We start from the raw sequence: 72,089 nt of genomic DNA, 5'->3' as shown, positions 1-72,089 counted from the left end.
TACATTGAATAAATGCTGTAATAAATTTGGTATGAAAATAGGCAGAAACATTGACAACGTCAACTGCATCCTGAATGGAGAACCTATAGAACAAGTGAAAGCCTATTTAGGCAATTTTAGGGAAGATGGCAAATTAAATATGAAAATAGACAACAGAATAATCAAAGCCAGTACTGTAGGAATCAAATTTATAAGAGAAAAATTATGGAAAACACTAAACTAGCGGAATAACCAGACAGAGTTCTAAGCAATACACGTATGATCTGGGAGTTTTGTTAGAAATAAACCAGTTAATCGAAGACTAGAAATCACATATATTGAATCTGACAAAAATTATGGGAGTAAACCCATGGCATTGATTACCCAATCGTATTAAAATTCATATACAGGTACGCAGCCGATTTTCTTGCAACCTTGATTCGAGAACCTTGTGGATTAGCCGTTTTGACTGACTAACGGGGGTCAAGTAATAATTCAACAGTATACCTCTGACCCATGAAATGAAGCCCTCGCATTTCTCTAAATCACCATGGACGGCCTAGAAACTTAATTCTTAAGTGTAACTTAAGTGGTTAAATTATACATTAGTATAAATTATACAATGCAAGTGGATATGGATTTGTTCTTATGCTTCACATCGTCACCACTGTGAATTGGCCTTTGTTTAGAAGCCCTAGCTAGGTTTAAATATAAGCAAAATCATTTTTGCTTACATTTCAGTGTGATGTTTCTTTTATTTTTTTTTTCCTGCTAAGAATCACTCATAATCAAGAGATCACTATCAAGTTTAAATGTAAATAATTAAGCGAGTGTACTCACGCACAACGCTGTCCATGACAGCCCACTTAACTAGTGGGGTAGTCGCGAGAATTTAAGTGAGCTTTCGTAATTTTGTTTGGACCACCCTTTGCCGAAAATCAGTGATGTCCGTTGTTAGCATTGCGGAATGTATGAACAGATCTTTGGTCTTCCCAGAGGGAAACAAGATTTAGGCGGAGTGATGCAGTTGTTAAGAAATGCTTTACAAGCTTGAGTTGCAACATCTAACAATATCGGTGTTCAGACAAATGACAGATTCATTTGGATGAAAATTGTCAATAGGAAGTTAGCCACAACGTAATTTTCATGTAGTCATGTCATAGGTGTAAATTACTATTCATTACTGTAACTAAATAATGACGATTTTGTTTTAAGAATAAAATATGAAAGAATATACTCACCTGTTCCTGAAACGCTTGCTATGAAAAGAAAAAAATCTAAATTCTTTGAGGACCATCAGCTAATATATTATTCCCCAATAATAAAATGCAAGCGATTTCTTTACTTAGAATTATTTAAGCATTTATTTAAAATGGATAAGCGCCATTGATTACTTAATGTTGTTCATAAATATCTCTCCGGATCCTGATTACAAAATATGATTTTTCTTTTATAGCTTACGCATCCCGATTTCAAACAAACAGAAGATTGAGAATTCTATTATCGACACCAGGGATGTTTTGGTGTATGCTGTTCCAAGGAATCCTGCAAAACTTGACGATCCACCCAGTGGGCAGTCTCGTCTGAGAATGGTGTTCGCTGTTTCCGGTCAACACCTTCAACTCCATAAGCATCACACTGTATACATGTATCGATTAATACTTTAACTGCATTAGTATCACAGCTTGTTAATATCCTGTTTTAAAATTTTACATCGTTCTCGGGTAAGACTAATCTACTGTAGTTAATGAAGACTATCGTTTTATAATGCAAGCTTTTTTCCCCTTCTGCAAAACAGGAAGACAAGTTCGTTAACATGCACATTAGAACTTTTGCAAAAGTTAACGTGGCTCGCTTTGTGTTCACTATGAATACTTGCCAGTTAAAATATTGGTAAATATTTGAAGTACTTTTAAAATGAATGCATTTGATGAATACTAATATGTTACAAATAGAACAGTACGAGGAGATACTAAATAATTTGTGACTTTGTGCAACGCATGGTGAATTTTTTAGCGTTAGCATGTAATACAGATGTAATTAGATAAACTAACCGGCTAAGGCCGCTACGCAGAACATCCTTTCAGCATCATGGGCACGCACAACAGCCAATCTTTCGCTGAATTTTAAGTGAGCGACCTCTTATAATTTACCAAAAGACCTTGTAAATTATCAAGGGGCACAGGTTGGTCTTTCTCTATCTCCTTATGCATTACCCATTTATTACACGTGGATTTCATCTTTGTTGCTATATATAATGTTAATACATGTTCCTACAACAAAGTTCAAGTGGACTTTCTACGGTAGTCGACACTTTGGCCGTTATGAAATATACGTGAGGACGCTTACGTGCTTCCACTTCGGCGTCTTGTTTCTTTTCCCCACTGTCATCGGATGTTAACCAATTTCGAATCCTACTTGACTTTCGTTCTCCGCACAGCCATCCGGACATGGTTTAGCATTTTTTCAACAGTTTGAATACGTGTGGTTCAAATATTATCGATGTTAAATAGGTGCCATCTTTCATAATTTCAGCGTTAATTCATTTAACATAATATAGATGTACTTGCCAGCGAATGAGAAATCTTGAAGTACCATCAATTTTATTTCAGAACTAATGAGAAAACATTAAGTAAAATTTAGATAAAAGCGGAATTGAGTAATTTTGGTTTTCGTTATTGTGATATGTCAGAATCAGCCTTTTAACAACTCAAAATTAAAATCAGTATTAAAGGGAAACATTTTTTTTTTCTATATTAAAGAACAAGTCAACTTTTGAAGTAATTTAATTGCACTGTCTTCGCATTTTGAAGAATTTTACTTTATATTGTGTGTTTGGTGGGGAATATGTTATCGTAACCAAATATCCAGGAATATCATCCGGAATACTGAAAGTTTGCTGATTAATTTTCATTGTAAACAGCTTTATGTGACACTTCCCTCTTTGCGGAAGATAAGGGATAATGACAACCTGCCTGTTCATTTATGAAACATAAAGGGCATGAGTGGCGCCACTGAACTGTAATTCAACGCCACTGATTGAATTACTTCGCTTAGAACCCCTATATTAGACAAAATGCAGATTTTAAAATATTAGTATTGTTATTCTCATATGCCCACGTGTCCCGAGGGCACAGAAATCTGACATGCGTCAGTTTACAGGCCGAAGTTAACCCAGTGAGAACGGCCAGTCCTCAGTAGAGTGAAAGCAGCATCGAACGATTGAACCCTTCCAACTACTAACTGCACTCAGACTTGCTTAACTTTTTGTGTGAGCCATTAGTAGCAGAGACTCTGCCAATCGACCAACCTTTGCTGACAAAATATTAGTATACGTTTGTATACCAATAATTTTTCAAATTTTAAAGATTATTCAAAATCTTTAATTCAAATACTTGGGAATTATAATCTCGCAATACAATACTGATTCACAATTGGAAGCAAGAGTACAAATTTACAATAGAATGAATGGCATAATTAAAAGAAATTTTGGAAAACGAATGACTAAAGAAACTTAATTAAGATTACATAATATCAACTGTAAACCATCTCTCAAATTTGTAAGTGAAACCTGGATTCTAAAACAAAAAAAAACAAAGACTAGAAGCAGCATAGATGAAGTTTCTAAGACCTCTCCTGGTACTCACTAGGTTAGATAAAAAGAAAAACATCGAAATAAGAGAACGACTAGATACAAAAAACATCATAGAAGAAGATCAGCAAAATTGGCTACACCACATAGAAAGGATGAATAACAATAGATTCCCAAACTAGCATATAAATACAAACCTACACGAAGAAGAGACAGTGGACGCCCAAGATTAAGGTGGAAAGATCAACTTCATCTGCAGAGCAGGAACAGGACATAAAAAGCCTGTACTTGAATTGCTCAGACGACGACGACGTTTGTATAATGTTAGAGAGGGATTTGTTTCCTTTTCCTTGAGTCACTCTTCTCCTTCTTCCCTAGTTTCTAAAGTAGGTCTTCTACCAGAGAAGACAAGACGGAATGATACATCTTGCAACCAGATTACTGTAATTTCTCTCGCCATTCAGAATGAACGTTTGGATTTAAAAAATCATTGCATTTCTAATGCCCTGCTAAAATCTTGATTACTTACATACCTTATAAATATGTTTAAGTAAGGATGAAATCCCATTTTATACTTGTATTCATCTTCTCTGTGGAAGAGAATGCGAAGTGAAGAGAGTCTTTTTTTACATTAGTTTTTTTTTAATGCCTATCCTAGAAAATCGCTTCTACTCTAACACGTGTCTTCCTTAATCGTCCTCTTCCGTGTAGTTTTCCACATATATTACTTGGCAACAACTAAAACCATACACCAAGCTGTAGTAATTTATATCTTAACAGTAAGTGTCTGGTTTCTACAGACATCTCTCCCTCTCCATCCTGTCATCAGCAGCGATTACTTAAACAGATGACGTCGTACCACGTACTTCTCACATTTCACTCCGTTACTTAATCGCTCTATTTTTGTTACCAGCTGGCAAAGTGACAATTCAAAGTCAACCACAATGGCATCTATTCATATCTTCGAGGAAGCGTTTCTGAACGCGCCTTTTCACTTTTGGATGCTTTTGCATTTGATAATCAGAATAAATATTTCAGTAGAGTATTCGGTAAGTAAAATGACAAACTAGAAAGATTCCTAATAACTTCTCAAATCATACCAAGAGTTTAGAGAATGCAATTTCAACGCAACTGAGTTGTATGCCATCTAAATATCCAGATCTCGATTTTTGAGGAAATAAAGAACTATATGTTCAATCACTGCTCTTCGGAGCTTATTATATTTGAAACCCCCAACGAAAGGTGTTTAAACTACAGTATATTGATCTTAGTACCATGGCATAGCTGAAGGCTGTATAACCGGGAACTCCAAACGCCATTAAAAAAAATTATTCGCAGTTATCAAACTTTTTGATAGAGTATATTCAGCTTGGTATTTCTTTAGAAGTACCGGGCTTCGGTGAACAAAACATGTTACTGGTAGATAACTGAAATATCCGCATAGCTCATAGTTTAAGTCCTTAATGTCACTTGCTTAAAGATATGTCAGCAATTTTAGTCGTTTTTAACTTTGAGTAAAAATAGAACTCCAAGTGTTATGGGGGTGATTTTATAAATTCTTGTTGTACAGAATATTTGATCTGCCTTAATGTTTTATGATATTTCTTCTCTCTACGTTTCTTCTCATGGCTTGTTGCTAAATGAATTATTTGCTTTAACGGTAGCTTAAAATTTATTTGTAGTTCCATCTTCCACTTGACTGCTAGATCTTCGCCATATCTAGCATTCATGAGAAGGTAAAACATTCACGTATAAGGAAGTATCCTCTTACTGCTGCTTTGTCTACATTTTTAAAGATTCTTCCAAAAAAAATTGCTATTCATTTTTATCATATATTTTGAGATAAACGATTTTAGAAGGAAATCGTATTCCTCATCTACAAATAGAAAACGTTATTAGTGCCAACTACATCATTTATAATATTCGATTTAAAGATTAGAAACTCGTAATTATAATAAAATTTATATAAATATGTCCAAGTCATAGGAATAACATTTATTTATTTATTTATTTATTTAATTTTTTTAAGATTTTTTAAAAAAATAAGCAAGAATGTGTGTTATGATGCCACATCATTGACGCAACAACAGAAAAAATTTAGGTGATATTTATAAGTTCATACGACCATGTTAAAAGTAATGGTTTCATTCATTTAAATTCTGCACTTCCTCTCACCAAACACAACCTTCGTCATCTTGCCAACATTGTCGTATTATTTATACTCCAAAAGGGAAAGTACCATAACGGCTCATCCTAGCCATAAAATTCCAACACCCAGCATAGGAAATGCACAACTTGCAAAACATTTTTCTTATGTTTCAAACATTTTGTCAAATAAACGAGTTCTTTCATCAACGAAAATTTACAGAACACCGTATAATTAGCACAGTCTTGCTAAACGTTACTTTATTATATGAATCTGGCGTCGTGATCGTGAAATTGCTTATTAACCACACATTAGTTTTTCAAGATGGGATGGGAGGGAATCTCATGAATTCCGCAAGCTTATGTTCTAGCGAAAGATTAACATTTAACGATCTGATGTCCACTTGAGAGGGAGAAATAAAGTAGGTAAGAATGAAACAGTCTTCTCTTCAGTAAATTTTTATTAAACAGAATGTGACTTGAAGATTCTCGCGCCAATTATTATTAATCAGATTTCAGAATTTCAAGTAATATTGTAAATCCTTAGATTTGCGATATTTACAATAATTAGCCAAGTTAGCCGGTCTTGGGTGCGGTCAGTAGGGTTTTTTCCGCCAGTTTATCTGGCGTTTTTCATCCCGCAAACAGGCAAACCGGCCCCATGAACATACGCCTCTACAGTCAAAAATATACCCCCCCCCCCCACAGCGGCAGACCGGTTGGGAGTAGTACTAACAAGAAGTCGCATCTAAGTAACACGCGGACCCTGCATAGGAAGCGGGAATAACGCGTAGAAGAAGAAGATTGTAAATCCTTAGATATTGATAGTACCACTTATCAATAAGTGACACTTTTCCAAAAAGAGGAATTGTAATTTACAAAAGTAACTTAAACTTTAATTTAAACCCCTCTTTTTTTTTTTTTTTTTTTTTTTTTTTTTTAGGAATCTTCAATTCTTAAACATTTTAAGCGTCGAGTTGGAAATTTATTTTTAGATAAATCCATTCTGTAGACGCAGCAATTTGCTTCAATGAAATAGTGATATATTTAAAATTTGTAAAATTTTAATTTGTGTTCAAGATGTTTATTTAATATTTTAATTTGCTAATAGTTAAAACTTTTCAGTTTAGTATTATTGGAGCTTCTATATACCAATACATTGTATGACCAAACAAAGATGTCTTTAACCAATGACAACACTTTCATACTAATGTCATATGCTAAGGAATTCTCGTACCACATTCATATTAGGAGCATCTGACTACCTGTCTATGCTACATGTACTCCTACATCCTCATTTCTCTTCATTAGGTTTTTAAAACATTTCTCATTTATAACGTTTATTAAATGTAAGTCATAATGAAATCCAAGTACCACAATTGAGTTTTTTTCGCCCTTGATGATCAAGTGCGAAGCAAGCTATGGACATTCAACCCATATTAATATTTAGATCTTTCGCGTTAAATTATTATTTGAATGTGTTAGTCTATAGCAAGCTTAACACCTCTTATAACTGAAATATAAAACATATTTTCCGTCTGCTTTTCTGGAGCAAGCCAGAGTCTCTGCCACGAATAAAATTATTGGAGTGAGGTTCGCTGGTTCAAATATGCTTCAAGTCAAAAACATTTGAGGTTTCCGATTATTCGAACACTTTCAATGGGAAAGACCAGAGTTCGAATCCCGGTCTTCAGAGGTAAGGGACACTCCTTTAACGGCTTTACAACCGGAAGTGAATTAGCCAGTCTAATACGCTTGTGGCTCTGACACATGCCATTAACGAATAACGAATCCATTCCATACATTCTCGTATTAAGTTTACCATGGAGATTGAAAAATACAAGTTATCCTTTTTAGACATCCTCCTGATCCGCTCACCTTCAGGTATTCTGACAACAACAGTTTACAGAAAACCTACTTTTACTGGACGTTACATTCTCAAACAATCTGCCCATCATCCTTATCAAAAAAAACAGGAATCATAAAATGTTTGATTCGACGAGCTGGAATTAATTGCTCAACTCTTCATGAATTACAGAAAGAACTTTCAACTATCAAATACCACATGAAATTAAATGGCTTCTACGAAAAGAGTACACAACATCTGTTCGCTTTCTACAATCCAATCCAGAACAACAAAGAATCAATACGTACAGTTCCAATTCCATATATTTCCGGGATTTCAGAATCAATTTCTAGAATTCTGAAGAAAAATGATTTAATGGCCACTTATATCACTATTAACAAAATACCTACCTATTTCCCCTCTTCGAAAGATAAACGCTCAAGTTCCTTGTAATTGCAATCTGTCGTACTTTGGACAAACCGGACGCTGTATAGAAAAAATAATTCAAGAACATCAGTAATACATTCTTCACAACCAATCTGAAATGTGGATTGGCGTAGAACGGGATAGAGACAAGCCATAACATTCTTTGATCCAAGACTCTCCTTCTACACAGATGTCGCTATAAATTCGAACGCCCATTCTAAGAGAGTGCTGAGGCCTTACCTCATCGCCCTAACTTGAATCGAAATGACTGTATATTCTTGTCAAAAATATGGGAAAGTTTAATCCGGATAACACACTAAAAAAAAAAAAAAAATTAATTGACGAATTTAAAAAAAAAAATCGTCAATGAAATTTACCTCTCTTTAATGCTTAGCAATGTAACATCACGCGGCTCGTTCTACTTTTGAATGATCAGGTGTTTGTGTTCCACCTCGTAAAAACTGTTTCTATCCAGCCACTAATAGTTTGAGACTGAAATATTTAGCAAACATTAAAATATTCTTGTATTAACGTGTTTATAATTCTTAAATACTGTAGTTCGCTACATTTCTTTACGTCGTAAAGAAATTAATCATCAGTATTGTAGTTTTGTGCACAAAATCTCTACATTTGTGTTATTATGCTTAGTTTTTACACATTTGTATCGTCATTGATATAATACAACTAATTTACTTTTAGGCCAAGTACTTTAGTCCCTTATGAGAGGATCATTGTCTATAGACGGAAAATAAATCTTTCCCAACAATTCAGGTAAGTAATTTTTCATTCTTGTTGGAATGTTAAAAGCAGTGACCAAGCTAAAACATACCGTGTGATATTTTATGTTGTATTGCAAAAATACGGAATTGATTAGCCCTATTCTTGACTAAATTTGAGTTAACAAAGTTTATTTAAATATACATATGTCATATTGTTTCAGCGGAGTTGTGTATTTCACGATTATTTCTGTGAAGGTGGTATTATCTTGTCAGGGTTGATCCCATTTCCATTGTTTTATTTTTAGTGTACTATTTTATATTTTCCTTTAGTCATGTAATACAGGTTTACAGCTTTTCGTTGGTGATAAGTTTCTCATTATAATGCTGCAAGTGGGAGGGAATACATTGAACGTGTGTCGATTGTTTATTTTACTGAGGTGCAAATTTCCCTAACGATTTTTGTTTCAAAGCGAAAAAAAAGTTCGCCAATCTCTTAAGTATAGAATTTATTTACTTCACTTTCGATAAATACAGAGCTCAAAACATTTCAGATAATTCTAATTCAATTTCAGAACATTTCTTGTTCTAATTTGGAAAGGTGACTGGTGAATTAAAATACTTTTCACTCTCTTCCTGTATTTACCCGCAGAAAATAGTTGTCCAATTTCCAAAGGAAATGCATTCCATGAAGTCCGTTAAGCACATTTTAGCCAGGCAAGAGAGAAGTAGCTAACCACTTATCCCTGCGTCTAGTAGTTGGTTCTCAGTTTTCCATTGCGTGTTAGGCACTATGGCCTGTCGCTGCTGAGTAATAACTTGGCATCTTTCAACTCTGATCTTTATCTCAGTTGAAGCAGCTCTGATAATATTTGTGTACTAGACTGGATTCGAACTCTTTCCAACCAAAAGGAATGGTCGAAACCGAGTGAGCCATGCTGACTTTTGAAAGTTTAAAGTTTTGCGTGTACTCGCTGTAGATCGGTGTTTTTGTGCTTTAATAATTTACTAGGGGGGCTACTCCCCTCTGGCGCCTACGGCGCCCAATCCCCCCCCCCCGAAGTTCCGGAATGGTAGGCCGGTTTTCCTTGAATTCTGATGACTCGAAGTTGGAAGACTCGACACTCAGGGTAGCCCCCTGAGTTTCAAAACGTGACGTAAAAAGGCTTATCATTTTATATATATATAGGGTAGATATATTTCACCTAGCAGTCTGTCGTAAGTCATTTGAAATATAAAAATCCATTTAGTTTTAAATAGTTAGTCAAATTGACAAAGGTGCATTTTAATGACAAATAATGTTCGAAGTAAAAAAAAAAAAAAAAAGTAGATCGCTGCGGACTGTCTCACGTCAAATATCTCTGCGTATTTGTGCCTCGTAGCTCTAAGGACGATGAACTTTGTTGGAAAGACTTGGTTTCGAACCCAGTCTGGAATAGAATTAACGTTCAAGGACTTTTCGATTACGATGTAGCCTCGTACAAAGGTGACAGCGTTTTTCTGCAGAATTTATTTATCTTTTTTTTTTTGCATACCTCAAAATTTGGCAAATCTCTCAGAAGACCACTCGCAGTAACAGATATTATACTGGTCTCCACCTTTGCCGTTTCTCATAATTCCAAACAAAGTAAAACTTATCGTGTGGCATTTACTCCAGATTATTAGTACCTTTGCGCTTAACATTTATTTAACAGCACCGATCTCCAGCGATTTTTCACTGATATATAACGTTAAAAACATAGACAGTTACGTTTGTATTAATATTTGCTTAATCAAATTATTACACTGCGAATTGTGTACTGGAAATTACAGAACTAAATCATTTATGCATTAGGTCAACTGCCTACGGGGCGTTACCGGTTACTTTGACTGCACTTCGGTGTTGGGATGCTATTTCCAGCCTTTGGTCGTTTTCAGTGCATATTTTTTTTTTGTTTTTGTTGTATTCAGAATAAAAGCTTTGTTAATACCGCCCACTAGGAACCATTTTTTCTCCTTGCGACAGATCATAGCACAAACTCCCAATTATAAATGTAGATAGAAAAATCAGACACGAACACTAAATAATGAAACTGTAGGTACTGTCTCAAATGATAGAGGTGGTATTAGACAATGAGAACCTGTAAACATGTGGAAAGGTTTATGTATTCGTCGTACATGTTGATTAATTTTAACGGTGTGGATGAGAACATAGCCCGATAAGAAAATAACTATTTATTAACGTATTGCTGATATTTCGTTGGTATTCTATCCAGTATATTCAGAGCACAAAAGCAGTTTGTCACAGTACTCGAGATAACAACAATCCGGTATAACAAGGGGACTTTTGAACAATTCTAACGTACACCACCATGGTGAGAGACATATATAGTACAACAGAACCAGGTATCATTGGATGAGGAGTAAGACAAGGCTGTTCTCTATCACCAATTTGGTTAACATGTATTCCGAAGCAATGTTAAAAGAAGCACTGGAGAATTTAGAAGAAAGAATAAAGATTGGAGGTAGACAGATATTTGTAATACATTATGCAAGTGACAAGGCATTATTATCAAATACTGAAACAGGACCACATCATCTGTTGAACAGATTACTGGAGCCCTGTATCAATTACGGAATGAAAATTAACATCAGAAAAACAAAGGTAATGAAAATAGCAAGGAAAGAGGCAAATATGGATATCAGAATAAATGGGGAAAATTGAATCAAGTAAAGACATTTAAATATCTAGGGAGTGTGATTAGCAGTGATGGAAGATGTAAATTGACATAAAAGCAAGAATAGCGATGGGAAAAGATGCCTTTAATAGAAAATGGGATTTATTCAGAAGTAAAATGGATAGAAACCTAAAGAAAAGACTAATAAAATGTTATGTGTGGAGTGTTGTCTATGCAGCTGAAACTTGGATATTGAAGAAAGAAGAAATTAAGATTTTGGAAAGCTTTGCAATGTGGATTTGGAGAAGGATGGAAAAAAAATGAAATGGACAGATAAAATAACTAATGAAAAGGTTTTAAAAAGAGTAGAAGAAGAAAGAGGAGAAAACGAAGAAAGGGAAACTGGATCCGACATATTCTGAGAAGGAATGGAATCACCAGAGAAGCCATCGAAGGAAAAACAGACGGAAAAAGGCTCAGAGGAAGAGTAAGGAAAACAATGCTAGATGATATGCTCAATGGAGACAGGTACACAACCTTGAAAGAGAAGGCTCAGAACAGAAGAGAGTGGAAGGAAAGTTTTCGCTACTAAGAAAAGAACCTGCTCATTTGCAGAATACTTAAGAAGAGAAGAACGTACAACACAAAGACTAAAGTCCTAATCAGGCGCCATCTACTTTGAGAGAGAAAAAATAAAGCATGGCTGTATAAATTTGCCAAAGATTTTGGGAGATAGTCATCTTAAGACCGAATTAATACCTGCTTTCTCTCTCAACGTAGATGGCGTAAAGTCCTAATTAGGACTTTAGTCTTTGTGTTGTACGTTACAATTGTTCAAACTAGCCTCATTTTTATACCAGATTGTTGTTGTCTCGCGTACTGTGACGAACTGTTTTTATGCTCTAAAGATGCTGGATGGATGGGTCGTGTGAGACGCTTTTTTAAAACTTTTGGTAGCTGTTTGCCTAAATTTTAACTAATTTGTCTGTTCATTTTCTCTCTGTTAGTCTTGCAAGATAAACTTTGGTGCTTTCAGAAAGCAAACACTTATGCAGTGAAGAGAAAATACTGAAGAAAACTTCAACCCGAGAAAACAACTAAAGATAGCGAGTGCTTCTGACAGAGTTCATTCCATTTCCCTAGTTATCTGCTGATATGGAGCAAATCACAATGGAATGCCCATGTAGGAATGAACAGTAAAGACTTGCAAAAAAGGTAAAATTCATTAACTGTCGATTATTAAAGAATATGTCCTGATACGCATTTGTCTTGTATATTTGTAGAGAATTACTGTTATAAGTCTATGAGTATAGTGATCCTTGTAGCTTTAATATAACCTAATTAAATTTTATTTATTCGTGGAGTTTCCTCCCTTTAGGACGAGTTAAGACCCCTCATGGGGGATTAAGTATTTATGACTGTAGATCCGTGTGTATGTGTGTTCACTGGGGCCGGTTTTGCATGTTCTGAGGGACTAAAAACTCCAGTTTCCAGGCGAAGAACCTTCTATTGAGAACACACAGTGAAAATCGCGAATCAAAAGCCGTTTTTTCGATTTTTTTTTAAAATCTCGATAAACAGCGAATTAGCATTATGAGTTTAGGAAAAGGGACAGAGTACATTTTCATTAACCTTAAAATAAGATAGTCGAAATATAAATACCAGAAAATACCACATTTCACGTAATGAGAAGGAAAATGTTCAACTGTTTGAATTATATTAAATAAACATTCAACTATCGGCTATTAGTACAGTTTACTGTATACGAGGAGAATAGACTATCAGTATGACCTAATATAAATAAATACAAAAACATCTGTCCACCTAATTGAAATAAACAGTTTATTTTAATGTGTTAATTTTAATTTCTAATTTAACGTTGTATTTTAGGCGTGCTTTATGATACCGTAATAACACTTCAATATGCGAATATTAGTGGTGATGAATCCATAATATGGTGAAATAAGAATATTTTCGAGCTGAGCATTACAGATGATTCCCAACAACTCCTCTTTACTGCTCCAAATATCCAATAAAAGCTAATCTTCACCGCCACAGTATCAGGTATCTTAATGATGAGTTAGTTAATATCAATGATAAGTTATTATATATTGGAGAGCGACTAAATAGTCGTGTGGCACATTAATGAGTAACCATTATATAAATAGCTTAATTTTTGCAGATAATGCTACGACAATTGTCTAAAATAGTGATTCATGTATTTGCGCTAAAGTGACATTAGAAGCTGAATAAACACGATAAACTTTCTAGATCTCAAAGCAACATAGAGCAAGGGAGTTCCGTTCTATATTTGAATTCCATTATCGAATATGCATTTATTCTTGCTTTTGAAATAATACATGATCTCCCTTTTCCACTTATGAGAAGCAGAATTCAACTGTATATTTCTAATAATGATTTATTACATAAGTAACGCAGTTGATTTAGAACAAACAACTTAGTATTTTATGAAGGAAGGTCAAGGTAATTGTTTTTCTGTTTATTTCAGTCATTTATCAGGTGCGTATGAATGCATGCGTCCAGTTTGTTAACCAATAACTTGTTGTTCTCGGCAAGTACTAAACAGAATCGTTAAAGTAGAACGAGATATAACAGATCATTTTAGTATCCAATGGTCGACCATCAGTGTAAACGTATTACTTGTTCTTTGGTGTGCCGTCAAGGAATTATCAAGAACAAAGGTTTGTACAAAACTGCTTAACCACCCCTCTCTAACTTGGAAATTGTTGAGGCATGCTTCATGATTCACATCAGTGAGGGTTAGTGTCTGCCCACTAATCCTCACTGGTTCTGGCAAAAATAAATGCAACCGTCACTCATCCTTAGTGCGTGTCCGATCTGGTATTCTCGGAGAAAAACAAAAATTGGGTTTAACGATATAGATGAGTCAAAATGAATTCATTAGAATGGTAATATCCCGCAGTCTGTTCCGTTTATTATTCTTTATCTGTAGATTGTAAAGACTACAGATTAGATTGTTTTCTTTTGCTGTAGAATGCATGCAGTGAATCAACACTGATGTGATTTGAAAGATGTGCGAGTATGTGACTGCTATTGTGCATTTTCGATAATCAACAAAATAACTAAATCAAAACATTGAGAGAAGGAAAGAGAGTTTATTGAAATGGACGGCAAGCATACTTTTGTACAGACTGATCAAAGACGATCAAAGCAAAATTACACATTTGGTTACAGCGTAACTGGACGGAAATTAAAAGCTACGAAGAAACTAGAGAGCCACGACTGCCATTCCAGCTCAACGATTTCAGTGAGTGCTACGGCAGTCTTCGGGATACTCCACTTCCGCGTAGTGATTCTCGGGCTTCATCTTCAGCTCATCCAAGACGCGGTAGGAGCTTTCCTTCTTCAGGTAGTTGGCGGTAGTGTCGGTTTCGGGCACGCAGTAGAAGGGGACAGTTTTGGTGACACGATTGGTTTCTACACAACCGGAGGAGCATACTGGTAGCGGGATCTTGGAGAAGCACACGTATGACATTCGGCTCTGCTTCATGTAAACATGGTAATTGCCAAGATCGGTGCACGTACCTTTCTCTTCATCTAAAAGAAGAAGAAAAAATCTTAGTTATCAAAGAGCAATCCATTCACAGATTTTAACTGTAGTAATTAGGAAATATGTCTTCGAATTTGTATTTTTTAATGAGCGAGAGAAATTGATGTAATTGTGTACTATTCGTTTGTTGTATATTATTAGACTCGCCTCGGGTGACAACGGTATAAACTTCACGAATTACCCAAAATTTGCTTTAATCTTTACTGCATGGGATACCACTTCAGATTATAAAGTAACGCTTTTTTCTAAGGGTGAAAGTACTCATAATATTGCTACTTTAATTAGAAAAGTTGGTACGACACGGAATTTTTAATCAATAAAGAGCTCAATAGAAATGAGCAACACCAAATCAGTTAATACAATAAAAATAACAAAACAGTCTTAATATTTTAAAGTATGTTTGTTTAGAAATTACTCTCAAAATTTAGTTTTTGGTAAAAGCAACTCATTTATTTCACCGAAACAACTACTGCAGAAGCAGTTTTTTCTTAATAAATGGAGAAACAATAAACAAATCATTCCTTTTAAATAGTTTTTATATTGGATTATAATTATGGATTATTTTTAGTTTAAACAACTAAAATGTACTATAGTAATATTTTTAAAATGCTTTTCGTAGTAACCAGTTGCTAAGGAGTTTCGCTTTGTTACTGTTGCAATATTCTGATGTTAAAACATAATTAACTTTATGATTATTTCTTATTCAATTTCAATTAACTTGCATATTTCATCGAAACACTTATCATGAAACACGACAGTTTAATTAAAAGTCACTTACACTGATGTTCCCATTTTCCTTGCTGTGGCTGAAAGTACTCAGGATATTGCTCTGAAGGATAGGACTGGTGCTTTTTCTCGGAGTGAAAGTACTCAGGATATTTCTCTGAAGGATAGGACTGGTGCTTTTTCTCGGAGTGAAAGTACTCAGGATATTTCTCTGAAGGATAGGACTGGTGCTTTTTCTCGGAGTGAAAGTGCTCAGGATATTGCTCTGAAGGATAGGACTGGTGCTTTTTCTCGGAGTGAAAGTACTCAGGATATTGTTCTGAAGGATAGGACTGGTGCTTTTTCTCGGAGTGAAAGTACTCAGGATATTGCTCTGAAGGATAGGACTGGTGCTTTTTCTCGGAGTGAAAGTACTCAGGATATTTCTCTGAAGGATAGGACTGGTGCTTTTTCTCGGAGTGAAAGTACTCATGATATTGCTCTGAAGGATAGGACTGATGCTTTTTCTCGGAGTGAAAGTACTCAGGATATTGCTCTGAAGGATAGGACTGGTGCTTTTTCTCGGAGTGAAAGTACTCAGGATATTGCTCTGAAGGATAGTACTGATGCTTTTGCTGATAGTATTGATGACGGCGAGTATCGCACCTATCAAAACGAGGTACATCACAACCTTGTTCAGGAATCATGTAACTGTAAGCGAAGTTTTCGGGGTCTTGGTATACGCATCCCTTTGGACCTTCAAATTCATCCTCAGTTTGACCGTCATAGTTTCCGCACAGACCACACATCTTGCCTTGGTAGTAGGTCGACACCTGATTAAAAACAAAATGGTTATATACAGTATAGATCTCAGGGAAATGTATTCTTATGCTCGAAAATTTGCTTAATTCTTATTTATTTTATCGTTTTAGTGCAGTGAAGAAGTATTGTAGTCTATTACAAATCACCTCTTTTATTATCTGTTTAATTTAGTTGCGAAAGTAGTATCATTCTAGGCATAGGAAAAATTATTTTTAGATAAAGTTCTAGTTGAGAAAGTGCAATAGCATTTTATCTTTTTAGGATATGCAGATTTTGCATCTGTTCTAAACTGAAAGTTTACGAGATAACTTAGGAGAATTATAAATCTACAATACTTAGGAGAATTATAAATACTAAAGCTTGATCGGCTTACATACTTTAAACTGTGCATGGATGGAAACATAAAAAGAATGCATAACTTTATTACAGTGAAATTTTTATTACTTGCCAATTTATAGAAAATGTATTAACAGAGATCACTCCAAACAATATTAGACGGGATAATGAAGAACGTAGGAAACTTTAATAAGTAGATTTGGACTCGAACTATGAACAAATGATAGTTTCTTACTTCAATAAGCACAGTTAGGGATGCTTGATGCCAGTTCGAAGAATCGATGGCCAAGAAAATGGCACAATGAGGAAGGGGAAGTGGCACGTGTTATTAAAGCATCTGCATGAACGGACTTGCCTGAATAAGTATCATTGATTCACTGTACTGGTTGGAAAACTACTTATATAGTATCTCTACGAATGCGTATCATTAAAAGTCATAAAATTCTTTGTTGCTCACCTTGACGATGATAGCCCTTCCGTCATAGTAAACAGTAACTCCGTACATATCGGAATCTACCGTGTAGTAGAGACCGTTGTAGTCGATAGTGAAAACTGCCTCATCACCACGAATTTCTGGATCATCATGATAATAGGTGTGTGTTTCTGTCACTGGAACTTTCTGACCATTTACGATGACGACAAGACCTGACTCTTCGTGTCCAGGATGGATTTCGATCTTGGAATCTCCAAGGAACACCTTAACAGCCTGGATTGAAAAAATAATAATACTAAATGGAGCAGTTAATTATTAAAATATTCAAAATTTTGTTTTTTGTCTAATTATTAATTTTTGTTTAATTATATACGAATTTTCCCAATAATTGAAATAGAGTTGGATAGTGCGTTATATGGTGTCTTTTATCATCTAATGACTGCAGCGATGTGTAAAAGTGGAATGAACAAATAGACTTAAAGATAAGAACATAATAAAGTAAACTTGACGCGCACGCACTTCAACTCTAAATATTCTAAGTAACGTTAAATTATTAAAACTAGTAATTAATATTAGTAATAGTATGACAAATTCGTAAACTTTTCTACTTGCAGCCTTTAAATGTTGACGTTAGTTACGTGAGTGTGTTGAAGTAGGGTGATAATTAAAGTCTATAAAATTGTTCATCCAATATCACATATTGGGGGTCGAAAGTTTCAAAATTATATTATTGAATTATTACTATCTCGTGTTACGCGATTATAAATTTCTCATTTCCCTAGCCACTTTTTTTTGTTCAAACCTTAAGAGAAAAAAAATAAAGCTAAAAGGTTTAATTTACCTTTTCATATCTTGGATGAGAGATCTTCTTTCCCATTACTGTGAAGTGTTCCAGAGGAGAGCAGTCTTTGGCAATCACTTTTCTGCACTGAGTTGAGGGGAGTTCGTAGGTCACGTTGTCAAAGGTGTTGACGGTATTGTGCTCAACAAAACAGTCAGCTGGAAAAATAATGCAAATGATGTAGTGCGTTGTCTTAATTAGCACGACTAAGTGAGACACTGATAGTCAGCGTGTCCTTAAACAAATACAAAAGCAAGCAAGATCATCATAGCCTTAAATAGAGCATAAAATGCACTCGAAAGGAGCAGATTAAGGTAATTTGATATTGAAGGTTTTCGTGGGGAATTAAGGAGAATGTTTGTCATTTAAGTAGTCCCCACCCCCATCCGAGGTGTCGGAACACTGTTTTTGGCACCAAAAATAACTTCGCAAAAAGGTTCTTGCTGTCGCCACACTCTTACGTTTTTTAATCCGTGATATAATCTTTAACTTCTGGAAATAACCATTTGTAGTCGATTATAGTTATCATGCAGAGGAAAGGATGTCTAGACGTCGAGTAATGATGTGCGGGCCCATGAAATCTATTCCATCCAGTAGGTTTAAAGACTAATCACACCGAAATTAACCTATCGCAAATATCTGAAGAAATTCTGCAATCAAAATTTCTGCTTGCAATTAATAAACGAGCTATCTACTCATGCGGTGCTAACTCTCTAATGAGCCAGGGAAGAATATATGAGCTATTCTTCGGACCTTCCTCGCCTCAATTAGTATGGAAAGAAACTTTGAATTCCTCCTATAAAGCAAAACACTAACTGTTTTTCTTGAACACGTGCAAGCAAGACAATATACTGATTTCAGTGCTTTAATTTCTTCGGCCTTAATTCACAATACCTTGAGTATTCAGCCAATTAATACAATGCTCCTGGGTGATGTGTGCATGTCCTAGACTTTGAGGCACAGAACTTAACATGATAATCCTGACTAATAGCTGGGGATAAGTCAATTGTTTCCGCTTCAACCCTACATCACTTCTCAGTTACATTGGCAATTAGCATTAATAGCGAACTCATTAGGATAATGGCGAACCACTGTGCATGTATTTGCCTTTTTGTTTTCTTCTTTTGTGTCTGATTGTCTTAATTTATAAAAACCTTTGATTAAATTTGCAAAAATCATATTTGGAGATGCGACACCAAGCGAAGTTGTAGAGAAACAGTTAATGTAAGTGTAGTCATAAATTTCTTGTTACAGAAATGAGAAAGAAAAGTTGTTATGCGACTTTGAACTTCCAGTAAACATTAGTTCACTCTGAATAGCTTTAGAACTTCAAGACTGGTGTGCTCATTTTTACATAAGTGGAACGTAGTTTCTATTCAGTCTGTGCCTTGAACTGAAAGAAATGGTCTACTCTTCAAATTGACCGAAGTTTGTGATTTCTATATTAAATTGGACTGTTGTCCATTAACTGCAGTAACTCTCGGCACTTGGGAGTTGACTGTGTACCAATGTGATTAAATGAAGAATCCAAATGCTCCCGTTTTCTTGGAAGTGGAAAACGGGAGTATTTGTGAGAGGTACTGTGTGCGCATTCCTTGACGTTTAGCATTAAACGTTTATTACCCCGAATAATCCGTTTTCATTTAGATTTATTCTGAATAGATATACTACCCGTGATCTTTGATATAAAGAAATACATGTTTTAATTATTATTTTAAGAATAACCTGGAAAGGCAGGCATCTCATCTTGAGTACTGATGCTTACCATTTTCGTACATGGGAAGAAGTTCATCAAGAATGGAGTAGTCGAACATGGGGGTGGTGGTGATTGGCTGCCAGTCTAGTGCTGGAACGTGGGTGTAGTAGGTGGTTTCGTAGGGTTTGTACACTCTGATGTCTAAAATAGGATCCTGGACAGAGTAGTTGGCTTCGATTCGGATTCTGTTTCCAGACACTTCGGTTTCATAAACATTGTTATCCATGTAGGGGAACCAATAGTATTTCATAAGTTCGCTTGCTCTCAGGGTGTAATTCTTCACAGCCATGGGGACCTGGAACATTAAGATCAGATTTTATAAAGCTACTGTTTTATAGGAATGTAAACATATTTTGTTTAAATAATGTAACTTATCGAACTTAATATCATATGGATTCGATCTTGTTTTTTCGTCGAATTTCTATGGTAAAAAAGGAATAAGATGAAATAATGCTTATTTTATTAAGGATTGAGTAAATTACATACTTTTGAACTTAAGTTCATAGACATTAGGAACTGTAGATTCGTATTGTTTCGTTGATTTTTTTCCATGTTAGCACTTGCTAACATGGAAAAAAATATTTGAACATACAGTAAATTTCATCATCAGTTTGTAATATTCAGAATCGAGTTTAGTTTAGAGTTGTTACAGGAATTAATTATTCTAAATTCCCTGTAATTTGCAAGATACTACTTACATTTTCATATTCAATGTCGAAGGTGTACTGGTGAAGTTGTGTGACTGCCTTCAGATATTCCAGACAGTAGGGACTGTAATAGAGGTCATCTTCCTTACGGTCTTCCATGCACTTCTGGTAGTAGTAGGCATAGGGGTTGAAGTCCTCAAAGGTAACAGGTTGCTGGCGTTCACTCTCAAGTTCTTCCTGTTCTTCGGTTCTTTCGAAGATGCCTTGGATGATGATCTACATATCAAATTAATTATTACAGTTAGTTGCAATTTAACACTAAGTGAATACTACATATTTGGAGCAAAACGTATTACTGTTATATTGGGTATCATAAGTAGTATTCAGTTTAATGCACATACCTTCTTATCTGCACTGCCCTCTTGTCCAAAACGGATCATAATATCTGCATCAACCTTGTGCTCCATGTTCCTGGTGTCCAGGTCATAAAGTTTCTGGAAGTCGTAGTCTGGGTATCTGAAGTTAGCAGTTGCATGAACCTGTCAATGGATAAATGAATCTATAAACGCCGGCCATTTACTAGAAAGTATTGATTATTCGATAATTAATACTATTTATTTAGGCTAATTAATTATCAGTAGTTATGATTCTCTCAGATTCACTTAATATCCAAAGTTATTCAATTAATATAATCATGCGAAGTTACAGATGTATTTTACAAATTAATGTATAAAAGTGGATATTTAGAAATAGATCACTACAGGAACAAATTAATTACGGTTTTAAAGAATCTTTATCTGAAATAAATTGCAAACAAATATTACCTTGTAACCGTCTCTCTCCGAAGAATAGAAAGGAGTCCTCTTGTAGTAAACATCGAATTTGTGATGAAGGTCGTCCTCACTATAAAGATAGGCGATGTGTCCTTCCATCTTTCGTTCTCGCTGTCCGTGGCCGATAACTTGGCCTTTCAATATGTAGGCAGAGAATTTCTGGTTGGTTGGTGCACGAATATATTTGTCTTCATACTTGTTGTATTGCTCGTATCTGGAACCGTGCGAAAGAGGTGTTTTCTCATATTCATGATCCCACATACCGAAACCATGGGAAGAAACATCGCTTTCCTTATTCCAGTATTTGGAGCCATACGAAGGGAGGTGACTCTGGCCTTCATAATCCCAGAAGCTATGAGAACGATCCTTGTGATCCTTGTTACTCATCTTTCCAAAGCTATGGAAGCGGTCATATTTCTGGTCTTCTTTTCCCGAATATCTGGAACCATAGTAAGGAGCATAACTTTTTTCTCCGTAATACCCAACGCCATGGGAACGACTATCTTTGTGACCTTTCTTACTCCAACTTCCAAAACTATGGGGACCGTATGAAGGAGCATAACTCTTCATTTCATCACCCCAGTATTTGGAACCGTATGAACCAACCTTGCTCTTGTGTTTATCACCCCAGTATTTGGAATATTGGCCGCTCCTGTCTTCATCCCAGTATTTGGAATATGGACCAGTCTTGTCTTCTGCCCAATATTTAGAACCGTGTGAACCAGTCTTGCCCTTGTGTTTGTCACCCCAATATTTGGAATATGGACCGCTCTTGTCTTCACCCCAATATTTGGAATATGGACCGCTCTTGTCTTCATCCCAGTATTTGGAATATGGACCAGTCTTGTCTTCTGCCCAATATTTAGAACCGTGTGAACCAGTCTTGCTCTTGTGTTTATCACCCCAATATTTGGAATATGGACCGCTCTTGTCTTCATCCCAGTATTTGGAACCATATGAACCAGCCTTGCTGTTATGTTTATCATGCCAGTATTTGGGATCATATGAATAAGCAGAGCTCTTGTCTTCATCACTCCAGTATTTGGAACCATAGGAATGAGCATCTCTTTTCTCTCTATAATAATCGCCTAAACCATGGTAACGACTGTTCTTGTAGTCTTTCTTATTCCAACCTTCGAAACCATGGGACCCGTGGAACCGAGAATCACTCTCGCCTTTGTAACCGCCTGAGCTATGGAAACGACCTTCTCTCTGACCTACCTTGTTCCAACCTCTAAAACCATGGGAATAACCACTGCCTGATTTACCTTTACTCCAGTAGCTAGGACCATATGAGTAATCGTCGCTGTCCTCATTCTCTCCGAAACCATAAGTATGGCTATTCTTGTAGCCTTTATTGCCCCATCCTCCGAACACATGGGAATAAATATTACTCTGGTCTCTGCTCTTCAAAACTCCAAAACCTGGGGTACGACCACCTTTTAGGCCTTTTCCATAACCATAGGAAGGAATATCATATTGCTCTTCATTTCCCCAGTATTTGGAATTGTACGAATGAGCGTTCTTCTGGTTTTTACTTCCCCAGGCTCCAGATCCGTGTGGGTAAGCTCCAATTTCACTAGCGTCGTCCTTATATTCGAATTGCCAAGCAAGTTCTATCTGCAGAACAAAACAAAAAAGTAGATCAGTATGAACTCTTGTCAAAGAACAAGAAAAGAAAGTTTTCAAGTTTCAGAAAAAGATAAACTAAAACTGCTTCCATACCTCCTCTGTCATTTCTTGATGTGGATGAGTCAATGCAACATCAATACTATAGGGATGGAAATATGGGTTTGCTAAAAAGTAGTAGAACTGTTGACGGAGGTCATTGTCCTCAAAGAACTTCCACCAGGATCCATCGTCATTCCAGATATCGGTATACTGAGTCTTAACATCAAAACCAATTCCAAGGAGATCATGAAGATACTGTTCTTCATTCTGTAAGAGAAGAATGCACCAATGAGTGAATTGATCGTGGAATAGTTGTTAACAAGCAATCAATAACCAAATTTCGTATAAGGTAAATCTTAAATCGATTATTACCTCTTCCAGTTCTTCCTCTTTGTGAAGTGGGATGTAATTGTTGCTTTCTTCCCGTGGAACTGGTGCTTTGTCACTGTAAGACTCGATGTAAGTGAAAGCTTCTGCATGGTGGTGGAATATATCTTGAGGAACTTCAGGTATGTACTTAAATGACATCTTTGGTTCAGCAAAGCTAACCTTTATTTCGGCCTTTACAGGCAAGGAAAGTATGCCTTGTCGGTGGACTCCAGCACCAAGAATAACTTCTTCGTGTGGTAGAATAACGTTCAAGGTGTGGAAAATCTCCTTGTGTACGCTGTTAAAACAAAATGTTATCGTAAATCAATTACATTAATCTCATATCAATTGTTTTCATTATAACACCCTAATACTAAGAAATAATACATATTTGAATTACATCAAGATCAAATACGAAATCTCTGTAGAGTTGGGCATTCAAATCAAGTTTCTAGAGTGTGCACTGTAGATGTCTGCGAGATTCACCACAGTAATATACATTAAGCTTCAGCTCCTGATGCCCTAGCATATACTATTCGTGAGTATTGATAATGTGTGCTTTCGTACTCATATTATGATAAATGCAGCTATTACTCTATGGAAACATCGAAAAATTCTTTAGATTTGCATTAAATCGTTATATAAAATACGGTCAACTGTTACATAGTTTGAAGAACTCTACAGAATTTTATTTTTAGATTGTAAGACGCATTTTTCAGGTACTTACACTAGATGGCCATCAACTTGTACTTTGACATCATAAGGACCATGCTCGGAGTATTGTGCTCCTTTAGTATAGCCGGGGAAAAGATCAATCTTGAAATCCTTGTTCTTGTAGAACATATGGACTGGGACTTTTAGACTAGAAACTACTGGTAAGCCAAATTCATTGGGGACGATGTACATCTTGGCAGCTGCGAGAGTGTATCGGTTGTAATCGTTTTGGAAAAACTCACTCCAAGCGGATGGATATTGAGGTAGGCTGCTCCAGTCTGCGGAAATTAAAAAAAGGATATTGATTGATATTTAGTTTATGTAAATATCAACATAAGCAAAACCGTTGCATATACGCATTTTCAGAAGAAATTTTCTTTATTATTATATGAAACTAACCTTCGCTTAGGAGACTATCAATAGTTGATTCATCAAATTGCCACAGAATGAGCTGGTGTCCCATGACCTTCACGTATATTTCACCTTCGGTACGATCGTATTCCCGAGTATTTATGTCGAGCTATAGAAATAATAACATGGACTAAGTCACTATTGATTATCATAAAGGAATTACGTAATTATATCGATATTATTTCAAATAATATTTTTATTACTGCACTTAATATTGAGATCGATCCTCCTTCAAATGCCTTACCTTCTCATTGATCTCATTTATTTCCCTTTCAACTGTGCTGTAATCACGAGAAGACTTGCCGTGGAAGCCTCCATAGCCAGATTTCTTATATATCAGTCCCTCTGGTCCGAAAACCTTATCAAGGATCTTTTCGAGACCCATTGCATGGTATCCAACAGTCAAAGTATCATATGATTGACCCAATATGTAGTCGTTCATCCTCAGCTTGGCGGATCGGGGTACGTAACTTGTGTTACTGGCGATATAAGAAAACTGAGTATAACCACCGTAGTCGAATTGTTCTGTAAATAAAATTGAACGGTTTGATTACAATAAAATATATTTTAAGTATTATTGTTAGTTTAAAATCAATTAAAAATGTTAGTTTATCCTAATAGCCAGGTGTAATTTATTTGCTTTTGAGATTCTTTAAATTTAATTGATTTGAATTTTCATACATAATGACGTATAAGGAGACGATGCTTCTATTCTACCTACCATCGTATCCTGTATCATAGAAGTTGGTAGAGTCGGTGGAATCCATGTCAGTCCAGTCGTCATAGTATTCCTCTAGGATATAGGACATGTCATTCAAATGGTTGGATCTAAATATTAGAAAAAACATTTTAGAAATGTCAATTTTAGACCGTTGACATTATAAATACGCCAGTTTACTTAGATTATAGGCTGTTAATATTTTTGTTGAATTTTTTTTTACTAATTAACGATTCTTACATGTTCTTGTGGCAGGGATGCGTTGAGTTAGCCAGGTAGTAGAAAGTGCTGTACACATAGGCGGCCACTTGCTGGTCAGGTTCATCGTCCAAAGAACGGGCAATTGCCTCCAACTCGTAGCGTTCTGGCTCGGTTGACATCATAACAGAGAAAGCAGCGATTCTCACTTCATGGTCCTCTGTGGTGTCATAGTAGATGGGAACCAAGTAGCGGAGTACCTGCAAAGTTAGATAGGTAAGCTTCCCATTTGTCTTAAAACCTTCAGTGCTATTTTAATCTTGAACACGACACAGTTATGGCCTTAGCAACATTGAAACTTAAAGCAGACCATGAATTTTTCAAAATGATTAATTAGTTTTACTACTTGTCCGTCGTATTGTAACGGGTGATGACATAGAAATAGGGATATTTTATTGATTTTAATAATCGTCTGCTTGCAAATGGCAGAACAACTTAACCGAATTTTATTCAAATTCAAAAAGTTGGTCAGGGCTAACGGCCTCTCCCTACTTCATTTGGGGGAATAACAGAAATGAGCGGATTTTATTTTTAAGCTTTATAAATTTGAAATACATTTATAGTATAGTGTAGCAAAAACGAGAAATATATATAGGAGCAGCTTAGTTGATTTATCGTCTGTGATATAATTTTGTTTATTTTAAGTCAGAAGTGGTTTGAAATATTTCCATTTTAGTTTAGAGAGTAGTTTTTTTTTAAAAAAAACGTTATTATTGTGTAAACCCTTACCCCAACCACATTATTGTAGGGTGATAGAGATTTCCATTTTTCCTCAGTGTTAATGAAAAACAAATCTGATAGATATTTGCTTGACCATAGCGAAGTGGTGGTAAGAACAGCTGTATTCTTGGGTTAGAAAGACTCGGGTTTGGATCGAACGTTTAAAGGTTTTCAGTCTGTTTTAGCAGGACACATAAGGAGATTGACATTGTTTTAGCTATCTTTTGACTGGAAATTTTGATTCTCTACAAAACAGAAAAACCGACGAATGACACACCATGAAAATATTAAAAGAAATCCACTTATGGCCATAGTTCTTCCGATGCAATCGCACATAACAATGCGACTCCCAACCTTTCTTATCAGGGTTCCATATTTTCAAGTAATAAGGTTTTCCAGATCTCGGCGATAGAATAGGTTTACTTACGTATAGATGACATAAAACATTGAGCAAAAATAGGATGAGTTATCCTTCCAACCTCTTTCTCCCATGAGAATCTCATAATCTTAAATAAAGCTTAGAAAAACTCGAATAATGAAGTAGGGATACTTGGAGTCTCTGGCAGATCATGTTGTGCTGAAAGTGGATCCGCAGTATGTATGGAAAAATGTGCTTAAATGGATGTACATTGAAGTGGCTGCTGTGATGTTTATATTTCAAGCGGAAGGTCTTATGGATTTATCCCCGTTCATATACATGAAGTATAAAACACTGAGTCGATAGTTTTCCTTGTAAACCAAACAGTCTTTGGCGACAAACAAATATTTTCTTACATTTCCAATTGAGTGGCTCTGGAGACATCTTCTGGATAAGTACATTATTAATAATGTCAGTGTGCCAGAAGCGATCCACTGGCAACTGAGGCGGACAAGAGTTGAGGCGTATAGCCCAAAAATTCTCGAGCGCAAGGAATAAAGAAGTAGAAATAAAGAATTACCCTCTTAATCGAATCCTAAAATGTAAAAAATCATTTTGAAAAATCTTCATTTTTCCTTTCCTGCACAAAATGGGAACAAGTTTCGGAGTTTTGTAGAACGTTTCGCAATCCAGCAAGCCGAAATGATCTGTTGGTAATACTTTCTCTTCATATCTCATATTAGACGACAAAGTAGCAGTTGTTCCTTGTAATAGATTGTCAATATGTTCGAATAGTTAAGTTCGGGATACTTATAATACACTGGGATAACGATATCTTATTTTCTGTCCATTTGAATGCTTTACAAGAATGGAAAACTCAAAAGGATTATTGTGTCTATTCTAGATCTTCTTCTTGGAAGAAAAAGAAGTTTTATAATCTACTGGAATACTGACCTCTTCGGGATATTTATCGGCTACCCGACGAAGGGACCAAATAGCAACCACTCTGTGCTGAACTGGATAGTCTTCGTCATCAGTCAGATAAGGTTTCAGATAGTAGAGGGATTCCTTAACACCAAAGTTTCCAGCAACTCGGATAAACGTTTTGGAGCCACGAGGATGAACACCGGCTTCCTTCTGATGGAAGAGATTCTACAGAGGAGAAATAAAGAGAAGACGAGAATTAGGACTTGCATTGTAGGTACACGCTAAAAGGTTGTAAATATCATAAAGTGAAAAAATATCTTGTCGACATATTTATGGCGCCTAATTATTTTGAATACTTACTGTGAAATATTTTGAGGCGATCCTTGGAGAGCATTGCTTCTCTTCTAAGGTCACGTGTTCTTCGTCATCGTCGTAATATTTAACGCAGGAATGGTATACCATGTTGCTGAAGGCCAAGTAGCAGGTCTTGTAGAGATCTCTCTCTTGTTTGATGCTGGAGGAGTCACATAGTTCCTGTAAATATAAAAATACATAAGACATGCATTTCCTTTAATAATTTAACGAACCAATTTGTTAAATCCTTAAAATGAACGACCTAAATAAAAACTTACGTATATTTCATCCAAGAGTTCCTCAGATGGCTCCTTAACATGGAAAGCTACAGACTGAATCAAGTATTTTGCTTCCTGTGTAGAAACTAGTTTGGATTCAATGAGCTCTTTGATAAACATAATGGCAGGGTTGGTGCCGGTAACAGCAAGCGCATCCAAAAATATTTGGCTGAAACAGAAGAATGTAAACATATATACGTATGGAAAATAGCATTCTGCTTTGTATAAAGATGAATAAATGACTTAAGTAAAAGGGCACTTTAAATATTTCGCTAGAAAACTATGCATAGTAAGTAATTCAAAATCCCTCTCTGAATAAATAGTTGGGGCATAGTTTTCGATGGTAAATCTATGACCTTAAAATTTATTTCGCTTTGACCTAATTCAAAGGGATTTTCCAAACTTGTATTTACTAGCAACTCGAAAGTATTTTGACAAATCATTTAGGTCCGCACCTCTGTGTTATCACAATGAAATCTTCAGACTTAAACACTGAATATTTTAAATAGTGTAAATACTTTAATTTTAATCGGAAATGCAATTTTAAAATTTCATTACATATATTTAGTGCCGCTACTGAGGCACTTCAAGTGTTGTTTCTTGGAGTCAATGTCAAGTTGATCTTTCAGCATAACCCACAGAATGAAACTCAGGTTGCAATACAAATATTTCATTTGTGTTGATAAAACCATATAGCATGAAAAATGGCACTGCTTAGCGTGTTATCTAATGACTGTTCGGGTTAGATTGTTTATAATTTCAAATGCAAGTAATGTGGTGAACTATCAGTTTTTTTATTATCATTTGTTGTTGCCTTTAGGTCAAGTTTTTTGAAACAAAAATCCCAGTGTATTCTCGTAAGAAGAAATATAAAGAGTTAAAATTTAGTCTTAAGTTTTCGAAATTTTAGATTTCATGGGTGGAAACTCGTTGGTAGGAGATCTTAATTAACAAAAATAATAAATGATTTTTATCGTGTGGTAGTAAACTATCACCATGCTTATTGGAGGCCTGAAAGGAGCTTGACAAAACAGTCTTTGGGGATTACAGACTTCCAATTACTGAACTTTTAGCTCACCCATGACACCAAATGTTTTAGAGGTTTCCGACCTTTCTTGGGTGAAACTGATATTAAAATTCCTGAAGTCCCTAGAAAGAAATGGCCAAGACGAAGTTATATCCTGTTGAACGCGTTAATTTGGCCTTCGGTTGGAAAGATCTGGCTTTGAATACCTTTCGGGAGGCGAAGACCTTCATAATGGATTTCATAAAAAGGCTGAGTTATAGCCCATCTGATACATGGATGGTAAAGTTATCATACTGTTACGTAAATGTTAGTTCTTTCGGTATTATTTGGAAAGTATACCCGATGATGAGATCCTATCTTGTATTATCGCGTATTAAAATATGCATGTACTTCTCAATTTCTGAATAGTTTTTTCGTGATACTGAGGACAAGAAAATTAATTAAATGAATTATAAGTAAAAGATACTTCAATGCAATTTTAAGATTCTCACCGTTCCAGTCCCTCCTTTCCTGTGATGCGTTTCTCGTGATAGTCACCGAAGGTTCGATACACCTCTTCCAGTTGTTGATAGGAGAGAGACGAAAGAGCCTTCACTAGAGCCAGATATTTCCTTGGTGCGTTGTGTTTATCCAAGGTTTCTGTGGAAAAGTCTTCCATTTCTTGTACGGCAACAAGTTCATTAAACAAGCTCTTGATCTGCAAGTATATATTCGTATATTAAGAAAATGTGTTCAGATTTTTTGATTATTTAAGAGTAAATAGTAATACATTCAAATTATTTTGATTTTTGAACGCGCTTAATCAAAGGATTTAATTAAGTCCAAATGTCGTTAATTTCTTCAACATCTTATTCGCGTCGGCTGAAGTTATCTGATCCTCATAAGGACAAGCAGCAGATTTTTCCATTATAAAATAAGAAAACATTAATTAGGATTAACATGAGGTCGGTTTTTTAAAAACGTTACTTGGCCATAACAGGTCATCATTCGGTCATTTTTCATGCAGGAGAACCAGACGCACAGAGTATTATTATTATTATTAATACGTAACAATAATATTGACACTTAATTTAAAAATGTCCTTTACTCATAAAAGCGAAGTATTAAATGCACGTTAAAAGCAGAATAATATTTAATTTTTATCATTTATGTTTATTATTGCATTCTTTAAGTGACAATCGTGTACACCACTTTAGAAATTAGTACAAATAATTGAAAGCAGTAGTATCATCATGTCACCATCAGCATATTTCCGAATTTTCAATTGCAAGAGTTCCGTATCTAAAATTGCAAAGTAAACGAAACTCAAAAATGTAGTGTCTTTCTGGTCTGTGTAAAAATATATCTTATCAAAAGTGGACATGACTTTCACCTATTGCAGAACAAATTTGTTACCAACACGTTGAAAGCAACTAATTTCGTTAGAATCTTCTCTCTGAATGAGGGTATTACTGGTATAATTTTCTATTTTGCACTGACCTCATTGATTGAAGCGGAATATCCCATGATATTGTATAAGTAGTGAGGCTCTTTCAGCATTTCTTGCCTGCCATTTTCTCTTTCGTCTTCGATTTGGAACATCAAGGAAGTGTAGGTTTCACCGTAATCTTCCACCATGTATTCGTGGTCCAGTGGACGTTCGTCAACAAGTTCAAGAGTACGACTGTAAAGAGAAACAATGCGTGTATTAATTGAACCATTATAAAATGTTAAATCTATTTAGATACTTTTAAAGAGTGACAACTTAATGCATACGAAATCCACCGATAGAAAGTGGGATCAAAATGTTTTTAATTGTATCCCCCCCACGTAAGTTAAAAGGTATTTTTATGTGCTATCCCACACATCTTTCGAAGTAGGGTCCTCTAGATTTGATGCAAGTGTATTTATATTATTGTTTGAACACTTTACATAATTAGTTAATTTGGACTCGACAAGCATTAGTTTGCAATTTTTAAATCGCGATGATATGAAATGAGCAAAAACTGTTTAAAATGATACATGGGGAAATGGTTTCATGTTTAATTTTCCGTAAAAAATGCTAAATGTAACATGTAGAATACTCGTTTTTCAAGAAGCAAAAACAATGAATAATAAACGAATTACTAAAACAAACATTAATATTGAAAATAAGCCCATTGGATTTATTACTGCTCTTAATTGCTTTAACTGCCACAACAATAAAATATAAGAATGGATGAAACTTGAATATTTTAGTTCTTAATCATGGTCTCTAAGTGTGCAGTTATCAAGAAGTTACTTAACAAACATCAAGTTCAATTTTCATTGAAATGATGGGCAAACGTTTTACAGAGCAAATTAGTTAGCAGTTGTTTTCCTAGCTAATAATACTTACTTTAGATGGATCTGAAATTCCTGGCCTTCATCTCCGAAAGGGTTGTAAACAGTATCGGCTTCAGTGTATGCATACTCGATGACGTAATCTTTAAGATCACCCCTGATGTCATAGTTGTAGATGGCATTACCGTGAAGGGGATTCTAAAAGGGGGTAAAATATAATATTGCAATGCATACATACAAGAAACATGTCAGACAAAACTTGCATACATTTAGCAGTAGAATAGTTCGTAAAATTTTGCTTTCTGATTTCGTTTTTAATTTTAAAAGCTAGGAGAAATCCAACTGAATACGAATACTGTAATTATTGCTTTGTAAGTGAAATACGTTTTGAAAAAATGCCTAAAATTAAAGGAACAGTTTGAGCAATTAAAACTTTCAGAACCAGTGGTTAGTTAGGCTTCTGATAAATATCCTATCTTTATAAATTCGGAAATATTCCTCGTTCGATAATAAGGAGAATTGTAATGGCTGATCATTCAGATTCTTTTTAAAATAAAACTAAAACTGCATTGAATTCTGACACAGCATTCGTAACCAATATTGGGATATAAAATATTTAATACTTCAAATTCAAGGAGTGGCATCTTGCAACTTACCGATTCGTCAGATTCGCATTCCACGCAGTCGTCTCCATACCAGCTGGAAATTGCCCAATAAGGTTTTTCTACGCAGTTACCGAAGTTGCGGGTCTTGGTTACGTTCAAGACATTGCTGTAGTACGGTGTCAACTCGTTTGGTTGACTTGTGATCACGTACACGGTCTCACACTCCCCTCCGATGCCATCCTGAAAGAAATCAACACAAACGTGACGCACTGGAAACATTTTCATTAAAAATGAAGCGCTGAACCAAATGCCATTGCTAGAATGTTCAAGGGAACATTTTTTTCATTGTTGTTCTTAGCTTAAAGTTATGAAAACGAAAAATTACCTCCATAACTTTGTAGTAGTCAGTATCAGAGTCTGATTTACGGAAGTAATTTTGTTTGGTCTCTTTTACTGGATTGATCTTATCGAAATTCAACTGGAAGAAGTTCAACAGGCCTCGTTTCATGTTGACTGACCATTCTGGCTCATCTTTGGACACCTGGTATTTCTGCACCTGCAAAACAATATTTGTTTGATGTAAATGTGCTGTTGTAGGTTCAACTTTCTAATTGCTTCTAATTTTTATTTACTTTTTAGCTATGCATAAACTGAGGAGAGGGGAATAAGAAATGTGTTTTTACTCTTCTGTATTTGTAGCGTTGGTAGAGGAACAAGATTATCCGAGGGAAGCATGAATTTTATCTCTACTGAAATATCCATAATTCAGTAGAGATTTAAAAACGTTAATAAACGCAAAACATAGAGTAAGGGGTAATGTAGAGAGCCAGCGGCTCCAAGCATACTAAAACATGTCTTCCATTTCGAAGGTTGAGTAAAAACAGAGCAAAAAAAAAACATCAAATATTTCCTCTCCAATATTGATTATTATCACTTGCGCTTAATGCCTTTGTGAATATAGTATAAGAATAAAGACATTCTTTCATGATGCGGGTTTTTGATTCATGTTAAAATTATAAAACAGCAAATATATCTCAATGCAAGAGAAGTGCCACGAGACATGTGAATATTTTGTTAAAAAACAGACCTTCATGTACGCACCCAGTTACTAGTGTAAGGGCACATTGTATTACAATATTTATCAGTATAATTGCAGAGGAGACTGAAGTTTGTGTCAAAAGCTATTATTAAATATCTGTTCTAGTTCAAAACAAATAAGAAAATCTCGTCCATTATGTTTAAAATCTTACACTGAATACTTTCTACTAGTCCAAACATTTCCATATACTAAATCTATCCACTATTCATTCAAGCTGCTGTTTCAAAAATTAACTGTCCCATAAGAAATAAAAACTTGGTTTTTTAAAAAAAAAATTTTTTTTTTATCAAGAGTAAATACTATAGTTATTAATAACAAGCAATTATTGAAACTGTCCTTTGTATTGAATAATCCACTCTATAAATCACTACGTGTCCTGTTCTAGTCAGTTATTTAAAGAATTCGTACTGAATTAAAGTCTTTGCCTTCCGATACTTCACTTCATGATAATAGAGGTAAGAATGAAGTTTTCTAAACATCTCTTCTGGGTTTGGTAACTTAGAAGAATGATTACGAAGTGGTTTTACAAATTGAAATCTCGAAAACGGATGTCAGATAGGAAAGAAAAATAATATTGTTGAACGTTTCACAAACGAAAAATTCCTTGGTCTTTTGTATGTGTGATTGAGATTGCATTGAAGCATTTTTTAACTTATAAATCGAGATGTGTCAGCATATTTTAGGTTAACATAGAGATCAGAATGGTTAGATTTTAATTAAAGCTTTCAGAGTCATGTGTTTAATGATTCTTCACTCCCCCCCCCATCTAATGTTTGGATATCCCTGCGGGATAAAGGCCTCCCTCCTATTTCTGCATCATGTCACGTAGCTTATTGTGGTTTAGAGATATGAGATCGTTCTTAATGCGATATTATCTGCCGAATAATATTATTTATTTAATGCTAACATAAATACTAAAATCACAAAAATGATCGTGGTGACTTACCAGACCATTTTCAAAGTGGACCTTGAATGGCTTCGTGAGGAACCCCTGCTGGAAATTGTCCTTCAAGTTAAAATCGTATTCTTCAATGTTATCAATGACATCGTTCTCTTTTCCGAACTTTATGTCATTTATCTGAAAGGAAATAACAATAGGTAATTTTAATTGGTGTTATTAACGACTTTTAATATAGATGAAAATTAATATATGTGCATTTATGTTGCATAAACAGCTATGTATTAATTAGACGAATATAATACGAACTCTTCCTTTAGTAAAATAAAATTCAAATACATTGGAAAATTATTTCTATAAGAAAACACTTTTTATCAAATGTAAATTATTGAGAATATATACAGTAGACAACAGCGTTACTAATATCAGTGCCAGTTATGAATTGCGAAATTCAAAAGTACGTCACATTAATAACGATTTTTTATTTTTTCAAGGCATTTTCGATTGTTAGAGTTCTAAGAAAGAAAGTATTCATTTTTATTTTGGTGACAGAAGCTTAATGAGACTAATGAACATCGGAAAGATTCTGTTGATGAGAAATTTAAACAGAAGATAAGCTGCCTGTGATGGGATAGTATTAGAGCAACAGCAATTGATTTTATACGCACCTTTTTACATTTAGGATGTGTTGTGTTATCCAAATAAATATTACGAATATTAAAATAAAGAAATACGATATATGCATATATATTTTTTACTTCATCGTCGTTTAAAAGTGGAATATTGGTGTATGGTTTCCATTTGTGAACTTATAAATTGTTTTATGGGGATGGACTATAGACAATTAACAGCCCCGTAGTTATTGCATTCAATTTCGGTTGGAAACTTTTGGTTTAGACAGATTTTACCATTACAGATTTGATCTACAAACTTTGAAAATAGCAGTTATCTATTACGATATTTTATTGCAACTGAAAATCGTCTTTATGAATTCTTGGCCCATATATTGCTCGTCTAATCCTTAACTAATTTTGCAATTCAAACTTTAGCATGCAATACAAGTAGAATTAGGTGTAAGTAATACCTTGAAGATCCAGTAGTCTTGTCGAGGTTGAACAATTACGTCACTTTCAAAAGCAACAACCGAATACTGAGGTTTGAGTCCAGGAAATCCGGCCTGAATGTAGCCATAGTACTGGTAAACGTACTGATGGCCAAACGTATAGCCTGCAATGCAAAATATCACTCGACATGAGGATTAACCAACAAACACAATTGCTCTATTTACTCTTTAAAATTTGATATACGTATCATTCCATTAAGTTATTACTATTACTTTCATGTTATTTGTATCATAACTGCTTGAAGTCGCCGGGGATCGTGCTATCTATAAGTTTCTTGAAAAGATTATATCTGAATCCATTCGGGCCCACTGCACGAAGTTTGTGTTGGTAGGACAAAATAATGGAGATTTTTCTTTCTGAATAAATTCCAGTGTATCCTATCAATTTTAAACTGGGGAAACTACTAGATACATTCTTACTTTATTTATATGGAGTTTCCTCCCTTTTTCTTCCCCGTCCCTATTGGGGCGAGTTGAGCCCCCCCCTCATGGGGGGTTAAGTATTTATGGCTGTAGATCCATGTGTTCAAGGATTGCCTGCTTGCGGGATGAAAAACGCCAGATACATTGGCGGAAAAACCCCTACTGCCCTCGCCCAAGACCGGCTAACTTGGCTATGGAGGAGGAAGAACCTCAAATTTCTCGCGTCTTCGACGGGAATCGAACCTGGGACACTCCTTCCCCAGTCATATGATTGCGAAGCGCACAGCCACTAGGCTAACCGCGCGGACACATGCTTACTAAGCTACAGTTAACCAAAATCGGGTCTATGCAAAGCTAAATGCTCATAAATATAGCAGTATGTTGGCAAGAAACAGTTTCATGACTCACATATATTACTTCGAAATTATGGGGGACACAGGAGGAATCATTGTTATGTATTACAAATTACTAATATAATACGCATCGTTATAATAATTTTATGAATATTTGGGTATAGAATATTCTAATATGTTATAAAAGAAGATGACAGGAAAACTGTTTCCAAATTCTTTAAAGAAATATGTCATTACTTTACTTCCTCATTCATTCTTTATTTTTCTTAGAGGTGCACAAAACAGAGAGAGGTTATTTTACAGAGGTTCAAGTCATGGCACTGTCCATGACTTGAACCATGAAAATGTATATTTTAATAATCGTTAGTTAACGATGAGTCTGGAAATGTACGTTTGCTTTTCGCCTTCTTAAAAAAAAAAAAAAAAAAAAAAAAAAAGAAGAAAATCAGGAAGACGAAAGTGCTATACTACGTGCAAAACCACAGGAAGATTAATTTACGATAGTTCTGCACTGTGTAATCAAATTATTGATGAACCAATTTCAAGAACTCAAATCTAAGAAGATTCGTAAAATATTTTACAGAAGCCAAAAGGTTCGAATTCCACATAATGATTGGATGTTTTCAAGACTAATGTGGGCAAATTCAAATATCATTAGTTCTTAGGAAGGCTTCTAAAATAATTCCGAATTGCTATTACAAATTAAAAGCGTTTGCAAGAATACGAGTAACAAAATATCAGTTGTCGTCTATCAGGACTAATGCTAACATTCTATGAGCTTTTCTAACTCTTAAGAAATGCCATCTTTAATACATCATTTAGAGAGAAAACAATCATTGAATAATTAACTTTACTAGCAAAGATACATCCGTTTAAGCCAAGAGTTGAACTAAAGTCATTGAATACTTAAGATACTTATTTCATGTGCATCAAATAAGTATCTTAAGTATTCAATGTCTTGTGCTGGTCAAAGTGATTGCGTAGAATGTGAGAAATTATTTTCATACTCGGGTGTGAGGCCACCGCAATTCTGCTTATTAAAGCAATAAAGGGCCTTGAGAAAAGTACCGCGTTTGGTCTATAAAACAGGATTTCTAGAATATTAGCCCACTCATGGTACTCGTGTACTTTACGTTGCGTAGCCTTTCGTGGGAAAGATTCACATTTGAAAAAAATACTTATCCCCTGAAGCTATTCTGTTTTGAATTTTAAATTAATGGTATGTACATATATCTAATTGATAAAATTGCATTTATAAACTTTAGTAAAAAGCTATGATAGAGGTATCTTTCTAACATCATAACCTCCCACTTCCACAAAAAAAGAAAAAAACTATCATAACGTCGAATTCACAGCTAAGTCTAACACAGTCCCTTATGCATTATGTTTAACTTTTTTTAAAGTAATAGACATATTTAAAGTAAGTAATCTGAGAAACACACACACGAGATAATTTACTTAATTGCTGTTAATTATATCTAATAATGACAATATGCTTACCACTTCCAGAGACGCATGCTGAAAGAAAAAAGTAAAACTAATATTAGCATTTTATAATGCACGATCTTTAATAATATGCAAAAACACTATTGAAATACGATGATTGTTAGTCTTTGATTGTTAGTTTTAATTACATTTTAGACTGGTAAAATTTTTACTTGTTGATGACGTCTAAACATTAACTGTCGGAGTTAACGGTTTTAAATCTTTCGGTTTGTATAATTTATATCGTTCCCAAACATCTGTTATAAATTTAATATATCCATTTCGTTCTCGACATATAACAGCCATGTAATTTTAGAGAAAAAAATCGAATTTTAAATTAATAAATTCATCTTAATGCATTTCCACGTATTTTCTAAACTTCAATAAAATACAGTAGCCTTCGTATTGAGACATGAAAAATTGTATTAAATTTTGTTTCCATAATTTAAAATGGCTTTATTATGATTTAGAAAAAATACATTTTATTAAAATTAATTTTAAATTTCGTTAAGATATTTCGTTTATTTCCCCACCAATACAAGCATTGGCATTACCCAACATTAAGATGACAAAACATAATCACAACATACTTACCAGCTAAAGCCGCACAAAGTAGGAAGACAAACATCGTAGCTGGAGCGTTGAAGACACAACAGCTGACTTTAGGAGGTCCTCCAGTAGCTTTTATAGTTTGGATGGCCATCTTCAGTTTAGCATATCGCGTATTCGATCAAGAGTTGATTGACAAATATTTCAGCAATCTTTAAACAGTATCGTACGTTTGGGTAATGTCCTTCACTGTGTGGCAACTATGTCTAACTCATCCTCAGAGGCACTTAATGTGGAAACAGATTGTTTCCACATTAAGATGGTGATAAGATGTTCACATGGTGAAGGTCAAGTAGTCTGCTTCTACCTGGGGCGTCTATACTTGAATTATTATGAAACATGTTTGCGTGTATATGTGTCTTGGTGTAATCTTAAATATCCGCTTTAATTTCTTATTTCTGTCTTGAAATACAAGCGTGACCTATGCTTGATCTTTGCTCTGGTCGCTCTAAATATGTCTTTAGGATGGAAGAATACCATGAATGTATACGCATTTTCTTGATGTTTTTGAACATAACAAAAAAAAATTCCACTGACAAAAAATTTCCGTGGGTCCTTTAGATCCCTTAGGTTTTTTTCAATAGTGGAAAAGTTGCTCCTAGAGGCATGCGTTTCTGTCATAGCATAGAAACAAGATAGAATAAATAATACACGACACCAATTATTAAAATTAATAATTGACAATTAGTACCCAGGGTGACCACCAAGCAAAAATATTTAGTACTAACTTATGCGGGAAAAAGTACTAAAAAAAAAGGTACTAAATTTTTATTTGCTTTCGTTTCACTATTTGGGGCGTTTTACGATATATCTTATTTTGCTAAATTAATTAAATCTTCAGAAATAATAAAATCTGTAGCTGATGAATGTTTCAATTTTTCTTTTGTCAAAAGGAGTCCATTCATCGAAGGAGTTTGTAGTTGGTTTCTTTTTTATTCTTATTTAGTCACTGCTGAAAATGTTCTTTCAGTTGCTTTTAGAATTTAGAATTAGAAACTGTTTCTTGCTTGTCCGTAAAGTACTGAACAAGTTTTTGTTAATAAAATTAATAAAAGCACTGGACTTCAAACCCCCTGTACTGAACAGACAAAAAAAAAATCAAACTGCGACTGCGAGCAATAAATTGAAATTCTTACATCGATTATACCTCATTGTTAAAGTCTGAAATATTTTACTGTTTAAATATCCCAACAATTCTATTGTTCTGTGCTAAATGTGGAGTTTTAATTTTAAAATTTAAGTTTTAAATGTGGAGCCAAGTTTTTACATACTGGTGTCCATATTACGCTGTTCATCAATAAAAGATGGTTACTCATATTAAAATATTTATTTTTCCCACTTGTTTTCATTGTTGTAATGATCTTATAACATGCCAGAAGTGTTTGAATAGCGAAGAATATTTTTTCATTGGCTAATACCAGTCAGACTGCGTGAGTAATTGTGTCGCTGAATATGACATATGGAAAGGTGGGAGAAGAGAAAAATATTAACCCCTATGTCTAACTCTCATGTTATTATTATTATTCGGAAGAAAGAAAGTACTAGATCTGTTGGTGAACGTACTAGTCACTAAAAATTTATAAAAAGTACTAGATCTAGTACGAAAGTATTAGTGGTGGTCACACTGTTAGTACCTCTATAAAATGTCAATGGTATTGGTACCCATATTTTAGGAATATAGTAATTCTTTGAGTACACATAAAGTAAAAAATAAATTTCTGACAGAATCACTTGAGTATTATTTTGTAACTAAACCTCGTTTTAATTCTCCTAATAATACACTGAATAGATTTCGTATTATTTTGTAATTAGTTGTATATTGCACAATTCTCCGTTTTTTTAATGTCAGTCCCACCTATGAGTGACTGCTTAACCTTTAGCACATTTGTATTGTAGGTGAATTATGAATTAAATAATCCCTCGCCAGACATTAAACGCTTACGTTTTTCAAGTCGCTTCCAATGATCAAAATGGTATTGGTAGCATATCTAGCCTACACTATAAATACTGTTCCACTTACCTCTCCTTAAATCTGTTTTTTAATTCATAAAGCATCTTTGTCAGTTATAATCAGAAAAGGATAGCAGTCTGTTTAATAAACATTTGGATATTATCAAGTCTTGTTGTGTAGATTGCTTTCCACGTTATACGAGAAATTATTTATTTCATGGTGGTAATATTTGACAACACGGTACCGATAACTACTCTCTTCTCAGATGGTCATTGTTAGACCATATTCACTAAACCAAAAAAAGCGTTCTTACTATTTGTAATGATTATAAACTCATGATATTCTTAATTTACATTGCAATAATACTTATATTGTAAGTGAGTAGCTGTTTAAATGAATTAAACGATCCAGTTAGTGGTTCAGAAAATTTAACGAAACATTTGGACACTTTTCTATATAAACACCACTCACAGAAGGTTGTACAAACTGTAGCGCATTAGGTAGCAGCCGAAAATTGTAATCCTTGGAACACTTGGCGTAGAAACTTAATTCATCTCCGAAAGAAATGTTCTCCCTCCATGAGAATACTTTTCGTTTAGGCTTCATACTTTTAGTTTCTTTCGCTATAATTAAAACCAAATCGAAAGCAATGTCTCTAGCAGAAAGATCACATTTTCTAGTTTTTTGAAAGCTAAGAAAGTTACGAATATTATGTGTTTCTGTTAGGAATGGATAAAGGTGTATTTGAGCGCAGGAAGAGGTTTATCTTGTCTGTGGATCTTTGAAACCAGCGGGAATGATGTATGGCTGATATCTTTAAAATTTGCTAGACTATTGTCTTCCCATTGGTGATCGAATGGATATCTGTGTTCAAGGTATGGGTTGTAGATCTACAAGCTTGGGATGGTTGAGCACACACACGTTATTCAAACAAACAGGAGGAATGGAGTGTACTGTCGCCATCGTCGTCAAACTTATAGATAGCTTCTTAGTGCAGTGTTATTTGTGCATAAAAGGCGTATTGTGTAACGAACCGAACATTGGCAGGGAAATCTGCACATTGGAATCCGTGTGACATGACACAATGAAGAGCTAGTTTCCTGGGGTTCGTTGGATTCAGTATTCGAAATATTATCCTTTCGAATTTGCAATGTAGTTCTGTAAAACGCCATTGTTCGTTGAATCCTATTGGAAGATAATAGCGAGAAAAAAGTTAATTTAAATATCCCCTACTAGGCAAAATAAATTAGGACGTATTTTATTTTTTATGATCTATTTGCCAACAAGACGTTGCCTTGTGTGTACACAGTAAGAACAAATCTCAGCAAAGCATTAATCGTAAACTGATTAAAAATAATAAAATTAGATTGGCTTTACGATGACTATCAGCATTTCATTCATCAGCTGTATTGAACGAAGTAAATTAAGCGATAAGCCGAATTCTGATACACGAAAATGCAGGACATTTCCTTTTAAATGAATACCGCTTAATCAGCACTAAAATGCTTCCCGGAAGATAAACATCAGCATTTAAAAATAACTTGCTGTTGAAGAATTGATAAGTCGAGGACTGTTTTATATTTGATAAAATTCCGCACATCCAGATAGTACAGAACAAAAATAAAACTTCGTAATTTTATTCGCTGAAATGCTGCCAAGTAAGTAAATCTGAATGCTTTTGTAGCAGTACAAGAACAGTGTACTGATATTTAATTATTGTAATAATAATATCGATAGAATTCGACACCAAACATGAAGATAAATTGCTTGATTTGGAAGGCAGCTTCAAGTAGTTATGTGGGCAAACTTCAAAATGAAATATTTGTGCTTATAGTCCCACAGAAGGATCTTCTAAGGAAGAAGTGGAGGAATTTTTCAGAATCATTAGAACAGGCAGCTGATATAAAGAAAATGGAAAAAGTGGTCCTTTCTGGAGATCTGAACAGCAGTGTACGAAGTGAATCCCACCAGACATATAGTAATGTTCTGGAAAAAGGGCAAAGATAGTAATAATAATGGTAAGTATTTAGTGACGTCTGCTCAGAACACGGACTGGTCATTACTAACACCATGTTTCAATAAAGATGTGCACCAGTTCACATGGAGAGAAGACACGAGAAATAAAAGTCTCATTGGCTACGTCATTGTTCATAGCGATGTCGTCATGGTAGTTCAGGATACAAGAGTGTACAGAGGATTCGAAATTGAAAGTGACAATTACTTAGTACTACTAAACAAGATAAAAATGGATATGACATTGAAAAGAACAGTATGTAAGAAAGTTTTAAAGGGAATTAAAGTTGAGCAGCTTTTGCAGGTAAACTGTAGACTCGACTATACAAAACATTATTGAATAAAAAATGACACAAATTGAAAACAAGAACCAAACCTTGGAGTTTCAGTGGCAAACTCGGAAGAAAACGTTGATTGATTCAGCTAGCGGGAGTATGTGGTGAAGTTGTCTGTAAGGATAGAAGGATAAGAACATCATAGTGGACACAAGAAGATAGAGAAACAGTTCTGGAAAAGAAGAAAGCTTACCTACCAAACGTTCCTACCATATAAGTCAGCAGATGCCCTAAACGAATACAGAAGAAAATGTAAGAGAGCTAAGCTGTGTGTATAAATAGCTAAACAAACGCCATGGGAAGACTTTAATAAGAATATAGAAACTAAATATCAGGAGAATGGCAAAATGTTCTGAAGGCAATTGAAGAAGCTTAGAAATGGAAGAAAGAGTATTGTAAAAAGGAATCAAAGATGATAAAGGTGACAAGAAAAATGAAGATAATGATACCCTAGATGTCTGGAGTAATTACTTTAAAATACATTAAATGAACCAAGTAGTGATAGAACCATACTAGGAAATTTTCAAGAGGAAATGTAGAAAGGCAGCTGGAGTAGATGACATTCGACCAGAAATGCTTAAGTAAGGAGGTATAAAAGTTTTACAGCGGCTACACTGAATAATTCAGAGGGCCAGGTCAGAAGGTGGAATTCTCAATAATTGGAGTAGAGCTCTCATAGTACCCATCTATAAAAAGGGAAGTAAAACTGAATGTGAGAATTACAGAGGTATTCTCTACTAAGTGTTCCAGGAAAGATTTATGTAAGAATACTTGAAAAGAGGTTGAGAAAGATTGCGGAAGAGAAACTTCGAGAAGAACAAACTGGGTTCAGACAAATAGAGGTGTCAAGATCAGATTTTCACTTTAAGACAAATAGTTGAGAAATCGTAGGTATATGGCAAATATCTGTATTTCAGGTTTGTAGATCTGGAAAAGACATACGATATGGTGTCCAGAGAAAATCTTTTCAAAACAGTACAATTATATGGAGTGAATGGAATATTATACAGAGTAATACTTAATCTATATTTAAGTTGTCAGTCAGCAGTTAGAATTGAAGGAAATACGGGAAGATGGGTTGATACAAAATCAAGGGTAAGACAAGGATGCTCATTATCTCCACTCTTTTTTATCATCTGTATGGATCACATTATGAAAGAAAGTAGTTATGACCGATATTAGAATTGGAGATGTCACACTTAGCTCTGTGCTTTATGCAAATGATGGTGTACTCCTAAAGACACATCTAGTGCAACTCTCCAGGATTTTGTAACTAAATTGAATAATAGCTGCAACAAATTTGGCATGGAAATCAGCAATAAAAAGAATAAAACTATGAAAATTGGCAGGACCATAGAAAATTTCAGCTGTATTCTGAATGGAGATCCTACAAAACAAGTAAAATATTTCAGCTATTTAGGCACAGTTTTAGTGAAGATGGCTGGCTAAATCAACAGACTAAGCAAAGTTAGTATGGTAGGTAGGTAGCGTGCTGAATAAATTTATATGATATAAGAGAGAAATGAGCCAAAATGCTAAACTAACAGTATACAAAACAGTGTTTAAACCAGCGAACACCAGTTGGGTTAGAAATAAAGCACTTGATCAGAGACTAGAAACCAGAGATATGAGGGTTCTGAGAAAAATTAGGGGGGTTAATCGATGGCATCAATGGTAGAATCACATTAAAAATGTAAGAACCTTGACATTATTAGCACTCAAGAATGTGTGAGCATAGTTAACCTAAAGTGTTATGGCCACTTAAACAGAATTTGAGAAGAAAGGTTAGTAAAACAGATGTTTGATTCCAAGATGGCAGGAAAGTGACCCAGAGGAAGACCAAGATCTATGTGGATTGATTCGGTCAGAAGTGCCTTAGAAGCACGAAATGTTAAATATATCAAGAAATTGATGATGGATGAGATAATCCACTCGTCCTGAGCGGATAAACTGCAGGGACAGGAAGTAATCAGTGTATGGCGCATCGTGAATTTGTTTTATAATAGAAAATGTACGGTAGTTTTCTACTTTGCCAGTAGATGGCCCATCAATTGTATCCACCATGTATTATATTTTCGTTATCATATATATCAGAAATTATTTTTCTTTGCTCTCCATATTTCTTTTAATTAAACACATCTCTTGAATAATCTAATACGCATTTGAAGCATCATATCGCAGTAATGTAATCCCTGGAGCTTGTTCAAGGGTGCATAATCCAAACATTTTAATAATTAATCATATTCAGTTGGCATTATCATCTACTTTGAATGCTGTGAGTCTCTCAACAGTATCGATAACCTTGAAAAGTCTTCTACATGTAAATTTATTCAAGTCTGATAGCTTATCATGGAGCAGTTTTTCCTCCTTGGCAGTCATTTCTGATAACCACACTCCGAATTCGTTTCCTTGTGTAGAATGTCAGGTCTAATTTAATTTGTTGATGAATTAGTTTATATCTCTGTCTTTTCGCATTGGTTACGGTTCACCAAGTACATAGATATATCTTAAATTTGTGTTATCTGTACGTCAGTACTCAAATTATTTATGGACTCTGGTCGGACTGATTTTTATTGAAATTTGGTATTTATAATTCTTACAAAACTTTGTAGAGGTAGTTCAGATTTTATTTTAATCGGAAAAACTGCAGAGACAAAAATGCATCATATTTAGATATTGCATTAACTTCACTCAGGGTGGATAGAATTTAATAAAATTCTATTAAGAATAGACATGGATGTAGTTCAGTTTGGATTAAATAAAATATTTTTTTGGGGAAGGTTTCGAACCAACACTTATAATTCGACACCGACTTACAGGATAGGATTCAATGAAGTATGCTTAGGATTCCTGCAGAACTGTGTCGAGACCTTTTAATTTTCATTTCAATCATTTGCAGTGAAAAATTATGCCAAAAAACATTTCTCAAGTGTAAACCAAAAACACCCTTCAACCCCTCGAGTTCAATTTATGATAATGCTGTCATCACTACAGCGAAATGCTATTATGAAACGCATTTTCATATATTTTGAACTTTTGGTGTCTTATTTCATTATGTTTTATATTCTTATGAAACATTTACTGTTACATTTATGTGAACAAAATGTTGTTTTCTTTCATTTGTTGATGCGGCAAATTATAGAGCACGCAATTCTGGAATAGTTCATTCAAGAAATCATGTATTTTTTTTTAATTTATACCATAATCTCCCTAACAGATTAAAGTTAATTATGATATTCTAATGATATAAAAGTTCGAGATAATAAAACCTGCTGGAACAAGTTAATAAATATGTTTATCTTGGCAGTCTTTTATATCTAGTAACCTCAACAATATGGAAACAGTAAAACACAGGCTAAACCTAGGTTGGACCAACATGAATAAACTAAACAAAATATGGAAAAATAAAAAAATCCCAACGAGTCTAAAATTAAAATTATATAAAACAATTATTATCCCATAGGCTACTTATGCTTCAGAAGCCTGGAGATTAACTCAACAACCAACCAAGAAACTTCAAGCATTTGAAATGAAATGCCTCAGAAAAATTAATAACACCCACTGGATGCAACACAAGACTAATGATCAAGTCATAAGAGATTTAAGCTTCCCGGATGATATAATAGACACAATCATTAAGCATCAACTGAGATGGTTTGGCCATATTCAGAGAATGGCCCCTCATAGACTCCCATATTTATCTCTGAATGGATATATAGGAAGAAAAAGACCTAGAGGCAGACCAAGAAGTACTTGGATAAAGTTGCTGAAAGAACGTTCCCATCTACCCAGCTATAGAGTCATGATTGAGATGACTAAAGATCGCGATAAGTGGAGAACCTTTCTTCTTAGTGGACTCAACCCTTATCAAGCGGATGAGATGAGATGATGAATAAAATCGGATGAAAAAAATAAATCCTGTGAACAGCCGCCTCCAGGTTTTATTACCCCTGTCTTTCAATATTTCACATATTACATTGCACTTTTGGAGATTGTTGAGAAGGTGAGAGCTTGTTCCGAAAGGAAATGGGTTTTCTATCTCTTGAAAACAGGAGGCTGTCCAACAAAAGCTATTCCACCAAATTTAACACGGCGCTTTCCATTCACTGAACAGAGTTGTAACTTCAAACAACTATGCTGCTGTATGAGGGGGGGGGGGGGGCTCTACTAGCATTACCAGTTTAACACAAACTACATCCTGAAACGTTGATGCTGGCACAGCATTAAACTACATTTAAAGTGCATTAACTACTGACTAGCCATTTATAGTTAAAATCGTTAATATTAAAGTCTTTAATGTTATTGACTAAATTTCAGTATTTAGAATTCAGGAAAGGCGAAAGTCTGGCCAAACACTGCTCCAAATCCTTCCGCCATGTTCGAAATAGCAGTTCATATCTGTGATATACTTTTGCGTCGGCTCTGTTTTTATTCTTCGACTTCGAGAAATACCTTCATTCGAATTTTCCCTCTTAATTAAAATCTTTAATTTATCTTTTCAGCTCATCTTTTAAGTTTAAATGATCTATTCTTAGGAGTGACCAGGTGTTTTCAGAATTCGTTTAGCATCTATCCAGGATAGTAAATATGTTTAGGATTTTACCATCGTTTAGCCGGTTTGGGTTTTAAATTAATTAAAAAACTTAATTTGATATATCGTACAGATTGTATATATGCAAAAAGATTAAAAATTTAATATCTATTCCGGTTATGCCACCATTATTAGTTTCGTAATTATTCTTTCTGCTTTTATTATTGAAGTAAGGATTAGTCCACAAATATTTACTCGTACTAATAACTACAAATTCCATCCGCTGCTTTTTCTCATCACCCAATTAGTCACTGATCCTGACAGACTTAAGGACATCGTGTTTAACTAGTAATATAAGCAACTGTCATGAGACTTTCCAGGCACTCACCATTATTTTCCCATTATAAGAATTCAAGCAAAAAAAAAAACCTTGTAACTACTCTTCAGGCACTTTTCTATCCAATGGATACCTTTTGATAGAAAATATTTTTTAAAAATTGGTTAATTTGAAGTGTTTTTTAAATCATGCATGATTTCTAAAGGTAAAGTTTAATATATCTTCTGTCAAACGAAACTTCTCAAAAGTTTTATTGCAGAAAACTCCAGTTATTTGAGAGTCGGTTCATTTTGGAGTGTAATCTCCACTCTTCTGAGCTTCTAAATAAAAGCCATTCTTCAATAGAAATTGCCCGAATATTATCCTTCCAGTTTTCACTTTACCTCAAATCTTAGACGGGATTCTTCCCGTCTAAGATTTGAGGAACTTTTAGAATACAAATGGCGAGATTATCAATGTTTCTATTCCCACGAAACCAGTTATCAAAAAGAAAAAAAGAAGTCCGAGATTTCATGCGTGTCTTGTCTCGCTGGCAGGTGATCAGCCTTTGATTGCAAAGCGGAACAGCTATCCATTGTCTACCAAGCACACAGTTGTTTGGCTAGATTACAGGTGAAGAACTTGCCATACTATCGTCATCCTGCATATAAGCAATGCACAATATTCCTCACCAACAAATGGACACTGAACTTTATATGTATTTTTTTATCAAGAAATATTTAAGATGTTTTTAATTTTTTTACACACTTAGACTGCTGCAGGATCACTTTTGCAAGTCCGCCTATTCCCAGGCATTGAGAAAACTAACAATAAAGCTAGAAGAAATCTGTAAAACTAAGTTAAGTTAGTTTCACAGCTGCAATGCATTCTAAATCTATAGAAAATGGTTATGAGCAAAAACTAGCCACAGGAGCAGTCTTTGTAAACTTAACTGCAGCATATGATACCATAAACCATCTCACACTCAGAAATAAAATATACAAAATAACTAGAGACTATCGCCTTGTCCTCCTGATCCAATCACTCTCACTTGCCTTAAATATACTAGCAATCAACTAAAACCAAACCCCTTGAAAACCCAGACTGACCTTTTCCACCTTAACAATAAGGAAACCAACAGGATATAATATAGAACTTGGGAAGGCTCTACTATAGAACATTCCTGGAAACCAATCTACCTCGGTGTGACTCTCGATCGCACCTTCTCGTATAAAACCCGCATAGAAAAAACAATGGCAAAAGTGAATGCAAGAAACAATATACTAAGAAAGCTTACCTCCTCCCAATGGGATGCATACCCTAACACACTGAGATCTTCTGCTTTGGCCCTTTGCTATTCTTCTTCTGAATACGCCTGCCCAGTATGTCCAGATCCTGTCATGCTGAAAAACTAGATCCAGCATTGAATGAAAGCTGCCGCTTAATTACAGGATGCCTGAAACCAACACCACTAAAAGACCTGTATATTTTGGCTGGTATTGCACCCCTTTCAATTCGAAGATCTGCATCCTCAGCTGATGAAAGAAGCAGACAAATGAATGATGAACGCCACCCACTATTCGGCCAGACAGCAGTGTCCCAAAGACTAAGATCCCGACATAGCTTCCTGGCAACTGTTGAACCACCTAAAATCTTCCAGAGACAAGACTTCAACAATGGCTTGCACTATATCCAAAATAATACTGGTATTCCAACAGCCGAACATCTTCCACGTGGTACCCACTTGGAGTGGAATACTTGAAAAAGCCTCAACAGACTGCGAACGACAGGACGCTGCAAACTAAACCTTATCGAATGGGGGCTACTTCACTGGCCCAAACAATTGTGAGTGTGGGATAACTCAGTCCATAGAACACCTTCTTTCTTTCCCCTTTCTTCCATCACCTTGCACAAAAGATGACTTCATATTCTGCATAGAAAGAGCAGTTGATTGTGCAAGATACTGGAGGAACATCTGACCATATTTATTGTATATAAGTTATGTATAGTTTCCTTTTTTCATATTTAATTATTATTTCCCTGTATAATTCACCTACCAAATCTAAGCTGATCTCATTGTAATGTATCCTAATTTGTTGTAAATCATGTTGTACCACTTCTGTTTGGATACGAAATAAATAAATAAATGTGAAACTAAAACTGTACGTTTTCGAACGCATAATGTTCGAAAACGTACAGTTTAATGTAAAGGCTATCTATCAAATACAACGGCCATTTTTTTTGGAAAATTTGCGTGTTTTTTTTAATATGAATATTTTTACCGACTAGGATAATTGTGATAACATCTCCGCTTTCACCAATAGGTCGCGGATTGAATCCCGTTTTCGAGCACCACCACTACTCTGCTTGTGCCATGAGAAAGTTCCATTTATGTTCTCTAAAGCAAAATTTCTAAAGAGCGCAATTCTTAGTTCGCCCTCAGTACTTTTGTACTGTGATAGGATGAGTTTATCACCTTTAACCTTTTATGATCGAATTCACATCAAGACATGATTATTTTTATTAATAATGTTTTGAACTGTTTTATAATAAATAGTATTTTATTTTTTTACTCATTTTAAGTGTATCAAATACAGTAGGAAACTGTAGGTATCAAATTGGTGAATGTTTGTCTGAAAGTTTATTGCTTTGATTAGGTGTAGAATATTCTTTCCTCCGTTTTCATCTATGAAAATAATATCTATGCATATTCTAATCAATAAACTGCAGCACATGGGGATGGATATAGGTTGGTGAGAGGGATAAGAGGATGGTTGATGAAGAGTTCTCAGAGAGTCGTTTATTCAGGAGTAGAGTCCAGAAGGCTTGTGGCAAATTACTTGCCACAGGGCTCTGTTCTATGTAATTTGTGCATTAATGATATAGGAAAGGATCCGAGAGGAACCTGTTCAGATCTCCGATTATGCAAAATTGGGTAGAGCAATAGTTAATGCAGATGTTGTGTGGGCAAACGTGAATAGATATTAGTTTAATGTGACAAAGTGTAAGATTATGCATTTCGGAATGAAACGATTACCGGCTGTATACCACATTTATGAAACTGTACTCCAGGAAATTGATGAGGTCAGAGATATGGGAGTGTTAGCGGATAGGGAGTTGAAGTTTAGAGGGCACATCACAGAAGTGGCCAAGCAGCTCATCGGATTCCTTGGCTAGCAAAGAATACCCTGCATTAAGCAGGTTATTATACCTCTGTGACACCGCATCTTGACTATTGTGCACATATTTGGTAACCTGGGTGTCTTGGGAATGAGGAGGCGAGTGATCAAGATGATAGCAGGTCGATGGTCATCTTACGAGAACAGGGTGGAGATTTGTGGGTTACAGAAATTGATTGACACGAGGAAAAAGAGTGATATGATTGAGACAAATTACTGAAGGGTTTTTACAAGATTAATACAGAGGAAGTTTTTCGGAACAGGTCTGGTGATAGAGCTAGGGGCCATCCTTGGAAACTGAGTAAGAATGTAGTTAGCCAAGGGTCTTAAAACTAGGTTTGTTGCTTGGAGAGTGATGAATGAGTGGAATTGGTGACCAGAGTCCGTTTTGGATGCCATGACTGTGAATGAGTTAAAAGCAAATGTGATAGACTGCGAAAATGTTGGACAGTGCTTGACATTTTTAGGGCTTTCCTCGATGAGTCTAAGGACTTCATGGAGTAGCCCATAATAATAATAATGTAATTATTATGCATAACTCGAATTAAATGCCTTGAAATTGTGTTCGAAATGGGATGATGTACTGATCACCGGAATTATAAGCTTTGCTTTTCGTGGGATTTGATAGACTTCGATCGCTGTGTGCGACCCCCCCCCCCCACCTTCTTGTAGTTAAGAAGTCATTAAATTTGGATTTTGGACAAAATTGCTCACTCAAGATTCATAAGTGAAGATAATTCTCAAGTGAAAATTCAAGTTCTATACATATTCTAATAATCAATCACTGAACGAAGTGTAAATAGCAATGAGGAGTTATATAACCTATGGAAATATTTATCATTTCAGGTAAAATTTCAAACATACTTAGTCTGTTAGCCGGAGAAACAGAGTACCCTCTCTCCAACTACTTTCTGTGGGTTGAAATCTCACCATGAACATGGATGTTTGCGAAATGAATTTCGGTTGAGATGAACGTCATTGCCTGATGTGAGGCAACCGTTCCGATTTTTGAAGGTGTGATATGGCTTACACTCTCTATAAAGAGTTTCCAGAATATTTTAAAAAATATACAAAACGTCTTATCCCTTGTTTGTTCTTGTTAATGTGCCATCCAGTCGTTTTCAACTCTTGGTGATCCTGCGAACAAAGGCTCTTCATCCCACCCGGCCTCTTGTCCTTTCTTTCAGTAATTGTAAGTTCAAGTTGGTAAATTCCTTTGTTGTCGATCCCACTCTTTTGTGGTCGATCCCGCTTCTTCTCATTCCCTCAATCCTCCCCAACATAACTGTCTTCTCCAATGATTCATCAGCTCGCATAATATGACCAAAGTACACCAACTTCTGTTTAGCGATCATCGCCTCCAAGGAGCATTCTGTCTTTATATTCTCTAAAACCTTATTGGGCATTCTTGCAGTCCATAGGATTCTTAATAATCTCCTCCACACCAATAATTAAAATGAATCAATTCGCTTTCTGTCTCTGTTCTTAATAATCCAGCTTTCACATCCATACATCATTTCAGGAAATGTCATTGCTTTGACGATTCTAACTTTCGTGGCCTTACTCACACCTCTATCTTTCTTAATTTTTATCAGGTTTAACATCACGTTTTTCCCCATGAATATCTTTCTTTTAAGTTAATTTTCACATTTAGCATCATTTCTGATTCTGGATCCCAGCAAATCATAACTTGATTTTCTGGGATCCAGAAAATCATTTAAAGCATTCATTTAAATTTCCAGAAGCCATCACTTTTGTTTTGCTCATGTTTAAATTAAGCCCGGCTTTGTTACTGTCCATCTTAACTAATAGAATCAACTGCTCCAGATTTATGTTAGTTTCTGCTATGAGAGTTGTATCATCTGCACATCTTAAATTATTTATAATTTAAGCCACCAATCTTAATTCCATCTGTATCTTTGTCTAAATCAGCCATTCTCATAATATATTTAATATAAATATTAAAAAGGTAGGGCGATAGTATAAAACCCTGCTTCGCCCCCTTTTCCCATTCGAACACTGTTTCTTCGAAGACTTTACTGAAGCTTCTTGGTTGTCATACAGTTCTCTTATGAAGAGAATTAGATGTTCAGGTATCCCCAATGATGTCACTGCAATCGATAGTCTGTTGTGACCCACGCTATCAAACGTTTTCTTATAATCAATAAAATAGATGAATACTTCCTTCTGAAAGTACCTTGTTCTTTTCATAATCCATCTCATGTTTGCTATTTGAGCTCCAGTTCCACTATTCTCCTAAAGCTTGCCTGTTCTTGTGACATTTCTCTATTCATATATGGCTCCGGCTAGTGGCAGACTGGCCAGGGCGTCAGCTATCCCAGGGTGTCACATATGGCTCCAACCTTTTGTTGGATCACTTTCAGCATAACTTTACTTGCATGTGAAATTACAGCGATGTTCTATAATTCTCACTATCTATGAGATTTTATTTTTTGGATTTGGGATGAACACTGATGTTTTCCAGTCTCCAGGCCAGCATATTTCTTACAAACAAATTTCAGTCAACATATTCACTACTTCATCCCCGGCTGCTCTCAATAATTCCACTGATACTCCATCAGCTCCAACAGCTGTTTCTTTTGGAAGCTGGTCCATTGCTAATATCACTTCACTTTTCATTATCATGAATTCTTCAATAAATTATCTCCTTTCAAATTTTCAATATTATTATCTTTCTTGTATAAATCCTCTACATACTCTTTCCATCTTTGTTTTCACTGTTTCTTCTTCCACCAGATATTTTCTCGAATAACGTTTTACAACTCCTAATCTATAGAGACTTCCCTGTAATATCATTTATTTTTCTAAGCAGATCTCTTGTTCAATCCGTTATATTGTTTTCTTCAATTTCCTTGCACCTTTTGTTTGGATGTTTTTCCTTATCTTTCCTAGTCTGTCTTTGGAAATCTGCACTCGGTTGTCTAACCCTTTCTTTGTTTCTCTGAAGTTTCATTTTTTTTCTTCTTTCCTCTGCTATTTGAATATCTTCTTCTGACAATCATTTACAATCTTTCTTTCTTGTTGTTTCATTTAGTTTTCTTTGCTGCTTCTATGACCGTACATTTTGTTTCTTCCCACAGTTCTAATTCTCTTCCTGTCTTCTCCAAACGTTTTAATTTCTTTCCGACTTCTGCTTTAAATGCTTCATTTATAGGATTCTAAATCAAATCTGATACTGTTCTTTTGTTTCTTTTTAGCCCTTAATTTCAATTTAACTTCAGCTATTAATAATTCATAATCAATTCGACAGTCTGCACCAGTTAGTGTTTTTTGCAGCTTGGATAGCACTCCTCCACCTTCTGCTGGAAACAATATAATCAATCTGATTTCTGTATTCTTCTTTAGGTGAAGTACATGTGTATAATCTTTTATGTTATTTGAAGGCAAGTGTTTGCGATAAAGCAATTGTTCTCAAAACAACTCCAACATCCTTTCTCCTGCTTCATTCCTCGATCCTAAACCAAATTTTTCTGTCATGCGTCGTTATTCGTTTTACTCATTTTTGTATTCCAATCACCTAATATTAAGTGAAATCTTTTTTTATCAATACTGTATATTACTTCTTGCAAGTCGCTGTAAAATACCTCATCATCACTTGAATCTGTAGTTGGGTATATACACCTGTATGAGTGTAACATTCACTGGATATGCCTTTATTCTAATTGGGATTATTCTATCGGACACTGGGTTATAACCCAAAATATATTTTCTGTATTCTCTTCTAACTATGAATGCTACTCTATTTCTTCGAAGTTTTCATGCCAAGAGTAATGCCTCATGAAACCATTGTTATCAAAGTGACCTATCTCAGTTCACTGATTCCTAGCATCTTAACTCTCATTCTTCTCATTTCTTTCTTCGCCAGTTCTAGTCAGTTTTCTTAATACATACTTATTACATTCCATGTTCCTATTTTATGTAAATCAGTTAAGTGGAGGGCCGTCTTCTTCTGAGATTAACTCTATCAGAAGTTGAACTTCCAGCGGGCTTTCATCCAGCTTCATCATTCTTGTTAACATATTTGGAAGAATCTACCCTGCTCTCATGCTATATATTTCACATATCTAGTTTGATATTTTCCTATCCTGGTTAACTCCTTTCAAGGTAGGCGTGTCTTTCAAAAGATCGAAATTCTTATCCGAAAATCTTACCTTAGACAATCACTTTCATATATCAAATTTAACTCGAAATGATACACTCATTATTCCCAAAAAATTTGGAAATTTTCTTCTTCACCATTCAAACAATTTTCACTATTTGAATACTGTATAGAAAACGCAGTTATGTCTAATTCTTCTGCTAATAAATCCGAGGATATCGTCCTAGCAGTAACCTAGGAAGAGCAGCCTAGCGTCACATGCATTCCACTTCTATTGCATTAATGCAATAGAAATGGAATGCTACTAGTTCGTTATTTGTACTGAAGATATCACACAGGATGCATTGCGAGATATTTGTCTGAAGACTGTAATCATAATGAACCACATGAGATGAATTCCCAACCAGAATATGTTCACCAATGTGATTATCAGAGTTTGAATCAAACTGCAGAATTTGATTTAAAATTACAAACGCAAAATGTGTAGTGTAATATGTTCCCCAGGGGAAATGCATATTACACCTTTTTAAAATCTATTACGCATATATATATATATATATATATATATATATATATATTAGCAATAAATAGACGTTAGCAATCCTCATATAAACATGAGTGTTTCATCTGTCTGTTATCAAGTACAGACCAAGGTGAAAAAAAAAGGTCATTTATTAATTTACGCTACCAGTTGGCTATCTAAATATTAACATGAATAGATGGATTAAAGAGGAGTTGATTTGCATCCTATAGGTAGTTTTCCAAATATCAAATAAGAGATAACAATCTAGAGACGTAATCGTCTTTATTCGAAATTCTGTATCTGTTAATAATATTTGTAACAGAAAAATGACACGAGCTAAAAACGTCAACTTTATATTATCATAATTTATATTTAATTGCTATTTGTTACAGAGTTCAACTTTATACAAGAAATGTAGGACATTCAGACGAGATTAGATGTGGCATAAGTGTTGATATGCATATAGGCTTGATAAAACAGCTATTCTAAACAGAATAAAGAACACAATATAGAATAGAATAAAGGATCAAGGCTATAAAGCAGGCATGTCAAACTCGTTTACCTCCAAGGGCTAAATTAAGAATTATACATCAAGCCACGGGTCACAACGGAAAAAAAATCTCGAAATAAGGAGGAAACAGATTTTTTAATATTAAAATTAGACTATATAAGTACAAAATACAGCCATGTTACAAAACTACATATAAAATATAAAGTTTACATATCAAAATAAAATTATATATATCATTTTTTTAAAAAACTTGACAACGTTTTTCATTAACGAAATCTTAAAAAATTTGGTTGAATTTGTTGAGCTGTAGTTATATACAATATTGCTTGCACATTCTTATTTATTATTCTTTAAAGTTGAAAATAGTTGTTCGCATAAATATGTGCTACCGAACATAGATAAAATACGCCTAATTGCACATAACACATTGGGGTATCGATCGACTGATAAATAATTATAGAACTTTGGAATTCCAACATCCATATATTTTATTTCAATACGGAATCACGCTGAATTTTGATTAATTCCAACTGTAAATTGTCATCAACAGTTTTAACATCAATCGATAGAGGAGAAGTAAATAGGTGAAACTGATTTTCATATATCATCATCATCATCATGCGTTTCAAGGATTTAGGCCTAGCATGGCCTGTTCCGGCCTTAGAAGTCATTGTTGAATCGTTTAAGCGGACGTCCTGGTTTCCTTTTCCCAATGGCGTGTACTTGAAGGCTTTTTTCGGTAATCTTTCTGTTTTCATTCTTTGAACGTGTTCTATCCATTTATGTTTATATTTTTTAATTTTTTCTATCACTGGTTCTTGGTTTAATTCTTTCATTATTTCTTCGTTTCTTTTGTGATCAAATAGGGTATATTTTGCAGTTTTTCTCATCAACTTCATTTCTGCTTTTGTTAATCTCTGTTTGGCTTTTTGTTTTTGTTGTCCAGATTTCGCTTCCATACATTAAGACTGGTAGGGCTAATGTATTGTATATTGGTTTGTTTTTGAACTAGGTTTGGTTTAAATATAGAGTTAATTAGAGCTGTTAGTTTTAAATATTTTGCAATTTTTATGTTTATATCTTTTTCATTTTCATATGTGATCATATATCCTAGGTAGTTGAATGAATTCACCTTTTCTAAGATCTTGTTATCTATTACTATTTTAGTTCTTGCTGGATCTTGTCCTTTAAAGACCATAGTTTTTGATTTTTCTGTTGATATTATCATACCATAATCTTTGGCTATCTCATTTAGATCTAAAATAGCTTTCTGCAAGTTATCTTCAGAATTTGTAATTATTATTTGGTCGTCGGCAAAAGGTTCACGTAGTTACAGTGTTTAAGTTCACTGTAGGAAAAAGTTTAATTCCTTGATGTAAATTTTTATTCCATTTTATTATTATTCCATTTAGGTAAATATTAAAAAGAGTTGCTGAGAGGAGGCATCCCTGTCGGACCCCTTGGTTTATCTCTCTCGTATATGATAGCTCGTGATTTAATCTTATTTGTATTTGATTATTTTCATATATACTTGAGATAGCTTTTAGGATATTATTTGGTATTTGTCTTTCTTTTAATGTGTTAAATAATATGTTTCTTTTAACTTTGTCAAATGCTTTTTCAAAGTCAATAATTGCAATATGTGTTTCTAAATTGTATTCTCTTCTTTTCTCTATTATTAATTTTAGGCAAAAGGCCGGGTCTATACATGATCGTCCTTTTCTAAATCCATTTTGTACTTCTAAAATAAAGTTTTCGGAATATTTATTAGTTTTGCTATTTAAGATTCTGCTATATATTTTGTAACAGGAATTTAGTATACTGATACCTCTATAGTTTTAGGGTCATCTCTATTACCTTTTTTAAAGATAGGATCACAATTGCTTTTTTCCATTATATTGGGGGATACCAGTTGAATAGATTTTATTTAAAAATAACAAGAGGCTTCCTTTGAATCTTGTTCCTGCGTATTTATATAGTTCTGAACCTAGCTTATCTTCTCCAGGTGATTTTCCGTTTCTTGTTTCTTTCAGGCTGATTTCTAATTCTTCTTTAGTTATTTCCTTTTCATTTTCGTTAATTGTTAGCCGATTGTCTTTTTTAAAATATTTGTCTGTCCACAATTCTGCGTAGTAATTTAGACATTCTTCTCATTTCAATTCGCTTCTCTTAATTTTATGTTTTCTTTGGTATCTACATTTAAGTGTTTCAAAATCGTATATACATTGAGTCTTATTTTATATAAATCATGTTCTAAATTAGAAACAAATTTGTTCCATGATTGTCTTTGTTTTTCTGACTTCTCTTTTAGCTAAGGCTCTTATTCTTTTATATTCTATTTCATCTTCTAATCTTTTACTGCTTAACCATTTAATGATAGGCTTCTTTTTTCATTTTGATTACTTCTTTGATTGTATCATCCCAGATCTTCAATTTTTTCCTTTTATTGAATTTTTTGGTCTTTCCTAATATTTCATTTGCTGCTGCATTTAGTATCTTTTTTATATTAAGCTATTCTATTTCTATTTCTCCATTTTGTTTTGTTTTATCAAGATATTGGTTAATTCTTTGTTCATATAGCTATTGTACATTTGGGTCATTCAGTAGTCTAGTTTTATAAACAAATGTTTCAACTTTTCTTTCTGTTCTTGTTACTTGTAGCCATTTAGGTGGTAATCTTAATTTTATTTTAACAAGGAAGTGGTCACTGCTTATTTCATATCCTCTGTGAACTCTAATATCTAGTGAAAATTTTGATGTCTTTTCACTTAACATAAAATAATCTAATATTGATTTCCATCCTCTTGCTGGCCAAGTATATTTATGTATGTCTTTATGTTTATAGAAGGAATTCATTATTTTTAGGTTATTATAAACTAAAAAGTCAATCAATTTTTTACCATTCCTGTTTAGAGTATGTTCTCCATGTATTCCTATATTATTATTAATTTTCGTGTTTCCAATTCTTGCATTTAAATCTCCTGCTAAAATTACGTAATCATTTTTATTTATTTTATTATATATGTTTTGTAGCTGATTATAAAAATCAATATTATCTTGTTCTCTTCCCTCTTCTGGGGCATATAAACCAATTATTGTTAAATAGCCTCTATCTGTTTTTATTCTAGCTTCTATTATTCTTTCATTCCATAAGTTATAATGTTTTAAATGTTTTGAAAGGGAGTTATGAATCCAAATCATGACTCTTGCTTGTGCTCTTTGGTCTCTGTCAACGCCATTGTATATCACATTAAAATTTTCGGTTCTCATAGTTCCTTTTAATTTCTTTTTTGTTTCAGTGATTACTGCTATTTTAAAATTTCTTTCATTTAATCGTTGGTCTAATTCTATTCTATGCTATTCCACTAACATTCCAGTTTGCTATATGTATTATATTTTTTCGTTTCCATTTTTGTTTTACCTTTTCCATTCCAGGGTCGTTTTCCATAGATTCAATCCGATTATATTTTTCTCTCAGCTTACAAGTAGAATTATGTTCTCCATGCCAGGGGACTAGCCTGACGATGGAATAGTTCAGTGGTAGGGCTGCTACCGTAAGGCTTCTGAACTAGCCTTCTTCCAAATTTAAACCCATAGGAGGAATAGGGTGTATTGAAGGGGGGAAGAGCAAATTGTAGAAGAATTATAGTAAGGTTTATAGACAGGGTATAGTTGTAAGGCCAGAAATGAAAAGACCCCATGGCCCTCGAGTACTCTAATAGCATGAGGGTCATAAAATAAGAAGAGTTGGCTGATAAGGTCTTATAGGAAAGATTAAAGTAGGTGGGTCTTCCTCAGAGTAGATTAAGAAGAGGATAGATCCAGCTAGGGATCCATGTGAGTTTCCACATATTTCTTAAAATATAAAAATGTTCTTTCCAATTCATTTTCTAATAACTTAATTTGATTGGCATATTCGGATTTTTTCAATTTCGGTGATTTTTGTAATAATGATTGGCAACATTCAAAATGGGATAAATTTTCTTGGTGAATTTGTATTTGCCAAAGTAATAATTTGTTTTAAAATGTTAATATTGTCAAATAACATGGTAACTACTTTATGTTTGCCTTGTAGCTTAAGATTAAGTTGACTTGTAATATCAATTGAAAAAGCCAGGTCCTTTATCCATTGATCATTTTCTAATATTTCACAGTCATAATTTTCGATTCTAAAAAAATGATAATTTCGTCCAGAAATTCGAAGAATCGCGTTAAACCTATGACTGGAAAGCCATCTAATTTCTGTATAATAAAGTAGATCGGTCCACGCGATTAGTCTAGTGGCTATGCGCTTCGCAACCATATGCCTGGGGAAGGAGTGTCCTAGGTTCGATTCCCGTCGACGACGTGAGGAGCTTAAGGATTTTCCACAGCCATAGCCAAGTTAGCCGGTCTTGGAGTGAAGAGCAGAGTTTTTTCTACCAGTTTATCTGGGATTTTTCATCCCACAAGCAAGCAAACCGGCCCCGTGAACACACAAGGATAAAGTACGGCAAGGAAGGCAATGGGGAAACCACCTTCCACATAATCAATTCCCTAGTATGATAGCATATAGCTAACCCCACCAGCCATATGTCTGAGGGAATAGAATAAAGGTAGATCGCTATATTCATTTTCTATAGCTTCTAGAAAGTTACTAAATTGGCGATGATTAAGCCCTCGTACACGAATGTAATTTACAATTTGACTGATATTTAAATATAGGACATGTCCAATATTTAAATCTTTGGAGCATAGTGTTTGCTGATGAATAATGCAATAAAAATGTTGAAAAGTATTATTACCTTGTTCTTTGCATTTTTATTTTAAATTTGTAACAACTTTAACAACACCAGTCATGAAGTAAAAGATGCATTTATAAATATTGTTAGTTATATTTTCAAATATGCTCAGTAGGTTTGCTCAGTATTTCCTCCAACCTACAAAAAAAGTATCTCTCTGTATTCGACTGAGCATAGTATATTAGGATTAACATTGGCAATTTTCCCCATGTTTCTAGACTTATGTTAATGTCCCGACAATGATAAAATGCCGCGTGTAAATCGTGCATTTGCTAGACTGCAAGTACAAACAAAATTCAAGACAGTTATAAATTAACATCTTACACATATTTTACTCTCTTTGGAACCCGAAGAGAGTGGAGTGTGTATTACTGCCACTATAAAACAGGAAAATAATCACCCAAATCTTCCTCCACAATCACATCTTCATTACCTTCCCTGTGACGATCAGGCTGTGGCTCTTCTGGTGTAATCTTTGTTTTATTGATGAAAATGTCCAATGTGCTTTGCTTATTCCTCTTCTTCTTTTCATCATAAATTTGTTCAGAGAAAGCAAACGCATCATGTACTTTCCTTTCTACTAATAAGTAGCGTTCAACATTGGGGTCCATGTCTTCAACCATTTTGAGAACATCTCTAACTGCAGAGAACATTTCTGTAAGGCCCTTCACTGTGAATTGTTTAATTACCTCTCCTTGCTTCTCTTTTCCCTCTTCCTTTTCTCGTTCTTCCTCTTCTGCAACACGTTGTTCCTTCAGTTCGACCAATTCTTCGTTGGTCAACTCTTCAGGGACACTTTCTATGAGTTGAACTACGTTGTCATCATTGACTTCGAAATTCAGATTGTTTGCTGTGGGCACTATTTCTTCACTCAATTTACAAAGGTCTTCATTTTTTTTAAAAACTTCCAAAATCGTGCACAAACCTTTTTAATGTATTTCCCCATATGCCACTCATACATTGAGAGATCATTCCGTCCCAAACTACATCGGTTGGATCAATGAAGTAGTGTTTGGAGGGAAAAACATGACGTTGAACTTAGTGTAGATCACCGATATAAGACGGATGATCTGGAGCATTATCTAGAATTAATGAAATTTTAAATTCTACATTTTCTTTCACAAAATAGCTTTCCGTTTCACTCGTATTACAGTTGATGATTAAGGCATCCGCAAACAATTTTTGAGTCATCCACAGCTTCTTATATCTCCGATAGTGAACTGGAAGAGTATGCTTCCTAATGTTTTTGAAGGCTCGTGGATTCTCAGTGTTCATTATCACAAATGGTTTCAGTTTATATCCAGCCACATTACCCCCCCCCAACAGAATCATAACACGGTCTTTAAGAGCTTTGAAACCAGGCATAGATTTTAGCTTTTTGTGGATGAATTGTCCACTCGGGCATTTTTTTCCGAAACGAGGTCTCGTTCATATTAAATATTTGCTGTGGCAAATAATATTCCTCAGTAATAATTTTATCCAATTTCTCCACAAACTCCTTGGTAGCCTTCTCATCGGCACTTGCAAATTCGCCATACATTTTCACATTATGCAGTGCAAATTGCTGCTTAAATCTCATGAACCAACCAGAAGAAGCGTTGAATTCGTTCTCGTAATCAGATCCTGCTTTCTCCTTCAACATGGTGAAGAGACTTAGTGCCTTAGCGGTTATGGTGCTAAGAGGTATGCGCTTTTGGTTCAGGTCCTCTATGCATGATGCAAGTAACTTTTCCAATCACCTATAGGACCTTGTCGTTACTTCATCACCATCGTTGAATTTGCAACTTCGTTTCAAGATCAATTGCTCGCCTCATTTTCTGTGATTCTTCACTAGGTTTTTTAATTAGGCGTGTAGGGCATTTTGAACAAAGCATCGCGAAATATTTAACGATAAATACACAAATAACCTATTTTTAAACACAAAATCAACAGAGGAACTGTTGAAGCCAAGTGCCGACTGCCGAGGGAGGTTGCCGCTGAATGCGCTGTTGCCCCTAAATTACTGCTAAATAAAAACCTTTTTACTTTACGCTCGCTTGGGTCTTCTTCGAAAGTATAGTTTAAAATTATGAACACAGTTTAAAGGATTACAGAGATGAAATACACTATAAACTAAAAGAAAGCGAAAATGAATATTACATAAAAGAATTCCTAAAATGCCAATGCAATTCCTGAAAACAGATATTTGTGAATAAATTAATCGGTCAAGATGTGAGTCAGAAAACAATATGGTATTTGTGCGTTTATAGGTTATAATTTGCAAAACAAAACATAATGAATATTATATAAGATTTTCTTTGATAGACAGTAAGAAAAAATACCCTCCACAAAAAGAAATAAAATAAAAACCCCAAAATTAATCAGTATCCAATATTTATCGAAAAGAAATAAAATTACCAAACACATGAATCTGGTCAGATTTATTTTTCCAAAGAAATGAGAAAATTTCATTCTGTATAAATTAGCCAATTATAACAATGATCCAAATAGTTAAATGATTAAGGATCCTGTGTATGTGTAAAATCTAAACAATACTATTTGATACTGCTGTTGTTTCCTGTATATGCAATTTGTATTACACATGATTTTCCAAAATGTTGCGCTATATAAAAGAGAATAACTGGCTGGCATTTAACTGGTTTAGAGACAGCAGTGCGCCAGATGTAAGTGCTTTTAAGTATATATGCTTCACCTACAAGCAAGCCATTCCAATCATGCACCACTTTGAGAGAAAAAATCTAAATCTCATTCGTTTCTTGACCTGCAATTCATTCTCAATGTCATAGATGCCTTCTCTTTCCATACTCCATAAAATGAAAAATCCCATATACCGATATCTGATGATCTTTTCAGAATTTTGAAGGTCTCTGTTATCCCACCCCTCTTTCTCTTGCTAGTGACTTCAGTCCACAAATCAACATTCCTCAATCCCAATATCATCTTTAACACAGTTCTTTTCGCACTCTTCACTGTATGTGCATCACTTCGGAGGCCTTATCAAGAAGAAAAATGAGTTCCTTATTCTTATATATCAATCGCTACATTAGTAAACATTATTAGTATATTTCGAAATCCTTCCCTTCTTCTTCTTCTTCCTATCATGGAATATAGGCCATGTGGCCTGTTCCGGTCTCATGCCATCTCTTTCTTGGTCTTCCAATTCTTCTTTTTCCACTTATTTTGTATCTTTATAATATTTTTGGTAGTCTGCTGTTGTCCATTCGATTTAAATGTTCTAGCCATTTTTGTTTATACTGTCTTATGTAGTAATTAATTGGTTTGATTTTTAGGGATTGTAAGATTTCTTCATTTGTTTTGTGGTCCCACTTGGTATATCCAGCTGTTTTTCTGAGGAACTTCATTTCTGCTGTTTGAATTCGTTTTTCATCTTTCCTTTTCATGGTCCATGTTTCGCTTCCGTATAGTAGAGTTGGTTTTGACAAGACATTATATAGTCTGATTCTAGTGTGTTTTTGTACCAGGGATGGCTTAAATATACTATTTATTATGCCATTTACTTTGACAAAGTTTGATATTTTAGTGTCTATGTCTTTTTCTTCTTCGTATGATAGATCACATCCCAAGTATCTGAAAGTGTTTACTTGTTCTAGTATTGTATTATCTATTACTATTTTACTTCTTATTGGGTTTTCTCCTTTGAATGCCATTATTTTTGTTTTTTCTTTGGATATTGTCATATTATATTGCTTTGAGATATCGTTTAATGATTTTAATGATCTTTGTAAGTCATCTTCTGATGTAGCTAATACTATTTGATCATCTGCAAATAGTAGTGTATCTATCTTCATTTGCGGGGTCATTTGTATACCAAACGGGTTATGCTGTTTCCAGATTTTTAATATTTCATTTATATATATATTGAAAAGCAGAGGTGAGAGGGTACATCCTTGTCGTACTCCTCTTGATATATCTTTCCATTCTGAGGTGTGTTCTAATTTAACTGCTATTTTATTTCCTGTATATATTTCTTGAATAGATTGTAAAAGTTGGTTTGGTATGTTTAAATTGGTTAATATTTTAAACAATTTTTGTCGACTAATTTTGTCAAATGCTTTTTCATAATCAATAAACGCCTCATGTGTTTCTTTTTGAAATTCTCTTCTCTTTTCTATTAATAATTTGAAAGTAAAAATTGGATCTCTGCAGGATCGGGCTTTTCGGAAGCCATTTTGTTCTTCTAGTAATTTGTTTTCTACAATGCTGCTTAGTTTCTCTTTTAATATTCCTGCATATATTTTATATCCTGTATTCAGCAGGCTAATTCCCCTATAATTATTGCAATTGTCTTTATTTCCTTTTTTATAGATTTATGGATCATTTTATAGATCAAGAAGAAAAATGAGTTCCTTATTCTTATATATCAATCGCTACATTAATAAACATTATTAGTATATTTCGAAATCCTTCCCAATATCATTAATGTACAGATTGAATAACAACGGACCAAAGAATGATCCTTAAGGCACACCACTGACTACGTTAAATCTTGCAGACTCACGTACCCCATACACCACTCTTTGATATTTTAGTCAGCCATCCTCTTATCCACGGTAATATTTTATACTCAAATCCCACATTTTACAATTTATGCAACAGACTTCCATACTGTATCCTAGTAAAAGCTGTGCCAAAGTTTAAAACCTTTTACTCTTGAGAGACACTTGTGACATTATTATTAGGAATTATAGACATTAACACAAAAATATTTTAATATTTGCCAAATAGTTCAGTCTTAAACTAACAGACTATCTTCAGTGGCTACATAGGAACAGTTTTTAACAAGGTGGAATACCAACAATTGATCATTCAAAAGTAGAACGAGCCGCGTGATGTTACATTGCTAAATATTAAAGAGAGGAAACATTTCATCAGAGTGATGATTAAATTATAGTTATTAATTCACAATTTCATATAATAATCTTAATTTATAAATAATATTTGACTAATGTAGGAATGAAAAGTCTCAATTAAAAAAAAATTTAATGTGTTATCCTGATTAAACTTTCCCATATTTTTGACAAGGATATACAATTATTTCGATTCAAGTTAGGGCGTTGAAGTAAGGCCTCCACACTCTCTTTCAATAGACGTTCGAATTTATAGCGACATCTGTGTACAAGGCGAGTCTTGGACCAAAGAATGTTGTGGCTTGTCTCTATCCCGTGCTGCGCAGATCCATACTTATTAGATTTGTTGTGAAGAATGTATGATTGATGTTCTTGTATTCTTTTTTCTATACAGCGTCCGGTTTGTCCAAAGTACGAGAGATTGCAGTTCCAAGGAACTTGATATACACCAGGCAGCGACATAATTGAGCGTTTATCTTTAGAAGAGGGGAAATAGTGGATATTTCGTTAATAGGGATATAAGTGGTCATTAAATCATATTTCTTCAGAATTCTAGAAATTGATTCTGAAATCCCGGAAATATATGGAATTGGAACTCGACGTATTGATTCTTTGTTGTTCTGGATTGGATTGTAGGAATCGAACAGATGTTGTGTATTTTTTTCAGAGAAGCCATTTAATTTCATGCAATGAACAATTAGTTCTAGCTCGTCGGATTAATCATTTTATGATTCCTGTTTTTTGATAAGAATGATGAGCAGATTGTTTGAGAGTATAACATCCAGTGAAAGTGGGTTTTCTGTAAACTGTTGTTGTCAGAATACCTGAAGGTAAACGGATGAGGAGGATGTCTAAAAAGGATAACTTGTTGTCTTTTTTAATCTCCATGGTAAACTTAATAAGAGGATGTAAGGAATTGATTCTGGTTAAAACGGAAGGTAAGGAATCTCTGTTATGAGGCCACACTGAAAAGATGTCGTCTATATATCTCACCCAAAAGGATGGTTGAGGGAATATAAATGAAAACAGGACGTCTTCTAGATGTTCCAAATAAAAGTGGCTAAAGCAGGTGAAAATTGACTTCCCATAGCCGTTCCTTCCACTTGGTTGTGGAATTTGTTTTGACACAAAAAATATCCAGAATGCATCACGAAATCAAATAATTTTATAATATCTTGTGGGAAGATGTTAGCAAGTAACTGTAAAGTCTCTTTGAGAGGTACATTTGTATATAGAGATTCTACATCGAAGCTCACCATAAGATCAGTAGGTTGTAATGAGATATTTTTTAATTTATTTAAGAAATCCGAAGAGTTTTTCAAAAAGGAGCGTGATTTGCCTATATGTGATTTCAATAATTTCGCTAAATATTTGGCTATGCGATAAGTAGGTGAATCAATAAAGTCCACAATAGGACGAAGAGGAATATCTCTCTCTTGGAATTTAGGTAGACCATAAAATCTAGGAGGTCTTGCGAAATTGTTTTTAGCCTTTCTATCGTGTCTGAATCCAAAATTATCACATCATCTAGAAGGGAATTTAATTTCTTCAGTTGCCTTTTGGTGGGATCGTGATCACTTTCTTGGTATGTTGAGCGATCTCGAAGTAAAAGAGAAATTTTTCTTCTATACTTTGAAGAATCCATAATTACTGTTTTACTGTTCGCTTGTCCTTTGTCTGCTTTAGTGATAACAAGGTGACTGTTGATTCTTAAGGAATGTAACGCTTTCTTTTCAGAAGGAGATATGTTGGAAGGAGAAAGCTTGGTTTTAAATTGCGTAAAAGCAACTTCTAGGCGCGGAGAATTAGCCTTTTCACTGGAGAGATGACTAAGGTTCCGTTCGATGTTAACCAGGAAATCTAGATACGGAATCTTTTTAGGGACTATAGCAAAATCATGTCCTTTTGAGAGGATGAGTGTTTCACTACTCGTTAAAGGGCGACCGGACACGTTGACGACCCAAGTATCTGGAACTTGGAAACTATGTCTCTGCTTGGTGTGTATCAAATTCTTTGTAACTGCAATCTGTCCTACTTTGGACAAACAGGACGCTCGCTCTATAGAAAAAGAATTCAAGAACATCAATCATACATTCTGCACAACAAATCCGATAAGTCTAGATTGGCGCAGCACGGGATAGAGACGAGCCATCACATCCTCTGGTCCAAGACTGGTCTTATGCACAGATGTCGCTATAAATTCGAACGCCTATTCAAAGAGAGTGCTGAGGCCTTACTTCAATGCCCTCACTTGAATCGAAATAATTGTATATCCTTATCAAAAATATGGGAAAGTTTAATCCGGATAACACATGAAATGTTTTTTTTAATGGAGACTTTTCATTCCTACATTAGTCTGTTATTTATAAATTAAGATTATTATATGAAATCGTGAATTAATACCTATAATTTATTCATCACTCTGGATAGTGATGAATCTGAAGTCACTGAGGATAGTCTGTTAGTTTCAGATTGAAATATTTGGCAAATATTAAAATATTCTTGTTTTCACTTGTCTATAATTCATAAAGTTTAAAACTAGCGTGGTGTATCCATTCACCTTGTCTAATTCAACGATAAAATTATGATAAAATATAAGCAAGTTGCTCAAACATGACCTTCCCTTAGTAAATCCATCTGTTCATTGCAAAGAATAGATTCTCTGTTGACCTATGGTGTGTACGACATCTTGTTTAACTTTACTAAAACCTTTCATTACAACTCACACATTGATAAGTCGATAGTCGGATCCACCATTCCTTGCACCACCTTGTGCAATTGGATTATCATACATTCCTTCCACTCTTGAATCTTTCCTGTTCTGAGGCTCAAATTGTATAATCTGGTTAAGGAAGAGCCAGTTCAGCTGAACACTCTTTTAGTACACGTGCTGATATCCCATTATTATTCAGTTAATGCCGTAGCTCTATTCGCCTCTTCATACACCTAAGTTTCTTCAAACAGACAATCTTATATAATTCTTTTCAAAAAAAAAAAAAAAATGGATTTTATGATTTTTTTTTCGACTTCCGGAATTTCCAATTCTAGTTGAGTAATATTCAACTAATACCGAGGCAACTCAGTCACTGAGACAGTATATTCTTTTTAAGCGTTGTATGTGTTCACAAGCAAGTTCTTATATAACTCCTCGAACTGAATTCATTTACTAACGCTTGGATTAAGAAATCCGAAAATGATTATAGTGTAATTACAGGTAAGTGGGACAGTCACCTATCTCTTAGGACTGCTAAGCCTATTCAGGAAGTGGCCGCCAACCAAAGATGATAAGTTGTGTTTGATCCTAAGTAAACAAACATTTCAGCACATCGAATAATTCTTGCTACTATTATTCAGTTACCGTAGTAACAGCAAGGGAAAACAACTGTCCTTGCTGTGTACTTATCATATTTTTAAGCACTGTTTTCGTAGGGTATTCATTTTTTTTACTAACATCAAAATACTAAAGCACCCACTATATCAGTACTTTTTTGTTGAAAAAAGTAACTTCACAAACTGTTAGCGTTTCGTTACGTTTTTATTTTCCCAGTCTCACCGAGAAAACACAAATTATCAGAAAAACAGTAGAACAGCTTAAATGCGTAGACTTGTTATTTATTTGTGAACGTTTTTCAAACCGGTCTATAACTGAACCATCAATATGTGCTGCTTGATTTAATTGTTTCCTTTTCAGTTGTTTATCCTACTCGTATTGTAAGTTTTAGCTTATAGCATTCTTTCAGAGCTTCAGACGTTGTAATTCCATCCCTGGTTCTGATTCAGAGTGCAATGCGATAACCTCTGTAGATAAAGGGTGTCCCAAAATTCACGCAAGAAGTAATTTTGATAGAAAACACAGGTTTTTAATTAAAAATTGTAATTTCGTATTGATTCATAAAGTATACAGTATAGGGTTATGCATGGAATAGCATATCGGGTAAATGGCCTCCATGGCTTTGCTGGCACATACGCACTCTTTTGTCGAAATTTTCATGACCGTTTTGCATAAATGTGGCTGAATTTCGTGGATACAGCGCTCAATTTCCTCCTTCAAGGCGTGGGTCGTGGGCTTGTTGGCATAAACCTTAGACTTCAAAAAACCCCAAAGGAAAAAGTCCAACGGTGTTAAGTCACATGATCTGGGCGGCCAATTCTGATCACCAAAACGGTAAATTACACGACCAGGAAATGACTCGTGCAGTAATTGAATTGTTTCTCGGGCTGTATGGCATGTGGCACCGTCTTGTTGAAACCACATGTCGTCCACATTCATATCTTGCAATTTAGGCACAAAAAACTGGATTATCATGTCGCGATAGCGAGCACCATTAACTGTTATTGCCTTACCAGCCGCATCGAAGAAGAATGGACCGATGATGTCTCCAACCCAAAATCCGCACCAAACAGTGACACGTTGTGGATGCATTTGTTTCTCAACAATCACTCGTGGATTTTCTGAACCCCCAAATGCGACAATTTTGTCGATTAACGAAGCCATCAAGATGAAAATGAGCCTCATCGCTGAAGATGATTTTGTTCGAAAAATAAGCATCCACTTGTTGTTGTTCCATAATCCATTCAACGAACTCTCTTCGCTGTGTGTGGTCACTTTTAATAACCCTGAACTGTCAGCTGTCACGCTGTCTTTTTTTTTTTCTCGTTGGCAACACTTTACTGCACAAATGGCGCTAAATTTAAATCTTGCGTGAATTTTAGGACACCCTGTATTTCTTTAAAACAGCATAGACGCATGTGCTTTACGTTTCTGTTCGCGTTAGTATGACTAACACATCACTTATATGTTGGCTTATACGGATTTCCCGTTAGCATGGAAAGAAAGTAGGCAGTTACGAATGATGAAATATTCAAAATATCCTCATTCTTTATTTTGGTCAGTAAGTTGTAGACAAATCCCTTGCAGTTAATTATAGTACCTGATTTAATAATTACTACTTTAATATGAACATTCTGTTTAGTACTTAAAAATGCTGATTGGTTCAAATCAGGTCGTGATCATATTTATTCAGTTTTACATGTGGTGCCTTCATTATATAAAGACAAGCATGACTATCTGCAATGATATTAGCATAATAAAAGATATTAGGTCATAATTTCCTAATTATTATTACCAGACTGATTTATATGCAACAATACTAACCTGTGTTGAGAAAGGAACGGAACCATAGCCTCAATGTTACTGCTAACATTAGCTTAACACACTGCTTGGCTGTAGAACGAGAAAAATGGTCAGCAGTTAAAAATAGGGACAAATTCAGTGTCTGAGCCATTATGCATAACGCGAATTTAGCACCTTGGGTGATATGCATTGATACCAACCACCGATGTCCTATTGATTTGGCAACATTTCGTATGTGTGTGTGTGTGTGTGTTGGGGGGGGGGGGGGCTGATATATATGGTGGTTCACAATTTCACGTACAAACTTTCAGGGGAGGTTGAGAACATCAAAATCAATCATATTCACATAGGAAAGCCCCAATTGCTCACCTGGAACGCTGGCGTACAACGCCAGCGTTCCAGGTGAGCAATTGGGGCTTCCTCATACAAGGTTTCGACGTCGTACGAAGAACTTGCGTCGTTTTACGAACGCTGAGATGGCAGACATGCACCTCGTTTACCATGTTATATATCTAACTACCATTGAACTGTTGAGTTATGCCTAATAAAGTTTTTTACACTACTTATTGCCTTATGTTATTTCTGTTTCTTTGTGTCCCTGTTAGTACCTTCGGGTGGCGTTTCCGTTCATGCTTTCCTATGTGAATATGATTGATTTTGATGTTCTCTACCTCCCTTCAAAGTTTTTACGTGGAATTTTGAACCACCCTGTATATAAAATTCTCCTTCCTCTTCTCTCTCATTTTCACAATCGTTTTTGTATTGCTAATATTTTTGTTTTGCGCAAAAAACCGACATGCTAACTTTCTCGTGTACTTATTATTTTTCGGTTAATATTAATTTGCTAACATTCCAACTCATAAGCTATGTAACTGTATATTAATTCAAGCACAGTAGGTTGCAAACTTTAGAGCACATTAGTTTCATGTATAGGCTAGAGATTGGGAAACTTATCCTTATCTTAAAAAAGAACGGTAAACATTAAGTGTGAAGATTGTTTCAGAGAATAGACGATGATGAAATCAAAATGTAAGAAGAGTAAATGGATGTGGAACAGCAGCGGTTGGAGTTTTCATAGGCCTAGAGAAAAGCATGGACAGGAGATAAATGCCAGTTCATTACAGTGCGCTACTGAATTTTAATCTATCCGTTGACAAACTATAGAGGAAGGCAGAAACACTTTCGGTGAAACAGCAGTTGGATGAGCCAATGAGAAGGGAGGTTGTCATCAATCAGTTGAATTTCGCATTACTGACAGCAAGTATTTCAAGATTTTCCTACCTTTTCAAAATCTGCTTCAGCTCACAGCATTAAAATTTTACTGCATCTATCTATAAAATTGCCATACTTAATTTATAAACTTCAGCGGACTTCTTTCGTCAGCCATAAGAGACATTCATGATATAGTCCTTCCCCGAATTTTGTGAATCATTAAATAACTTCGATTCTCTCGACATGGCGAGCTAAACAATTCGCTAATTAAAGCCATGCAAGTCGCAATCCGATAGCTGCATGACCAGCAACGTATATAAAAGGGGCATATTTCCTATATCTTCAAGAAGGAAGGACGTTATGACGTCTTCTTCATTTTGAATGTTAGTTAAGCACCAGTAGATCGGGAATATTCTAAGGCTACATATTCTAAATCTTCCTTACCCAACATGATTCCCGAATTTAAATTTCTTTCCGACCAAAATCCTTCTATTCATTAATTCTTTCGAAATCTGCCGATCCAAATCATTATTATTAATATCCTTGTAAATAGATTAGTTTAAGAAATATCCAATGTTTGATCCCCGC

At 34.8% G+C, this 72,089-nt stretch overlaps 1 protein-coding gene across 1 annotated transcript; it reads right to left on the bottom strand.

Moving 5' to 3' along the window:
• Window positions 1-14,478: 14,478 nt before the first annotated feature.
• On the bottom strand, window positions 14,479-38,148 carry LOC150092559 (uncharacterized). The gene is made up of 27 exons (XM_090414712.1): window positions 38,013-38,148; window positions 37,434-37,451; window positions 35,119-35,261; window positions 34,083-34,214; window positions 32,423-32,593; window positions 32,089-32,277; window positions 31,488-31,630; window positions 30,611-30,794; window positions 29,623-29,828; window positions 28,105-28,273; window positions 27,833-28,006; window positions 27,500-27,697; window positions 25,450-25,667; window positions 25,213-25,319; window positions 24,736-25,016; window positions 24,480-24,600; window positions 24,094-24,358; window positions 23,370-23,664; window positions 23,052-23,264; window positions 21,318-22,946; window positions 20,895-21,032; window positions 20,545-20,769; window positions 19,856-20,141; window positions 18,091-18,248; window positions 17,274-17,522; window positions 15,732-16,491; window positions 14,479-14,940 (listed from the first exon to the last, which is right to left on the bottom strand). Exons 1-27 carry the CDS (start codon window positions 38,119-38,121, stop codon window positions 14,648-14,650), a joined length of 7,074 nt encoding a protein of 2,357 aa, XP_090270838.1. The 5' UTR covers window positions 38,122-38,148; the 3' UTR covers window positions 14,479-14,647.
• Between the last annotated feature and the right edge of the window lie 33,941 nt (window positions 38,149-72,089).

The sequence above is a fragment of the Typopeltis vanoorti genome, chromosome 25, assembly GCF_054136105.1.
Source record: "Typopeltis vanoorti isolate ZY-2024b chromosome 25, IOZ_Tvanoo_1.0, whole genome shotgun sequence".
In the NCBI taxonomy this organism is placed as follows: domain Eukaryota; kingdom Metazoa; phylum Arthropoda; class Arachnida; order Uropygi; family Thelyphonidae; genus Typopeltis; species Typopeltis vanoorti.
This window is presented reverse-complemented; position numbering and strand designations above follow the sequence as displayed.

Excerpts from the sequence above, each read along its gene's own strand:
- LOC150092559 (XM_090414712.1), bottom strand. The coding sequence starts at position 38,121 with ATGGCCATCCAAACTATAAAAGCTACTGGAGGACCTCCTAAAGTCAGC. Across the intron at positions 25,668-27,499 it reads CCGATAAATATCCCGAAGAG|GTACTCCGCTACTTGGTTCC; the intron begins GTCAGTATTCCA and ends CTAACTTTGCAG. Across the intron at positions 17,523-18,090 it reads CTCATCCAAGATATGAAAAG|GCTGTTAAGGTGTTCCTTGG; the intron begins GTAAATTAAACC and ends TTTTCAATCCAG.